Source organism: Simochromis diagramma, unplaced genomic scaffold (assembly GCF_900408965.1).
Source record: "Simochromis diagramma unplaced genomic scaffold, fSimDia1.1 OVJJ01000433.1, whole genome shotgun sequence".
NCBI lineage: Eukaryota > Metazoa > Chordata > Actinopteri > Cichliformes > Cichlidae > Simochromis > Simochromis diagramma.
In genome coordinates, this window is record NW_024387031.1 from 1,827,768 (window position 1) to 1,899,856 (window position 72,089).

General features: G+C 40.8%; 1 protein-coding gene and 2 long non-coding RNA genes across 7 annotated transcripts; all 3 read left to right on the forward strand.

Moving 5' to 3' along the window:
• The first annotated feature begins 26,336 nt into the window (after window positions 1–26,336).
• On the forward strand, window positions 26,337–27,965 carry LOC120740685. Its single transcript, XR_005697443.1, has 4 exons — window positions 26,337–26,762; window positions 26,865–27,277; window positions 27,392–27,439; window positions 27,532–27,965. It is a non-coding gene; the product is annotated as an uncharacterized LOC120740685 (long non-coding RNA).
• A 40-nt stretch (window positions 27,966–28,005) lies between these two features.
• LOC120740682 (sterile alpha motif domain-containing protein 3-like) lies at window positions 28,006–34,609 on the forward strand. 3 transcript variants are annotated; one of them, XM_040043171.1, is made up of 9 exons: window positions 28,006–28,353; window positions 29,281–29,476; window positions 29,646–29,804; window positions 29,963–30,050; window positions 30,246–30,401; window positions 30,873–31,079; window positions 31,345–31,516; window positions 31,650–31,729; window positions 31,834–34,609. In XM_040043171.1, the coding sequence occupies exon 9, from the start codon at window positions 32,136–32,138 to the stop codon at window positions 34,584–34,586; it is 2,451 nt and encodes an 816-aa protein (XP_039899105.1). In that variant the 5' UTR covers window positions 28,006–28,353; window positions 29,281–29,476; window positions 29,646–29,804; window positions 29,963–30,050; window positions 30,246–30,401; window positions 30,873–31,079; window positions 31,345–31,516; window positions 31,650–31,729; window positions 31,834–32,135; the 3' UTR covers window positions 34,587–34,609. The 3 variants fall into 3 exon arrangements, with proteins under 3 accessions (XP_039899105.1, XP_039899106.1, XP_039899107.1); XM_040043172.1 differs by lacking the exon at window positions 30,246–30,401; XM_040043173.1 differs by lacking the exon at window positions 30,246–30,401 and having other exon boundaries at window positions 28,012–28,353.
• Window positions 34,610–34,920: 311 nt separating this feature from the next.
• LOC120740684 lies at window positions 34,921–38,294 on the forward strand. Of its 3 annotated transcripts, XR_005697440.1 has the most exons (11): window positions 34,921–35,065; window positions 35,174–35,262; window positions 35,839–35,899; window positions 36,018–36,068; window positions 36,143–36,187; window positions 36,269–36,333; window positions 36,551–36,679; window positions 36,820–36,849; window positions 37,064–37,217; window positions 37,341–37,451; window positions 37,585–38,286. It is a non-coding gene; the product is annotated as an uncharacterized LOC120740684 (long non-coding RNA). The 3 variants fall into 3 exon arrangements; XR_005697442.1 differs by lacking the exon at window positions 36,820–36,849 and having other exon boundaries at window positions 37,585–38,294; XR_005697441.1 differs by lacking the exon at window positions 35,174–35,262 and having other exon boundaries at window positions 37,585–38,284.
• Window positions 38,295–72,089: the final 33,795 nt, after the last annotated feature.

Consider the following 72,089-nt stretch of genomic DNA (forward strand, 5'->3'; position numbering starts at 1 on the left):
ACAAATCTTTTACACACACACAAATTCTTTTTACACATACAAAAGTGATTTACAAGTACAAAATATTTATGACCACAATTTGAGCCCATAAATATGAGGACCCAAAAGCAAAGAAACGTCCAAGGGGCAAGCGATAAAGTCTATAGAGCAAAAAGACAAAACGTGACAGCGAACAAACAGCACTATGAAACTGAGAACAAAGACAAACAAACTGGTACACACAGAGACGTGAATTGGGGACATAAACACAGAAAAGTGAATATGAATTAGAACTTTAATCTTAACGAAAAACAGACTGCAATAAAAAAATAACACAGTTAAAGGTAAAACTGGGAATAACCATAAATGAATCAAGCAGGAAATAACTGCTATAATGCAAAAAAATTTAAAAAGCTCAAAACATCAAAAATAGAAGAACCCAACAATAAATTCAAAGTCTAAAACTTGGGTACAGAACCCAGTGTCCATGACATTTGATTCCAGTTAATTCCATGCAATATGGACATCTTGGGTTATGTGCCAGTATTTCTGACTGCAGAAAAGGACTAAATGATGACTGTTGCATGTGTATATAGTACATTATGGGAGGAAACACATATGTCTTTGGAGTTGTGTCAGAAAAGGCTGCCCAACATCAAAATTCTGCCAACCCAAACACGAGGCACTACCTGCTGTGGTGACCTCTTGTGAATAATTGAGCAGCTAAAAGTCATTTAAATGTAGTATATCTGCATTTAAGACTGTTGAATTCTAAGATTCCCTTCATCTAATTAGTATGTTAATGAATGTTATGGGGCCAAATCAGTGCACTCTCAGAAGTAGAGGTACAGTAAAAGTCTATTTCTTTCCCAATTACTGGGCCTCATGGTCATTTTTAGCACATTTCACAAACAGTGAAAGGTCTGTATTTGTACAGATTCTTCAAGTTTTTAAGATGCAATATTAGAAGATATTTTCACTTTGTATTTGGATGGAAAAAAAGTAAAATGTGAATTTTCTTCTTATATTTTAAGATGTGGTGTGTTTTGGGGGCCTGAGATGTTCCGAGAGAGATGGAGTCTAAGGCTACGTCCACACATACACAGGTATTTTTGAAAACAAAGATTTTCTGTTTTCGTTTAGAAAAAAAATCCCGTCCACGCATAAAAGCCAAAAATGAAGGAAAAATGCTGCTAGGAACATGCCAAAGCAGCAGGTGGCGCTATATTCCTATATTCCGTGTAGAAATGTCGGCCAATCAGAAGTCAATAAGCCTGGGCGGGAAAGAGTAAACAAAGATGTTCACAGAAGCAGAACTGAGTCGTATGTGTGGAGAGACAGTAACTGTGTGTGTGTATATGTAAGCATTTAAACACTGCAGAGAGTAAAATTAACAGTAACGTATTTTGTCTACGTCCGCCATTGTAGAAATTCATTTCACCGAAACAATAACGTGGCGCACAGTGTGACGTCAAAAAATGTGCACACCTTTGACGCTGCGTTTTCTCCGTTTACCTCATCCACACGTAAATGCAAAAACTGAGTTTTTGAAAATATCCACCCTGGCAGGAGTCTTTAAAAATCTCAGTTTTCAGTGACCAAAAACGCCGTTTACGTGTGGACAAAAGGCGCAAACGCATAGAAAAATCTGCGTTTTCAAAAATACCCGGGTACGTGTGGACATAGCCCAATCAATCAATCAATCAATCAATCAGTCTTTATTTATAAAGCACTTTTCACACACACACCACACGCGCACACTTAAAGAGTAAAAATTGGGCTGGGTTCGCATGAGCCAAGTGAGGAAACACTATAACAGGGAGCCGTCTGCACCGGGAGCCGGTCACAGACCGCAGCCTCCAGGCTGGGCACACAGCAGGAGGGAGGCGAGGGAGCATATACAGATTAAAAAATACAGGGCCTAGAACCGACCCTTGAGGCACACCACATGTCATTTTATGGATCTTAGAGGAGCATGTATCCATACTCACCATAAAAGTTCTGTCAGAGAGATAGGAAGTGAACCAGTTGTGTACAGCACCAGAGAGGCCCACCATGTGTTTCAGTCTGTTTAAAAGAATAGCGTGGTCTACTGTATCAAAGGCTGCGCTTAGATCCAGTAGCACCAGGACTGAGAGCTTTTGGGAGTCCCAGTTACATCTAAGATCATTTAAAACCTTTAGGAGAGCCGTCTCTGTGCTGTGGTTCACCCTAAATCCAGACTGGAATATCTCCAGGATCTGTCTATCATTCAAAAAGTCATTAATCTGAGTAAAAACAAGTTTTTCTAAGATTTTACTTAAAAGTGGTAAGTTGGATACAGGTCTGTAGTTATTAAAATCATTACAATCCAAATTGCTCTTCTTCAGAAGGGGCCTCACCACCGCCGTTTTAAAGGCAGCAGGAAAGACACCCAACTGAAGAGAGCAATTCATCATATATAAAAGCTCAGCCTCAAAAAATCCATAAAGTGTTTTAAAGAGTGAAGAAGGGATTGGATCTAAAAGACATGTGGTGGGTCTCACTGTGGAGAAAACTTTCTGAAGGTTCTCAGCATTAACCAGGACAAAGCTGTCCAGTGTCTCCTCAGGTACAATCGAGCCCTCAGATGTGTTTACAAACATATCGCGATTAGATAAAATATCAGATCTGATGGCGCTGATTTTTCCCCTGAAGTGGTCTGCAAACTGCTTACAGAGTGAGTCTGTGGGGGTTCTTTGGGAGCTGTTAAAATCAGGGTTAAATAAATTATCTATGGTGGAAAAGAGGACCTTGGGATTATTTTTGTTATTACTGATTATTTTGGCAAAATATGAATTTCTTGAGTTCCTTAATGTATTATTGTACATTTTAAGTTGCTCGCAAAATATTTGATGGTTGATAGTATTTTTATTTTTCCTCCATCTCCTTTCTGCTGCCCTGCAATTTCTTTTGAGTTTTTTGACTTCTTCGTTTCTCCAGGGTGATGCATGTTTTACGTTAATCTTTTTGGTGGTGAGTGGAGCAACGGAGTCAAGGCTTTTCTTCAGTTTGCTGTTGAAAAGATTAAAAATCAAATCGCAGGGTGCAGGTAAAATCACAGGGGGGCATTCGTCTAAAACCCTGGTGAAATTTGCAGCCACTTCAGAGGTTAGATAGCGCCTCCTCACAGTTCGCACCGAGGTCTCCCGCTGAATAAAACCGGTGATGTTAAAAAACACACAGTAGTGGTCAGAGACAGCCAAGTCAACAACAGAGGACATGCTGGTGGACAGCCCATGGGTGATGACCAGGTCCAGAGTGTGTCCTCTGTTGTGAGTCAGCTGTGTGTCGTGCTGAGTAAAATCCAAACAGTGAAGAATGTTTAAGAATTCTTTTGATGCAGGGTCAGAAGGATTATCTATGTGCAGGTTAAAATCACCGGTTAAAATTATCATATTATATTTTGAATGTATGTTTGTTAAAAATTCTGAGAATTCCTTGATAAAAGCAGCGCTGTCTTTAGGTGGTCTATAAATTGTGACAGATAAAACTGGAGGGCTGCTGAAAACAATAGCATGGAATTCAAAAGTGGTAAAATGATCAAATAAAATTTGTTTGGAGGTGATTGTGTTGTTGGCCAAAGATGCAGTCCCACCACCTCTCTTACCACTTCTAATAGAAAAAAAAAGAAATTAAAATTTGGTGGGGAGGCCTCAGTGAGAACAACTGGTGCATCCGAACCCAGCCATGTTTCAGTTAAAAATAAACAGTCAAGTTTATTATCTAAAATTAAATCATTAATAATAAAAGACTTGTTCAACCCGACCTGACACATAGACATAGACAAACAGGCACACACAGACACAAACGCTTATGCACAGACTCCAAACACGAGTGCTGAGTATAGAAATACTCAGCACTCGCCCAACATGGAGACAAACAGAAATGAACACTGTACACACACTTACAGGGCACTGGCCCCAGACTCAGGAGATGGTTCCCTTTACTCTGGGGTGGAGATGAGCAGACTGGCCCCGGGTCTTTAACATTCCTGCAGTTTAAGTAATTGGTGTGTGTCATTTGGCTTTGAATAATATTGCCTACAGGAAACTGAATTTGTCCTAACACAGAATGCTGTGGAACTCCACAATTAACTTTTGTGAACTGAGCAATAAATCAGATAAAAAAATCTGAGACACTAGATAAAAACTCTAAGAAAGGGCCAGATGGATTATAGATGACCACAAATACCAGGGACTTCTGTTTATGGCTACACTTCTCCCTCACCATCACCCAGCCTGCCTGTTTTTTCCAATTGCTTGGGGCAACGTGTTGGGGGAAAGCTCATGGTGGCTATGCTACCTTTGGCCGGACTGACTACAGGAGCCTGGCTAGCTACAGGATTTTCTAGGGTCTGGAGACAGGTCTCCGTTTCACTAATCCTGGCCTCCAGAGCTGTAAACAGGCTACATCTACTACAAGTATCTTTAGTAGTAAAGGAGGCTGAGGCTGAGCTAAACAATTGACGCGCCCCATATGGAGAAGATATATATAAATCTTATAAAGTTTGTATCTGTCTTGTGTGAAACTTGTATGAAAAGCATACAAGAGTAAAAACAGATATAAGATCCCTTGGAAAATTATATAATGAAACTTGTTTGTTTTGGATACTTACTAAAACAATATATGAAAGTAATGAGAAAGTGGCCACTTTCATGAGTAAATCATGTAAGCCTTATATGATTTACTCATGAAAGTGGCCACTTTCATGAGTTAAGTCATATAAGTTTTTACTATTTCTTTTCCATATGGGGCTGAGCAGGAAAATGTGGGACAGACAGGTAAAAAAGCCATGGTGCTAGTGACTTGGCTATGAGCTAAGCTAAGCTAGCAATTCCCAAAAGACAAAAAGAATGAATATTATGAATGTAATTAGCAGGAAAATGTAAGTTCTTATCTAAAGGGTTTTAGTGAACAAAACACCACTGTGCCTCATTGGAAAAGAGAGTGGAATAGTAGCAAAAAACATACCTTTTCCTATTAAAAGACATATTTTTCTAACTTTAAGGTGCAGAATTGTTGCCAAAGTTTTGAGATTGGTCTTGAGTTTAAAAACACAAAAATACGAATATTCTTTGTCAAGCTTAGAACAGTGTTCCGACCCAGGAAGCCATTGTTCCTTTAAAGGTACAATGAGGTAACATATTTTCTGAGAGTGCAGTGTGTTTGGGATATAACTGAGGATTTATTATAATTCCCAGTATCTCCAGCACCTTTACCTTACTATTCAGTTTGGGATTCATTGGTATAAAACCTTCCATTCCTCAGATTCCCCAAATCATATTGAAGAGACGGCACACGTCATACCAATATGATATGTGCCCTCAAATGTAATGGAATCTGATTTATTTCCCCCCACACAATAAAAAATGTCACACAGAGAGTTGCTTTTTCTTCCTGCCAAAAATACTCCCTGCCTATATTGGATAATTTCCGCAGGATGTCATGCCACTGAATTCCCAGACCAGCTTGCTATTATCGGGGGTTTGAGTGCTGGACGGATTGGAAGGAAACGCTTCATCAAATGTGACCCACTTAGCTGCTGGAGAGGCACCAAAGGACCACCATGGCAATTATTTAAACCTCTGCTTTATTATTCATAATTAGCAGACACTGTACAAAGTCTGAATGTGTGTGTGTATGTGTGAGAGTCTGTGTGTCTGATAAAGCCCTCCTGATAACATGCCACCTCTATGCAGGAAAAATAATAGAGCAGAACAATTTGTGTGCATAGCTGAGAGTAAAAAAAAAGAAGAATTGTGTGCACATTTTTAATGTTGGACACAAATGTGTAGAATATGCTTTATAAATTTCAGTTCATAATTTCTATGTTTCCCTTTTGTAAACATATACACTAAAAGTTTGGACACAACTTCTCATTTAATAGTTTTTCTTTAGTTTTACTACTTTCTACATTGTAGATACATACTGAAGACATCAAATACATGAAGCAAGATACAATGAATTATGTACCAAATTGAAAATTGAACACTGAATGTGTTTTATATTTTAGATTCCTGAAAGGAGCCACCTTTGCTTTGTTGACAGTGCTACAAACTCTTGGCCTTCTCTTAATGAGCTTCATGATGTTGTCACCTGAAATGGTTTCACTTCACAGGTAGGCCTCATCAGGGTTCATTTGTGGAATTTCTTGCCTTCTTCATGGGGTTGGGACTATCAGTTGTGTTGTGCAGAAGTCAGGTTGGTACACAGCTGACAGCCATATTTGACCACTGTTAGAATTCATATTATGGCAAGAACCAATCAGCAAGTAAAGAGAAACCTCAGTCCATCATTACTTTAAGACAGTGGCGTCGTTAGGCTCATTTTAGGGGTGCTGAAGCCTCCCTAAAATATTCTTAAGCCCTTTTTTTTTTTTTTTTTTTTTTAACTTATTCGATTTTTTTTTTTTTTTTTTTTACAGAACTTGCAGACAAATTCAATATAAAGATGCAGGAATATGAGTTTAAAGAAATAATAATATAAACCTGTCGCTATTCACATAAATATGATCATAACTCGCTTGGTCCCTTTCACTTTACACTGTTAAGGTACAGTCAGTGCTACGTTATCCAATCCGTTCCAGTTGTTCACAGGGGACATCCACATTACCGAAAACCCAGTCCTCGTTTTCACTGCTACTTTACACTCCGCTTGTATAGACCTGCGGACACACTAGCGTACATGCGGCAAACAGCAAGAAATCATGGATATATGCAAGTTTTTCAAGAAAGTAAGTCTTCATCACTGGCTGGTAGTAACAATTAGTTAGCTCCAGCTAACAGCAGAGAGTCCCATGTAATTAATGAACCAGGTGCTCCACATTTTGATAAATAAAAACCTGGCTAGCTCACTAAGTTAAATTGTTAGCATAATGTTAATTTCTGTCACTCGTTTTAGCTCTGAAAAATTGAGTTGAGCTCATTCAGGTATGGTTATCATCAGTGGAAATAATAATAATCACTCCTCCATCCCCATTAACCTGTAGGAGTCAGGGCAGAGGAGCACAGAGAGTGAGAGGGGAGAGACCTCTGCTGGAGAGGTGAGTCAAAGATTTCACAGGATGGAGTCATTTGTGATGCAGATAGTCTGATTAGAATGTTATGGAACTCAATATGGATATAAAATATGAAACATTTCAGTCACGGTACAACATATAAGACCTGTTTAACTTGAGCTTTTATTTAGGAGAGTCAAGGTTAGAAAGTGGAGAGAGCAAAGACATATATATATATATATATATATATATATATATATATATATATATATAAGTCAAATTAGCCTGACTCACATATTTTTGAGGGTTCTATTTTAATATTACTTCAATTCAAGTAATTTAGTAATATTTTTCAGGGCTTTAAATTGCAACCATTTTAGTCACATGTGTGCTCAAAATATTTGGGAGCAACAAATTACTGTGGCGTGTGAGCAGAAGTCATGATACTAGCAATTTACATTACAATTCTGTATGTTTTAATGTATGTTGAAGGGTGAGGCAGAAGGAGAAAAAAAAGGTCAACAGGCAAGTTCAAGTCAGAGAGAGCAAGGAGAGACAGAGAAGCTGCAGCAAATGGATCGAGAGGCAGAGGAAGATCAAGTTATTACAGAGAGAGGAGAGCAAACAGGCCAAGAGAGGGAAAATGATGAAGCAGCTGGAGCAACTCATTCTACTACAGGGTTTGATTTAGGTGACAAAGACACAGGGCCCAGACAGGTAAAGCTGAAGAGCTATCCACATGATACTTTTGGTACACAGAAGTGAGCATTTAACCACAGCTGGTTTGAAAAGCACAACTGGTTAGAATATTCAGTCAGCCAGAATGCAGCTTTCTGCTTCCCATGTAGAGTGTTTGGCAAAAACATCAAATATGATAGTTTGGTCAGTAGCGGTTGCAAGAACTGGAAGAAAGCTTTAGTCATCTTTGGCAAGCATGAGATGGCACAAACACATAAGGACAGTGTTGTTACATGGAAAAGCTACCAGGGAACTAGCAAACAGGGAAACATTGCACAGATGATAGCAACTGCAAATGTGAGTGAGATAGTCGAAAGAAGAGATTATCTCAGACGAATTGTTGCAGTAACCTCTATGTTAGGGAGACAGGGACTCCCTTTTCGTTACCATGATGAAGGTGAAGACAGCCCAAACAGAGGGAATTTTCTTGCGTGCATAGAGCTTTTGAAGGAGTTTGATCCTTTTCTTCAAAAACATAATCCCCAAAAATGCACAGTATATCTCGCCAACATCCCAGAATGACATGATTGACTGTTGTCTATTCCATCATGGCAGATGAGGCAAGGGATGAAAAGGCAGAGCAGTTAGCTGTTTGTGTCAGGTACGTGTCAGAGGAGGCAGTGAAGGAGCGTTTCCTTGCACTTGCAGAGATAAAATCATTTGATGCCCAGTCCATTGCAAATGAGATTCAGCAGCAAATCCAAAACAATGGTCTTGCAGAGCTTAAGTGTGTAGCACAAACATATGATGGTGCAGCCGTTATGAGTGGCTCCACTGGAGGTGTACAAGCACATTTTAGAAGGCTCCATCCTGAGGCTATCTATGTGCATTGTTATGCTCATCAACTCAACCTGGTTTTGTGCAATACTTGCAAGGCTGTCCCAGAGGCTGTGGAGCTTTTCAGCTTGTTGGAGTGTGTGTATTCTTTCTTCAGCACCTCCCTAGTCAATCATCATAAGTTCATGGAGACTTAGGCAAAGCTTAGATTGACAAAAACTGAGCTTGTGCAACTTTCAAACACTCGCTGGGCATGTCAGTTGCGATCAATCAGTGCAGTTCTTGAGACATTGCCTGCCATTTTGGAGTGCCTATCTGCAATTGGATCCCCCATAGCAGTTGGTCTCAAAGCTCAAAGCTCTACAAGTTCTCAGCAGTCTATGCACTACTGCACATCGGCCAGAGGGGCCGATGGCGCGATATGGCAGCCTCGCTTCTGTCAGTCTGCCCCAGGGCAGCTGTGGCTACAACTGTAGCTTGCCTCCACCAGTGTATGAATGTGAGAGTGAATGAATAGTGGTATTGTAAAGCGCTTTGGGTGCCTAGAAAAGCGCTATATAAATCCAATTCATTATTATTATTATTATTATTACTGATGTTTCAGTCGATTCTGTCTGTAACCGAAGGACTCCACAAATTCCTGCAGAAAGAGACTTTAGACCTGGCAGAAGCTTTTATCTGCAAACAAGCTGTGTGTGACACACCTAAGGGCAAACACTCAGAGTTGTATGAGAAAACCAAGGCCCTGTGTAACACCCACAGTATCCCTGAACCAGGTGCCAAGACAAGGCACAAAGAGATGATGGAGGATTTTGTCCTGGAGGCAACTGTGGGTTCACGCACTGAATTGAACAACTCAGACACATTGAAAAGAGAGTTACTTTTCACTTGTGTGGATCGGATGGTTGGCGAGCTTGATCAAAGATTTTGCAGTGTAGATGCAGGGCTGCTAAAAGGCATCCAGGCATGCAGTCCTAAATCTGAGAACTTCTTGAGTGAACCACACTTGAATGAACTTGCAAAGCACTACAGACTTGACCTGAAAAAAGAGGAGGTTCTGGTGGCCAGAAACTTTCTTACCCGGAAAACAGAGGCTGGATTTCCACCCAAAAATATGTTGTCTGTGTACAACCTCCTTGATTCAGACATGTTTCCCTCTCTGAAGGCAACCATCCAAGTTGCCCTAACAGTGCCTGCTCGTGCGAAAGGTCCTTTAGTGCACTGCGTCGACTGCACTCCTGGCTGCGTCAAACAATGGGTCAGAAAAGACTTCACAGTCTTGCAGTCATGTCTATTGAAAAAGACACGCTTAAGCATCTGAGTCACAACAGAGTGATTGACCGATTTGCCACTCTTAAAAACAGACATCATTCTTTGATGCTTCCACCCACCAAGTAACTGGTGATTGTAGCCATAAAAATTATGTACTTTTTTATTTTCAGTTTTTTTCTTGTTATTGATGCAGCAAACACATTTCCTCTGTTTTCTTGTTGTACTGTATTATAAAACAGACTGAAATAAAACAATAGATCTATTGGTGGCCTAGGATGTTTAATCTGTCCAAAAAAGTAGGAAAACAATTTCTCAGTCTTTGTTTTCTGTTTGTGAAATTTTATGCTCATTCACTACATTCGTTCATATCGTGTGCATCTCTTGGGGCTTAAGCCCCCCCTGTCCTTAAAACCTAGTGACGCCCCTGCTTTAAGAACTGAAGGTCAGTCAGTCAGAAAATTGCCAAAACTTTGAATGTGTCCCCAAGTGCAGTTGCAAAAACCATCAAGAGCTACAATGAAACTGGTTCACATGAGGACCACCCCAGGAAAGGAATACCAAGAGTCACCAGCATCAGAAATGGCAAATTAACAGCACCTCAAATTAGAGCCCAAATAACAAAAAGCCTCAATGAGTTCCAGTAGCAGACAAATCTCTACATCAGTGATTCCCAAACTTTTTTTTGCTAGGCCCCCCTTTGTTTTGCAAGTCACCCCCCCTTCCCGCGCGCACGCATGCGCACAAACACATCCTCCAACCACACACACCCATATTTTGCTCCATTGTGCTTTATTTCACACCTCAAACTTTTAGTAAACAGTTAAGCAAATAAAAGTAATCTGCAATAAATTACAGGTAGTAATAAAATAAACTACTAACTCTTTTATGCTACAGCCACACCTACACGGGTATTTTTGAAAACGCAGCTGTTTCGTCCACACGTAAACAGCGTTTCGAATCACCGAAAACAGATTTTTTAAAACTCCTTTTTTGCGTTTACATGTGGACGAGGAATACAGAGATCGTCACGCAACGTCAAAGGTACACTGTTAAAAAAAAAACATCGTAAAAAACCAGTAATATTCCGCCAGCTGGGGCGCCAAAATAATACCGTAAAATAACAGAAAATAACTTTCTCATGAAAATACAATTATTTTCAGTAATGAAAATAGAGTTTGTTGCGCTAATTTTACATGGAATTTTGCCTTTTCCAGGTGGTTTTAAACATTAAATTAGGAACATTTTAATGTGATTAAACAATGAAATTACCTATAAACAAGGTCAATGAATGTGGCAATATGAATAATAATGCTTAAATGTACAGAAATATACAGTTAACAATTGGGTTAAATAACACTATTTGATTTAAAAAAGTTGTATATTCAATTATATTTGATGTAATACTACATTATACAACACAAAATAATTTGATTTATATTTCAAAACATGTCAAAAAAACTAGATATTGGCTTTAAAATTACAATTCACTGTTAATTTTACATAATATCACATGTAAATTTAGATTTTAAGTGTAATTTAACATAAATTTCCTGAATATTTACTGGACTTTCAATTTGAATTAAGTGTGCTCCCTGTAAGATTGTGGGTTTTATCTGTCACAAAACACCCAAAGAACCCTTATTAAACAAAACCCCTGATTATAATTACATCAAGATTATGTTAATTCATGTGTATGAGCAGTTTGTATATGTTTATTTTACTTATAAGACATGAGACATTGTTTCAATCATTAACATGGATTTTATTGACAAAAAGATAACCCTTCCTGGAACAATCCAAGAACAACTAACACTTATGCATAAACAAAGGCACGTAGAAAAAAGAATCTAATGCAAACGCACATTTGAGCACAAAAGAAGGGGACGATGCCACCTCGAACATTCATCTGCCTCCCCACATCTGGAGCAACGAAAAGGGGTATATTTGAGGCCCATAACCTGCAGGTTTAGAAGTAGCTCTAGCTTTCTGAAAGTCTCACATTCATGGCTGCTGCTGGCCATTTGGGTTCCCTTGGAGAAATTTCTCCCTTGGAGAAAAAAGTAATCATATGCAAAGAACAACTTGAGTAAAACAAAAGCCTCATTGTTATGCTGATTATACTTAACTGCTAAGTATTGATATGTTGTAAGTTGTCACTTTAACACAAACTTTTACCAAAATAACTGAACAAATGGGACTGTGTTTGCAGAGCAAGCACCACAAGTGTGAAAGTATAGCTTATTACAATGAACTGAGATGAAGATAATACTTAAGACAATGCTACACCTAAAGCAGGACAGAGTGACAGAGAGCCTGTCAGCAGACAGTAACATACCAACTGGCTAGCACTAATGCTAGCTAAATGTGAATAGGATTTGCAGCCTATATTTCACTTTTCCCCTATCAAGCGGGCCACCCGTGCTGTTGACATTGACCATGAACCAGAGACCAGGGCCCTATTTCAGGAAGCCGGTTTAGAAAACTCAGAGTGAAAAACGATACTCAGGGTTGAGTAACCCCGAACTGTCCAAGTCGGAATATTCGGTTTCAGAAAGGCTGATAACAATTAGTTCAGTCAACGCGGAGTTGCTTTAACCCCAAGTTAAACGCACGCACGAGGATACATAAAGCCCTGATTAGTGGAGCACAGATTAAGCGAGTCACCATGGAGACGGAGGGAAAGAAGGCGCGGTCAATGTATTTTACAGCGCTTGAGGCCGAAATTCTGATGGCAGCATATGCCGATAACATGCAAATTCCGCGGAAAAAAAGTAACACAGCCTCAGCTGCAAAAGAAAGGGAGCATGCATGGCAAAACAAAGCCGACAGAGTCAATGCGTGAGTGTTAATTTAAACATTGATCTAAGGATTTCCACCCATTTAACACGTTATTTTATTATATTTTATTTTATTTTGTATTTTATACATTTTATTTTGTGATGTGATTTGAGCGCAGGTGCAACCCAACAGGCCCCAAACGTTCCTGGCAGCAAGTAAAAATGAAATATAAAAATATAGTCCAAACAGGTAAGGTGTAATTGTATTATGAGCCATAGTGCTTGGTCTGTTTGTCCTATGTAAATCAATTGCAGTTAGAGGCTACATTAATTTTCTTTCTGTAAGCACTTATTGAAATTATCTGAGCACATTACAAGTACATATTTGCTTACTCTGTATGCTCAAATGTGACCCGTTATAGCCAACAGAAAAAGAAGCGGAGGCCCGAAAAACAGGTGGGGGTCCTCCACCACCACCACTCACAGAGGCTGAGCAGTTGGCTTCCACATTTGTGATAATGTTGGCAGCATCACATATGATCTTCACAGTGCAGAGAACACAAATTAGCATCCATTACTATACTGAAATAATTTGTTAGTTTGAAATGCTACAGGGAACTATGTACCTGTACATTAATGCTGTGGAAAGACTTCCTGTTCACATAGTCTCCTTCATTTACTGAAGGAGCAATGATTGGAATGTGAGTGCCATCTGTACAGCCAATCACGCCTGGGAACCGTGGGAATAAATGTAAAATTTAAGTAGTAGTTCAAGTATCACCACATCATGAATTAAGTTTTGTTCATCCTGATACCTGCAATTTTGTGCAATCCCTCTTTGATAAATCTTGTGGGTCTATGACCGGGGAACACCACAAACGAGTACAGGAGACGTTTCAGTGCAACTGTAACATTCCTGACTGCCCGACAGACGGTAGCCTTGGAAACGTGCTCAGCGTCACCAATATTATACAGAAAGCTCCCGTTTGCAAAAAACCGAAGTGCAATACAAATAATATGTACAGAACTGAGAGAATGTCCGCGATGTGTCATATGAGCAATATTAGGCCTGAGGATGTTATTCAAATAAATTATAGATTGTGCTGAAAAATGGTAACTTTAAATTTTAATTTGATAAGTTGTGTGACCTGCAGGTAAAAGAACCTTGGGAAGTGCTGGGCATGGATTTAATTGGACCACTCCCGGAAACACGTCTAGGGAACAGATATGTCCTGACAATGACCGATCTGTTTACTAAGTGGGTGATTGCAGAACCTCTTAAGTCCAAGACTGCAGCTGAGGTCTCTGCAATCATGACCTCTAAGTTATACATGTTTGGCATGGTCAGGAAAATCATCACTGACCAAGGAAAGGAGTTTGTGAACCAGGTAAAACTTGTGAAAGTGTTATTCATGCCTTGATATGATATGATATGATATGATGTATTAAGGCCAAGTTTGCTCATCTCACTGCAGCTCAACAACAGCATTTTCAGCATGCTGAATATTAAACATGCTGTCTCCAGTGCGTACCACCCCCAGACCAACGGGCAGGTAAGCATTTGGATAGCTAACCTTGGGTCACTCATGTGAAATCAGTCATGCTTATTTATCTATTCTACAATAAAACTCAAAGGATGAGAGGACCAACCAGAACATCAAGCGTGCTCTCAGAAAGTACGTCAACCAGAACCATGATGACTGGGACGTTCACCTTGCTGCTGTGGTGTATGGCATCAACACTGCAAAGCAGGTATTCCTGTTTTGACATATTGTATTCCTTTTAAGATACTTTAGATCAGGGAGAACTCTCCGGCGCCCAGGCCACATTTAACAGTTTAGTCACATGACCGCAAGAGGTTGCTTCACTTAACATATGGGTGAGAGGGGACTCAGTGAGGAGGTAAGTGACGGAAGTGACGGACAAGGTAAGCGACTCATGTTGTAACTGACGTCAGACGCCGGAGATTTTGGCGGGAAATTAAAGCAAATGGTAGTTTAGATTTGAACAAATTCATTTAAGCTTCAGTATTACCAAATACACTTATCAATTGTCTTATAACTAACACTATTTGTCTAAATAATCTCCAACACCCTGGAGAACAACGAGGAGAGTTTAGAGACTCTCCAAGATTATATTGATCAGTGCTTTCAGGATCTCGTGATGAAGAAGACCCAGTGTGCAGCTTCCCCGGCCAAACCTGAGACGCCGTCGTCGAAAAGACAACGCCCGGCAGATTCCCCCGGCTCAACATCGCCAGCCGGCAAAGATATTGCCGACATATTGGAGTCAATCGACAAGCGATTGTCCAGTTTCGACGCAAGGCTGTCCTTGGTGGAGATTCTTCACCGAGAATTTAAATGCTTGCGAGAATCCCTGGAGTACAGCCAGCAGCAGGTGGAAACGCTTGCTGCTGAAAATGCCACGCTAAGGGAGTCGGTGAAATGTCTCACAGATAATGTTACCCAGCTCAATAGAGAAAATAAAAAAATAAAAGAAACAGTTATCGATCTACAAGCTCGTAGCATGCGTGATAATCTGGTATTTTCTGGTATTCCAGAAGCCGCTGGAGAGGACGCGGAGACCACGGTAAAAAGCTTCATCAAAACCCACCTGAAGCTGCCGGAGGACACGGTGAAGAACATCGTCTTCGATCGGGTACATCGCCTCGGCCCCATTCGGGCTACGGCCGGGAGACCACGTCCTATCGTGGCCAAATTCGGCCACTTCAAACAAAAGCAACATGTGAAAAGCCGCGGCAGGGAATTAAAAGGAACGGACTTCAGCGTGAACGACCAGTTCCCCAAAGAGATCTTGGAACGACGCAGGGTCCTCTTCCCAATCCGACGCGGCTTCATCCAGAAGGGCTCCCGCGCTGTCATCGCTGTGGACCGGCTGTACGTGGACGGACAGCTCCACCGCGACCCCAACATCACTCCGTGGCTGTATTAACCTCACACCAGATAAGAATCAGCTGCACCCTTTCCCTATCCACTCACACTAACTTGCATTAACATCTGTTTAACTTACCAGCATCAAATCGCATCTTAAAGTGTGATTTCATAGCAGAATTAACACCGTCACTCTCCGTCAGTGATTTAATTGGAATGTTTACGTTTTGTTTTGTTTTTTTTCTTCTCGTTTTTTTTTTCCCCCTCTCTTTTCCCCCCTCTTGGTTTTATGCTGCTCACCCCTGTCCTTGGTTTCTTTCTTTATTCCTTTCACTGCCTCGATCACCTGCTTCGACACTCATCCACAAACATCCTTTATTTCGACACATACGCACCATGCGCTCAACGGCAGCACATTTACATCAGTCAGACAGCGCACACAGTCGTTTAGGATACACACACTTAAGCCAAGCCTACTCATATTAGTAACTATGCATACACAAAGTCAGACTCAGGGAGCATCTCGCCACACATTTTTTCTCTCTCTCCTTCTCTTTATTTATGAACAAGTGACGTATTCTCTCCACCTGTCTAAGCGACGCACACAGCATACATCCCTAGTTATACACAAACATCTATGGGTACACTGAGGTTCATTACATGGAATATAAATGGAGCTGGCTCCAGAGTAAAGAGGTTAAAAATATTTAACCAACTCAAAAAACTACAGGCAGATGTTGTCCTTTTACAAGAGACCCACAGACCTCTTAGAGGTTCGAATGAACTTAAAACACCTGAGTTTCCTAATGTGTTCTCAGCTTGTTATAATTCTAGACAAAGGGGAGTAGCAATTTTAATACATAAAAATATTAATTTCACAGTACTCGATACAGTTATAGATCCAGAGGGCAGATTCTTAATCATTAAACTATCTATACTTGATAAAAAGCTATGTATTGCAAGTGTATATGGTCCAAATGTTGATGATCCCTCATTCTTTCACGTTTTTTTCAGTGCACTCTCTGAACACTTAGATGGCACACTTGTTCTTGGAGGCGACCTTAACCTTGGACTAAATGAAGACATGGATAGGCTCAATACAGCGGGAACTCAGCGTAATTGGCAGTCCACAAATATAATCAAACAGTATATGAGCGACTTTGGTCTTTGCGATGCATGGCGCTCCCTTCACCCCACCAGTAAGGAATATACTTTTTTCTCACATGTCCATCACTCCTACTCTCGTCTGGATTATTTTTTGGTCAGCAGCTCACTGCTGAACGACATTTCAGACACTGAGATTCATCCTATAGCTGTCAGCGATCATGGTCCTGTATCTTTAACACTAATGCACAAGAATAATACTACGCCAAGAAAAAACTGGAGATTTAATATATCACTACTTAAAGATGAAGACTTTATTAAATATTTTAAAAAAGAGTGGACTTCATATTTGGACTATAATGACACTCCCGAAACATCAGCTTCTGTTCTATGGGAAGCAGGGAAAGCTGTGATGAGAGGTAAAATAATTTCTTTCTCATCACATAAAAAGAAAAAAGAAAACAAAAATATTCAGGAATTAGAAAAAAACATCAAATCACTAGAAGAAGCCTACGCGTCCCACCAAGATCAGGAAACATTGAACAAAATACGCAAAACAAAACTAGAATTAAATGAGATAATTGATAAAAAAACAAAATTCTTAGTACAAAGACTACGCCTACAAAATTATGAACATGGTAATAAATCCGGTCAATTTCTAGCAAACCAGCTAAAAATAAATAAAGAAAAAACAACTATATGTGCTGTTCAAGATTCATCTGGGAACACAATATATGATCCGATACAAATAAACAACATTTTCAGGGATTTCTATAAAACGTTGTATTCACCACAAATAAACCCATCTAAAAAAGAAATTGATCAGTTTTTGGACAACATAACTCTTCCAAAATTATTGGACACTCAAGCAATGGCACTGGATTCACCACTGACACCAGGTGAACTCCAGGAAGCTCTGATAAGTATGCCCAATAATAAGGCTCCAGGTCCAGACGGCTTTCCTGCAGAATTCTACAAAGAATTCTGGTCGATTCTAGCACCAGTTTTCTACAGAACGTTGTTGGAAATTAAAGAAAAGGGCAGACTTCCATCAAATATGAATTCTGCAAACATTAATCTCCTGCTAAAACCAGGCAAAGACCCTGTATATCCCTCAAGCTATCGTCCAATATCCCTTATAAATGTAGACCTTAAAATAATCTGCAAAGCTCTCTCAAAGAGACTGGAGAAAATAACCCCCCTCTTAATTCATCCTGACCAAACTGGTTTCATAAAAGGTAGGCACTCATCAACAAATACACGTAGATTACTTAATTTGATAGACTACTCATACAGTAAAAACCTAGAAACTACAATATTCTCTTTAGACGCAGAAAAAGCATTTGACAGAGTTAACTGGAAATTTCTATTTGCAACTTTACACAAATTTGGTTTTGGATCCTCTTTCATAAACTGGTTAAAAATATTATATAATTCCCCAACAGCTTGTGTTAGAACAAATGACCAGACATCCTCCAGCTTCTGTCTCTTGAGGGGCACCAGGCAGGGATGCCCACTCTCCCCTTCACTGTTTGCAATTTTTATTGAACCACTAGCAGCAGCAATTAGACAGAATTCAGTAATTAAGGGCATAAAATGCAAGAACGTGGAACATAAAATCAGCCTTTATGCGGATGATGTGTTACTCTTTCTCCAAAATTCACAAACCAATATCTCTGGGGTGATTGAATTGATAAACTCTTTTGCAAGAATATCAGATTACTCAATTAACTGGTCAAAATCTACAGTTCTACCGATTAATTGCTCCCTCCATAATTCCTCTTCTACACCACTGCAATCGGGAAATATAAAATATTTAGGTATTAATGTTTCTCCCAAGCTTGCAGATCTAACTAAATTAAACCATATCCCACTTTTAAAGAAGGTAGAAGATGATCTGGCTAGATGGAAATGTCTACCCATATCACTCATGGGAAGGGTTGCCGCTATAAAAATGATGGTCTTACCAAAAATAAATTATTTATTCTCAATGATCCCAACTAAACCGCCACAAGATTGGTTCAGATCTCTAGATTCATGTATGTCCAAATTCCTTTGGAAAAATAAACCCCCACGTATAAGCTTAAAAACACTACAAAAGACCAAGGATAAAGGAGGACTAGAACTGCCTAACTTTCAGCACTACTTCTTAGCCAACAGGCTTCAGTTTATCTCAGGATGGCTAAAACATACCCTCTTAGATGAACCTTGGCTAGATGTAGAACAAGCACTTTGCAATAATCTAGAGATCTCAGACCTACCATTTATCAGCTCAAACATCCAACGACATGAATGCTTTAAAAGCATCAACATCAGCTCTTCTCTGACAGCATGGTGGGAGTTTCTAAAATTGACAGCGTCTTCATTAATCCCATGCAAACGTACACCTATCTGGAACAACCCTGACATATTACAAAACAATAATATGATAAACTTTTCAGATTGGAGTGGTAAAGGAATCAAATATTTAGAACATATACTAGAAGGAACAGAATTTATTTCATTTGACAGACTAGTTACACAATATGGGATCAACAAGAAAAGATTTTTAGAATATCAACAAATTAAATCCATAGTAAAAAAGAAATTTAAACCGGGTCAAGTTGAACTACAAACACCACCAAGTGTGGTTCAATTTCTTACTCTTAAAACCCCCAAATTACTATCCAAAATATACAGAATGCTTTCTAAAACAGATGAATCAATATCACTTCCTATTGCAAAATGGGAAGCGGATTTATCAGTTAACTTAGACCTAAACTTCTGGTCTCAGATTTGCTTAAAAACCTTTCATCTAATTAGAAATCCCAGTCTTCAATTAATTCAATACAAAATATTACATAGAGTGCACTATACAGGTCATCGGATGTTCAAGATGGGCTTTACGTCTACCAACAACTGCTCACACTGCCAAACCAATTCACCGGACAATTATATCCACGCTCTTTGGTTCTGTCCACCAGTTCAGAAGTTTTGGCGCGAGATATGTGAAGACTTATCGAAGTGTCTGAAATGTAACATTCCAACTTCCCCCTTAGTGTGTTTGTTGGGCAGCTTAGATAATGTCACTTCAGAAAAGAATATCGCCCATATGGTTTTCACTGCCCTATGCATAGCCAAGAAAACAGTCCTCATGAACTGGAAAAATAAAAATAATCTTAATTCTAACCAATATAGAAATTATCTATTAGATTACATTAGTCTTGATACAGCCTCTGCCACCACATCAGATCAATTGCTCTGGGCTCCTTTGATCAGCTCCATCACCTAGTGGGGGTGGGGGGTCATAGTTTGGTCCCGCCTTCACTGTTGTGATTGGTGTGGGGGTAGGGACAGGCTTAGGGCGTCGGGGGGTTCCCCGGAGGCATCTTCCTTGGGGGGCTCAACCCGGGGTAGCGGTCATGTCCGGTTAGGGGCTCTGTTGGCTCTCAGGTGACTGTTTCCTCGCGGCTGCGTGCAGCGGGACTAGGGGAGGGTCTGTGCTGACGGACGTGGGTTACTGACCTGGTAGCCTGGCTGCCCCTGGGTGGGTCCGGGATGGGCGTGAGGTTCTGGGGGCGCTCCGTCTCTGGGTTGGGGCCCGGGCCGGGCCTCGGGGGCTTGGGTCCTGGTTGGTGTGTTGCCGGGGTTGTGGGCGGGTGGGTGCATGGGGGCCCAGCCCTGGAGCAGGGTGCCGCCGGTGCATCGAGCCACCTGGGGGGCTCTTCAACTGGTGGGGGAGATTGTCACATCTTGCAGGAGCTTTCCTCTCCTCAGGGGCTCTCTCTGCAGGAGGGGGAGATACAGGAGAGGTGGAGGAAGATCTCAGCCTGGGTGTTTATTGTCTTATGTAGTCTCGAAGAAGAGTGGATGGTGGGGTGGGTGCAGTTTTCTCTGTGGTGGGGTTGGGTGGACTGTCCTGGGCTCTGTGGGGCCGGGAGGCGCTGCTGCGCTGGGCCCCGGTCTGGATGGGCCTGGGCCCCCTTTCCCTGGTGGGTCGCGGAGTATGGGGGTGCCTACTGGGGTCAGCGGGGGAGCTGGCCCCAGGGAGGGGTCACTTGCCCCTCCCTTCCTTCCCTCCCCATCTCCAGCTGCCTCCCTCTTCCCGCTCCACCACAACCACCCACACATGCAGGACCTTGGAGTAGGGGTATGTCACCAGGGTGCAGAGGAGGCTACCCCCCCCCGTCCCCTTCTGGCTGCCTCTGCCTCAATTTTATCCCACAACTTAGACATTCACATTACTCACACTCTCATTACACATACATATAGGATCTTGGGGGTGGGCACGATACACGGAATCCAAAGTACCATCAGGGTGTACACCCCACCCCTGGCGTCGTTGCCCACCTCTCAATGTTAAATACACGTAGACATTGAGGGCCAGCAGGAGGGACCATGCGCTTACCTGCTGCTCTCTGGCAGGTAGCTCCATGCCCTCCTGGGTTTTAAATGCACCTTAGAACACACATGCATCAACACTACAATGAGCGGGTGGAGGGAGGTTTGGAGTCTTCTCTCACCCCCATTCTCTGCGACCTGCTGGAGCGGGGGGGCTAGGAGGAGGAGTTGGCCGTCCGACTGCGGTCTGGAGTGTGGGGCCTCCCTGCTGCTGTGGAGTCGGGGCGGTCTGCCTCCCCCCACCGCAGGGAAAAGGGTAACACCACCTGGGTCTGGGTGCAGTTCCCCCCCTCCAGGGGCAAGGGTACCTAGACCCGGGGCTTAGAGTACGCTTGGGGAGTGTGATCGTGTGTACATTTATGTCTGTCTCCACGTTGGTTGAGTGTGGAGTAAGTGTATATGAGAGCATGAGGGAGGGAATGGATGTTTGTATATGTGTGTGCCTGTATTTCTGTGTCTATATGTCAGGTTGGGTGTCAGGCGCCACCTCTCTGGGGACATCTTAGGCCCTCCAAGGTATGGAGGCCTATCTCCCCCTACCACCACTTCCCCTGCCAGTGGCGGACTCCCTCAGACATCGGTGCGTTGGTGGTTCTTTGTGTCCGGGGATGGGCGTCCAGGTACACACCGGCTCACTCCTTGGCGGCCGCTTATCGGGGCCTGGAGCCTGGGGCTCGCTCGGGCCACTTCGGAGGTGGGGTGCCCCCAGCCTCTCGGCCTGGGGCTCGGTCACTCAGGCACGGCTGGCTGCCAGCGGAGCTCACGGGCGCGTCACTGCAACTCCCCCTGGCTTCTGCTCCGCGGCTGCTGAGTGACCCCTCATCTGGGACTCTCCTCAGCTCTTTCTGGGACAGTGGCGCGGCTGCCCCTCTGTTGGTCTTCCTTCGTCTCTTGTGTTCTGGGGGCCTCTGGATGTCTGGAGTTTTGATCTCCTCCATACCTGCTTCATGCCCTGGAGGACGGGGCTGTGGCCCCCCCACACCCTCTAGCAGATCATTACATGAAGGAACCTTTTAAAAAACAAAAAACAAGCGCGTCCATGCTCACAGGTGTACACACGGGTGATCACACCCACAAACTACACCCTTTTTGGCTCCTACCTCAAAGCACACTGTGTTCTGTTGATCTTATGTGCTGCACAATAATGTTTAATATTTAGTATTTACTGTCATATTCCCATATATCATTGTGATGTTGTTTATTCTATTACTCTTGTTCTCTTCTGCTTGTTTTCTTTTTCTTTCTCAGCAGGTGACCCAGGTGATTGATATATGCATTTTTTTTCTTCTTTTTTTTCTTTTTCTGCTCATTCTGTTGGTTTTTGGTTTTTGCCCTTCTCCCCCGTCCCTCTTCTCAGCTGTTTCTCTTTCCCTCTTTCTTTCTCCCCTTCTTTCCCCCAGTCAAGTCTGTCCCATATTCAGTAGGTGAAAATAAAATAAACAATAAAAGGTGAATCAAATGGACCATTATGGCAAGGCTGGGATGGTCAATTTGGTAAAGTAAATCCGTTGGGCATCTTTCTTTGCCTTTAGACAACAATTCTGATGGCAAAAGAGCCAAACGGGACAGGCAAAAAAAAAAAAAACATGAGCATGAATTAAGAATATTTCAGAGACAGCCATAACTTTAGATTTCACTGTCTCATCATTCTTATGTCTCAATGCATAAAATTGACTGGTGCCGCCTTACTGTTGCAAGAATTTTAAGGTTGCTGCCTGGGCTACTGTATAAGAAATGTTCGTGCAGTATTAAGAGCCAAAAATCAGGATAAGTGCGTCGCTGAAGATAGTGATATGGCCATTCACAATTGCCTGGTCCACAGATAACATGAAATGCTCGGCTGCCAAAGTAGAGTTTCCTGTTGTGTACATGAACAAGAGACAAGGGGACAAAAAAGCAAGTCCACACATGACTCAAACAACTAACTGCAATGTTACAACTGATGTATATCAATTACATACACTGGCATGCAGTTTGGGCCCTACGGTCAACTACAAGGTGTCCAAACTTTAACTGTGGGCCTTTTCCTTTTCTGTGTAAAAAAATATGAAAATGATTTTATTTAAAATTAAATGTCATCTATAACTTTAGGCCATTTGGAGATTATTTCATCTTCTACTTGCTTAACTGTTCACATGAACTTGAATGTTGACCACGAGTGCCCAAACATTTACATTAAAGCACCACAACTGCGACAGGTGTAATCTTTTGACATCCTTAAATGCAGCACAATACTCACCTTTACAGCTTACTGAATAAATTTGAGAACTCAGGCTACTAATCTGCAGGGGAATAAAAAAAAACCTTATGAATCATGAAACCTGCCAAAATCCAAATACATGTATGCAATGTACGTTTAAATGTAGTCAAATAATTCGGCTCAGCTGCTTTAGCCCTACTTCCTTCTACAAAATAGAAGGAAATACTTGGCTTACATGTCCATTACATTTTTCTGGGCAAAGCTAGCACAGTGGGCTACTTCTATTTCCTATTTCTCTCACTTCATCACGCAGCACATCTTGGCACGCACGAGCTCTCTACAAGAGTGCAGGTGTGTTGCTAGAGTGGAACAGGTCGCCTATTAGCTCTTAAGCTGTATACTTAATTTCACATTAAGACAAATGCATCAGTGGCAGCTGTCATCGCGGGCCCCCTAACGGGTATTAGCGGTGTAGAAACTATCCGCGTAGGAACTTCTGTGTTTACACGGTCACAGAAAGCTGGCAGCTAACAAATTAGCGAACAACAACTCTGCTAGCCAGCAAGATAGCGGCTGGTCTAGCTGTATACTAACTGCACCTTATACTGACAGACGACGTCCTTTGCCTTCATAGCTAAAGATTCCATGCCTTTTACCGTCTCAGTAAACTACGAGCCATAGTGGTCAAGCAATTCCAAGTTAAATCTACTAAGCTGAGTTTGATATACTTGCCTTGCAGCACTGCATGGATGATCTTTCACCAACCTCTCTCTTCCACCGCGCTTTCCATTAGTGATGCGCGAATCATGAACGAATCATTCAATACTTGAGAATCACTTTACTGACTCGTGAATCATGATTCACAAGCCCAACTGACTCATCCCTGTTGCTCTTAGCAAACTAATTTCATTAGTAGAAATATATCTCGCTTATAATTAAAACTGTGGGGAAAAAAACAACAGACAGTTTCTTAACAAAAACATTTCTGCTCTGAACTGGAAGAAAAAACCCTGAGTACAAGCTCACATCAAGACAATAGCTCCTCGGTTCACAGTAGCATCGCTTTGCTAACATGCTAACAGCACATTTGAGCTACTCACCCTGTCACTACCCGATCCGTACCGGAAACCCGATCGGTACCCCGCATGCGCGAAACTTACGTCACTTCCTGTATTTGCCAACATTGCGACATTTAAATATATTTGAATGATACGGTTAGCGCTCAGTTAGCTCCTAGCATTTGTCGACAGCTCTTCCTCCTTTTCGACAGCCCGGGACATTTAAACAATGGATGTATACAAGCAAATTTATGCTTTTCTCCTCAATGGAGAGCTTCCCCCGACTGAAGAACTGCGCCGTAAAATACGAAGAATGGCACCTAATTACAAGCTGAAGGGTAACTACGAAAATTAATGTTGATCTTTTATTTATTTATTTTTTATTTATAATTTTTTTTATTTTTTTTCTATATATCTATCTATATTACACCTGTAATATATTACACCTTTTTAGTTTTTAAATCTCTCTCTCTCCATATATATATATATATATATATATATATATATATATATATATATATATAAATACAAGTCTGTCATATATACCCCATATATAGTTTTAAAAATCAATTTCAATTGAAGGTAAGTGCACCCTACTTGTGCAGATACATTATCCCAAGCTTTATTAATATCTGTCAGACATTTTATTTTACTTTACTCCGCAACTCTTTCAGCTTTTTACATTTTCATCTTGTAACAGACAACAGACTCTTCTACACTGGCCCCAGTATGCAGTGCATGCGCTTGGTAGTCATGTCAGAGGAGGAGAAGAAGTCAGTTCTGATGGAATGCCACAATAACCCTGGTACTGGGAACCACAATGGTGTTAGAGGTACCCGAAACAGGGTTGTTGCTGGCTATTACTGGCCAACATTGAACCAGGACATCAGTGAATGGGTATGGCCTTGTTTCAGTTAACAAGATAAAGAACCTTGTCTTTACTTGCACACTTACATTTCAACATTAGTTTCTGTGTGGATGTGTGTGTCTGTTTTTTTTTTTTTTTTTTTTTTTATTGTTATCAATTTACATCAAGTGGTTTGATATTTTTTGGGATACATCTTTCAGGTCAGATGCTGTCATCGCTGCCAGATGAATGACCCAATCAAGACTGTGGCACCAGCATTACATCCCATCAAGGTACATCTTAAGGCCTGTTCACCAATTTCATTTTCATGCTAGTAAGCTTGTGTGCTCCAGGGTAGCTTTAAATTTTAATTTGATAAGTTCTGTGACCTGCAGGTAAAAGAACTTTTTCGAAGTGCTGGGCATGGATTTAATTGGACCACTCCCGGAAACATGTCTAGGGAACCGATATGTGCTGACCATGACCGATCTGTATACTAAGTGGGTGATTGCAGAACTTCTTAAGTCCAAGACTGCAGCTGAGGTCTCTGCAATCATGATCTCTTAAGTTATACACATTTGGCATGGTCAGGAAAATCATGACTGACCAAGGAAAGGAGTTTGTGAACCAGGTAAAATTTGTGAAAGTGTTATTCATGCCTTGATATGATATGATATGATGTATTTAGGCCAAGTCTGCTCATGTAACTGCAGCTCAACAACAGCATTTTCAGCAAGCTCAATATTAAACATGCTGTGTCCAGTGCATACCACCCCCAGACCAACGGGCAGGTTAGCATTTGGATGTCTAACCTTCAGTAACTCAAGCGAAATCAGTCATGCTTATTTATCTATTCTACAATACAACTCAATGGATGAGAGGACCAACCAGAACATTAAGCGTGCTCTCAGAAAGTACGTCAACCAGAACCATGATGACTGGGACGTTCACCTTGCTGCTGTGGTGTATGGCATCAACACTGCAAAGCAGGTATTCCTGTTTTGACATATTGTATTCCTTTTAAGATACTTTACAGTGTTGCATCCTTTTAAGAATGTGTTTTTAAAGTTAAATTTAAAAAAAAAAAGCAATTGACAAGTGCAAGAGAAAGTGAAATAATGAAGAGATTTTATGTGATCAGCACTACACCCACCACAGTCCCTATTTCCTGCTCTTCCACCGACATCCACGTCTTCCTGCTGTGACAAACGCCTGTCCCATGGATGATGACTTTGCGGTTGCCAACCCAGAAGAGGACATAAAGACACAAGAGTTGAGGAGATGACGATTCTGAATGAAATGGTCTGTACATTTAAGAAGGGGGCTGACTGACAGGGAAAGGAGATTTGTTGAGGAAAAAAGTGAAAATGTGGTTGATAACATTCGCATTTTTATTGTGTATTCAACACTTTCTCACTCTTATTTTTGCGTCATTTTTTTGTAGGTTCTTCGCAACATTGAGAGGGTACAGGACACCCAGTGGAAGACCTTTGGAACACGGAAAAGGAAGCAGGTACAACATTGTGTTGTTCAAGCAGGCGATGATGTTCTTTTGTCAGGTGATCCAAAAAGACGACGCATTGGAGATGCATTATTGAGCCAACACCAAGGACCGTACACTGTGGCCAGCATCACACCAAAGGGGGTGGCCACTATTGTGAAGGGAGCAACTTGCCAGAAGGTAAACGTGTCCAGGCTGAGGAACTACCACAGATCAAAAAGTAAGAGTATGACATGCAATAAGTAGTCGCAATTACATTTTGATTTAATGTTAAAAATGGATTAAAGTTCGTATGTCATGCCACATATTTGCATATTATCAGATCCACCAACTGAGAGGAAGTTTCTCCTGGACCACTCATATGGGACTCCTGAATGGCAAATTGATCATCGGTATGCCAGTCCAGGAGCAAAGTGTCAGAAAGACTTGGACCCTATTTATTCCAGTCTGGTAAGGCACATTTCTGTGCAGTCACGTTAAACCTTAATGGTTTTATAACTGCTGAAGCATGAGAGTAATTCCAGCCTTATTTAGTATTTTCCCTTTCATTCTTTTTCTTTATTATTTTGTATAATATTTTGAAGCAAATTCACATGAAATGCTCTTCTCATTTAGCTCGAATATGTTTTGGACCAAAACCGACCTCCAGGAGAACTCCTAGTGAAGGAAGACAATATCTGCCTGACTCGGGAAGACTTTTGGAGCCTGGGTTTGGAACACTCCTTGGAATCTACTGTAAGTATATCTTATTACTTTAGCTAATGCACTGCAAAGAAAATTTCATGAAATGCAAGATTTTAAGAATAGTGACTGAAACCGTATTCTGTTGCTTTTTGCTGTTTCTTTCAGATTGGGAATGCTTGTCTGGAGATTGTGGGCGAAGCTGCACAAAGACATGTAATCTGTAGTACTGGTACATTTTTTCTTTTGTTAAAGTCATCAATGGTTGTTGTGTATTGATTTTGGGTTTTTGTGTGTGTTTCCTTTAGGGAAAAGATGTTCACATTGCTGACCTCTACGTCGTGGCCACCTGGAAGGATCCACAAGTCAACCTGCTTCGTTGCTTGCACAGTCAGAAATAGGGGTACGGAAGGGGTACATTACTGTGCCCCAAGGTACAAAAATGACATTAATACAGTCTAAGGACAAATATTGGACCTCGGGGGAACTATCTGTACCTTTTTTAGCATCTGAAAGGTACATACATGTTCCTTAATTGTGAAAAGTACTTATTTGTACCCATTCTTTCAAAAGATAAAGTACAGGTTGATTAAGCTCTTTTTGATTAGAGTTTTTTTTTAAATTCTTTTTGACAGTAATTTATTTGCAACTGTATTGATTTAAGCATATATTTTAGTGTTTTTATTTTATTTTTTATTATTTTCATTGCTGTTGTTGTTTTTGTATTCCCTGAACCCCCCTTATTTTTAAGCTGCTTTAAAAACGATGAATTTATTTGAAAGAAAAAAAAGTAAAAATGCATTTAAACATTTTTTTAAGAGAGTTTTTTTTAAAAGTATAACTATTTGGATGAATTGCAAAAAAGCACCCTTATTGAACTCTGAGTGCGAGTTGAGCCCATCCTCACAACATCAAACAAAAAGTAGAAGAAGAAACTCAACGAATAGCTGGTGGATTCTAGAACTTTCTGTAAATGCAGCAGGTGCCATTTTGTTTTATCAATGGACGGAGATGGATTACGAACTTGCAAGTCCCTGGTGTGCTCTGTTCACTTTCAACCGAGGAACTCTTAACAAAAATACAAGAGTGGGGCTTAGATGTCACCGAAGCTGAAGCTCAGCGTTTCAGAGGTAAGTTTTATTTGAAGAAAAATGTAGCGTAATTACTAATTATTGGTTTAGCCTAGCTTAACGTATATTAGCAATTTAGCTAGTTTCGGCACTCTCTTAGCTCAAATTATGCCTTTTTACAAATGTTTCATGTGTAAAGTTGAGATCACAGTTCTGAAAAATGAAAAATGTGTACACATAGTATTTGTATAAGTTTGAACTTATATATGTGGTTCGGCCACAGTCTATGGGTTCGGTAACCCCTGCGCAGCGGAACGGCGCGAAATTTGATTCCCTGGTAGCTGAATGCAGTTTACCGTTAGTGTATTAATGGTTTAATAAAATCAAGTTTTTACATCCATTCCAAGGCCATCAACACACATGGGCGGCTGAATATAACGTTTAAAGGAAATATCTTGACGCCGCACTTGTTTAAAATATAACAAGGGTGTCGCAGCTGGGGTTTGATAGTCGCGTTTTAAGCAACGTGGGAACTTTTTCAGCATGTAATCTGAGCTTGTAATACGGTCCTGCGGGTGTTATCGCTATAAGTAATCGGTCTGAAAGAACAGACGGCAGAAACTGTCAGAAATCTGGAGAAAGGAGTCACCTTAGTAGTGAATATTAACACATTACAACATTCTAGTCATTTTTTTTCTTCCAAACTTGAAAGGGCACAAAAGCATGCTCAGACTCTGCTCTCCTGTGTCCAGTAGTCCCAAACAAACATCTAAATTTAAAAATGAAAACTTTGCATATCGAGGGGATTCACTCTAAAATTTTGGTTTATTTTATTTAATTTACTGATTTTTTTAATGAATATTTCTTTGAACTGAAAGAAGTTGTACAAAAGGTTTTAATGTGTGTGATATACGGTTTTTACCCATGTAAAAATGTGGTGATAAATATCCTTTGAATTTAAAGTTTGTACTACCATTTATCTTGCAGACAATGAGGTTGATGGTGACACAGTTGACTGCGGTCTTACTGAGACTATGGTTGCATACCTTTTCCAAGCATCCTTCAAAAAGCAGGTTAAATTCAACCAATTTGTGTCAAGGATGAAGGAATCTTCAGTGACGCTGACTCTACAGACTGTCTCTCCAGAAGACTGGCAACCATCTACTTCATCAACTTCAATAAGGTATTTTCTTATTTATAATGAAGTTAGTATGTCTGAAGCATACATGTTGGCCGTTATGCACTTTTAGGATTTAGTTAATATGATCATTGTTTCTACCATATGTATTGTTACTGTAGTGTTTTATACTTCAATTCATGCAATAAAAACAAACACTTAACTGTTTTCACAGCAATGAAAATACTTTGAGACTGCCAGCCTCTTTTGAAATTCCAAGATTTCCCAAAAATCTGCAACTAAAACTGGACAACAAAGAACCGTGCCATAAAAATCCAAGGGACAGACACACAATAATCAGAGTTCCATATGAAGCTGTGGCACAGTATACTATGTAAGTTAATCAGGGTAAGGTTAGCTTGTTGCTTTAGAAAAAGCTGAATCTGTTATATTGAAAATAAACGCTACATTACTAAGAAACAATAACTGACACTTGATAAAGTTTGTTTGTCAGCAGTTGCTCTAACACTTATATTTCTTCTGATATTACAGGTATCCCACAAATTCTGAATATGTGCAAGCTGTGAAGACGCTGGTAACGAAGTATCCTTTCCTCAAGGATCGTGAGGGAAATGGTTATGTAAGTTAAATTTAAAATTAGCATAAGGTTCCTTCAAGATTACAAAGTAAAAGTGAAGCTTTTTTCGATCTTGTTTTGTTAGTAAGACAATCTGTAGCCTCTCAGTAGGTTTATATGAAGTATGTTTACTGATTCTTTGTTGGGTGTATTTTGCGTAGATTGTTTTTACAGTAACTTATGTTTCTGTTCAACAAGCACACATGGCATATGTCTTTGAGACGTAAATTCAAATCAGAGCGGGCACCACTAGTCGACAGTGAGGCAGTGAGGCGTTGTAAGGAGAAGTTTGGTTCTACGAGGAGAGGGCAGCCTAATAAATGTCAATGAACAAGTCAGAGAAATGTTTGTCAGGTTGGTGTGAGGGACATCTTGAGCTATAAAATGTTCTTGCCTCTGTTATTACATCTAAAACTAAGGATTAGGGATGCAACTGTACCCCGTTTTTTCAAACCGAAACAATACCAATACTTGGATTAGAGCACTTGCTAATACAAAGTACCAGTGCTAATACTTCTACCTCACAAAAAATGATTAATTGGAAGGCGCTAAAAGAGGGTGAACTAGATTTAAAAAAACAAAACAAAAAAAACCCCATTTTAAATATGACTCCAAAACTAAAATTTCAAGTTAACAATTAAGATTTTATGTGAAATTATTTCAGAGTTTCCATATTTTAAATATTGGTTCATGGTATCGGTTAACTTTAAACGATACGAGTTCTTTGTGATGCACAGATCGTGTCAGCTCTAATTGTATATTTAGTCTTATGTTGGGTTTCTAATCTGTTTTGACTTTCTCTTCTCACTCTTGCTTTCTTTCAAGGGACCATGCGTTCAAGGAGAGGATTTATTATCCATAGACGCCCACTTAAAGGTCTTACAGTGCCAATATCAGAAGATGCAACCAGATACCATGATGGTTCATAACCGTATGCAGCAAACGTTTGCTTGGCGGCAAAAAGAAATTGCAGATGGTATGCCTGTGGAGGATGTGTTGAAGAAGTACCCCTTCTTAGGGATGCCTACTGGTGTAAGTCAGAAAGCTGAATTGAATTTGGAAATAGCTGTCACATTTAACATGTTTATAGTAGTATATTTTATTTGCCCTTGACCTTGCTTTCTTCATCTGTCCCTCTTTCCTTTTTTTTGTATTTTCATGTAACTTTTTACAGTATTGTTGTTAAATTCTATAAAAAAAATAATTATGCAGCACCATACATAATTAATATCAACTTTAGATTATTTCTTTTTCATACACTGTTATTTTGTACTGAAAATGAATTTTTTACTTGTAGCTGTGCAATGAACTCGGGTGGATCCAACCAACAACGGGTAATGTAAGCCAGCGATTTCGTGAAGGGCTCTCATGTGTTGCAGCAAAGGTGATTGGCCTTACACGAGGGAAAACCCCACTCTACCAGCTCTACCTTGATGCAAGAAAGGAGGCTCTCACTGATGACCTACCAGGTATTTGCTTTTTTTTTTTTTTAACTTCAAGGCTTCCATTTTATATAACTTTTATAGGTAACTGGAAATGCCAGATAAAATGCATGGGTGATCTTGTGTGGTTTTTTTTTTTTTTTTTTTTTTTTTTTGGCAGATCTTGACACAAGGGCTGCACTTTTATTCCTGCCATACGTCTTCAAGGAGAAACTGGATCTCTTTGTCATACTTGGAGAGGTGTGTGTATTAAAATATTTAGTCTATATAAAAGGAAAACAAATGTATCTTTTGTTAAGAGACTAAGATATTGCTTTCCTCTACCTTCTCTTTTGACTTCAAAGGTTCATCCGAAAACCCCCTATCCAACTGTTCAGCTACTTCATGAAGACTGGAAACCAGTGTTCTCCAGAAGCGCTCCAAACATTGTGAAGTTGGATGGCAGTGAAGTGTGCAGAAGCTCGTGTATTTTTGAAGGAATCATCTCTTCTTTCTGCTTGTATTTTGTCTTCAACCTTGCTTATCCAAAACATCTGAAGAACACCCTGATTTTTCTCCAAAAGTACATTGTGAAAATAGATGAGGATGAGGACCGGCCTCTGCCAATCACAGTCACCAGACAAATAAATCTTCTGTATTGACCACCATGCCTCAGCCATATCAGTGCTCCAAATGTGGCAGAAGAACCTTTAGTTTGACAAAGCTTATTCAGCACATAGGACTTATTCATTCCCATGATGCCAATTTTGATATAACTTGTGGACTCAGTGACTGCTGTTCTTCCTTCAAAAAATATGAATCTTTCAGACGACATGTGTATAGGAAACACAGAGAGCAAGTGTTGTGTCCCCATAAAGACTTAGATGAAAATGAGCAGGAGGTAGTCAGTCCACACCCAAATGAATTTGCAAATGACATAACTGAAAATATTGAAACCCCTCCATCCTGGGATGAAGTTTTGATAAATTTCAGAGACAATCTTTTCAAGTTCATTCTTAAGTGCAGAGAGAAAAATTCTTTACCAGCCTCTGTTCAGGAAGAAATTGTGGAAGACGTAAATTTTCTGATGTGTTTTTTCAAGGAGAACTACGATGCTTTTATAGCATATCATTTAGAGAAAATGGGTCTTGACGTGTCTTTGTGTCCAGAGCTTAAAAATGTCCTGCATTCAAATGAATTTTTTGAGAAGGCTTCAACAGCTATTCGATCTCCTTATTTGGTCAAAGAACATTGCAAATCAAAGCTCAACATGACAGAGCCTGTTCATTGCAAATTAAGAGACTCTGTGGGTCATACAGTTGGCTCGTATTCATATGTGCCTGTTGATAAGGTGCTAAAAAATTATCTTTCTCATGAAGACATACAAGATCACATTTTTTCAAGTGGCAATTCGGAAACTGATGAATTTCTAACAGATTACTCTGATGGAGAAATCTTCAGACATCATCAATTCTTCAAGGATAACCCAAATGCACTGCGACTCCATTTTTATGAGGATGAATTTGAAGTACTTAATCCCCTAGGATCTAAACGATCCAAACACAAACTTAGTGCATTTTATTACACTGTAGGCAATTTGGACAAAAGGTACACTTCTCAGCAGAGACACATTCATCTAGCGTTATTGGTACGCTATTCTTTTGTTAAGCGGTGTGGTTGGCATGTTATCCTTAAACCTTTGCTTGATGATTTGGAAAAACTTTCCACTGATGGCTTTACTTTTACCATTGATAAAACTGAACACACTATTCATGCTGCTCTTGCAACTTTATCTTGTGATAATTTATCAGCTCACATGATTGGTGGTTTTTCTATGTCATTTAACACTGGTAGAATTTGTCGGTATTGCATGGCTTCTTATGAAGATATGAAACAATCCTTTGAGGAAGAAAGCTTTGTTTTAAGAACATCAGAGGTTCACCAGTATCATCTTGCACGAATCCAAGAATTTCCGGATGATAAAACAATATATGGTGTAAATAGTTCATGTCCTTTTGACAGACTGAGTTATTTCAGTGTTACGCAAGCTTTACCACCTGATGTAATGCATGATCTGTTGGAAGGTGTAGTTCCTCTAGTTATGAAACTAGTGATTTGTAAAGCCCACACTGAGAAGCATATTACAATTAGAGAGATCAATGAAGAATTGCAAAAAATGCCCATTGGTCAGAATGACAAAACAAACAAACCAGTACAGTTATCAGAGAGACTTCAGAGTGTTGGTATTGTTGGATCAGCATCTCAAAAGTGGTGCCTGTTCAGATTGCTGCCATTTCTGATGGCAGACCGTGTACCACCTAATTGTAAATATTGGCATGTTTTTCTTCTATGTCGTGAAATAACAGAGATTGTAATGGCTAAAAAAGTGCGAAAAGAGAATATTTTATTGTTGAAGTTGCTTGTCCATGAGTTTCTCACAAAACTGAAAAGTGTATTTGGGGATGTAATTACACCAAAGTGTCATTATTTAATCCACTATGCAAGACTGATTGAAATGTTCGGCCCTCTACGTTTGTTATGGTGTATGAGATTTGAAAGTAAGCACCAGTATTTCAAAACGTTGTCCCGCAATTGTAGAAATTTTATGAACATTGCTACAACTTTGAGCAACAGACATCAGTTCAGACAGTGCTGGGAGTTTTCTAACAAAAGTTTACTTGGTGAATTTGAAAATGTTTTTGGAAAAAGTGTGACTACACCATTTTTGTCATTACCACTGGAACTGCAACAAGCACTGACAGTCTATTGTGGCTTTTCTGAAGTTGATAGTGCTAAGAAAGCTTTCCAGCGTGTGTCAGAAGTAATTGTGAACAGTGTCAAATACTGTGTAAGAGATGTGTTTGTCATTGATGTACTGCATTCAGAGAAGATTCCTCTGTTCTGGCAAATTAAGTACATATTTAATATTGACACAATGTGGGTCTTTTGTGGAAAAATTCACATTCTTCTGTTATATGACAACCATTTTCATTCATACAGTGTTAGAGTTGATAGTGAATGGACGTTGCTAAAACCTGGACAGGAAATTGATGTTGCAGCTTATGACACATACTCTGTTGATAACAGTTTGTATGTAACAGTTAAGCAATGTATTTAAGAAGGTAATAAATGTGACAAGTATTTTTGACTTTGTATCTTCAATTGTTCAAATCTTGAGAGGAAAAATATAGGAAATCTGTGTGTAGATACTGAACCTTTAGAAAGACATTTTTGTACTCCTTTTAAGGGTTCTTTTTTGTACTTTATACTAAGGGTACAACTTTGCCCTTTAAAGTACAGGTTTGACATGTAAAAGGTACAAATTACAAGGGTACAAATCAGTACCCACAGTTTAGGGTACAGAACGGTACCTTAGAGGGTACCACCCCAGTGACAAGCCATTGTACCCCTATAGGTACATTTCTGTACTTTAATTTCTGAGTGTGTGCCGGTATGTTTTTTTGTTCATTTTTCTCCTGTGTGTGCATTTTTACTAATTTGTACCAATACCTGTAGGAAAACTTTAGGTCCAAGGACATCCTGCTTTTTCCAGCTTGGAGCAGGCAGGCAGGGGAAGCTGACCATTATCTGCTCTGTGTGAGTGCCCTTGGTCTTTCTCGCTGTGTGTCATGCTTTCATCTGATAGAAAATAACGGAGGTTGACATGTCATGTTTTCATGGATGATGCTAACATGTCCATTTCAGGCTATATTGGTAGCTGAGAGACAGATACTCTTTCTGGACTCACTTCGCCCCGATGGTTTTGGAGATGATCTCTACCGAGCCATATTTAGGTTGACACTAAAGAAATGACAAGTTTTTCTGGCCTTGTTCAATGGCCAAGTGCGTTCTTTGGCAAGATCATCTAAAAGCAGCCTCGTTCTTAGGCTTAAAAGTTCAGGAGGGAGCCTCGTTCTTAGGCTACTTCATGATAGGGATGCACCAATACTGGTATCCAGTCCCATACGGTTCAAATGAAATCGTATCCATATCCATATCTATCCAATACCATGAACAGATACTTGAAATGTGGAAAATCGGTAAAAGTTTCACAGAAAATGTTTATTTTTCACTCAAATTTAGAATTTTTGGGTCATTTCTATTAATATTCATTTAAAAAAAAACAAAAAACTTATTCACCGTTATTATTTGTAACAAACACACACACACAAAACAATAAAACCTGCCTTCCAATTCATTACATTTTCTGTGTGGTAGAAGTATCAGCATTGGTATTTGGTATCAGCAAAAACTCAGATCCAAGGATCTGACGGTTTGAAAAACGTCTTGTTGCATCCCTACTTCATGATTTTTTTTGGTTAATGGCAAAAATTTGATTTGTGCGTTTTGTGTATTTTCTACAATGCCAGGAGAGTAGAAGCCTTTATTGATTCTGGATCCTGGATGGAGAAAACAGGAAGAGACCTTGAGGTATGTTTTCAATGAAAAAGTTTGAAAGCTCATCAGGTACAAAATAATTTAATAAAAAAAAAAACTAGCAGGTGCATCTCAGCTCTCTTCATTTAAGGACACATTTTTCTTTTTACAGTTCTTTCCTCAGCAGTTCAATGGAAATTGCTGCGGCATCTTTATGCTGATGGTGAGAATTTTTCTTTTCCTGCCATTACTTCAATATAACATTTAAACATGTTAAAGGTTTCTTTTACTTTACAGTATGCTCTCTGCATCAGCACCTCACCTCCACTATCTTTCACTGAGGTAAGCTTTTTCATAAAGTACCACCAAAATACCTGTGCCAGTCTCCAACTTTGATAAACATTATATTATATTTTTCTTTAGGAGGACATGCCAGCAATTCGCCAGTGGTGGTGTATTCAGCTGATGGAGAGATTCTGCATTGAGGGGTATGGCTAGTATTATAGACAAACTGGCATCATCACAATCACAGTTTTCAAAGTTAGTATTAATTGCAGTTTTGGCTCCGGCAACACATCAGGTCAAGCAAATGTTTGTGAAAGTGGCTTAATGTAGTCAATTATAAACCCTGTGACTGAACACACAGAAGAGAGCAGCAGTACACAACTAGAGTCCATTCTGACTGGCATTGCTTTTTTTTTTAAGGCTTGGACAGAAATTCGCCTTCTGGACAGAAGAAGCGAAGCATCCCTTCTCCTCCAGGGAACTCTCCAGCCTGTCTTCAGGGTACCAAAGGCGACCTCCTCCAAGCCTTTACCAAGTCTAATCAGACAGGTGAGAGAGGACAACAATGAGAAAACCATTTGTAGAATATAACCACAGAAATGTTGAGACTATTCATCACAATGCAGGTTTACATACATGGTGGTAATCTTCATTTCCATGTAATGTGATAATCATGTTTTCCATTAAAGGCTGATGCTGACAGGTGCCCTATACTGGAGGTAATCTCTTTATTTTCCCTTTTAATTAAAATGTTGATGTAACTGAATTAGTAATTAGAATCACAGGTAGCACCATCAGGGCAGAAGGAGGCATTATTCAGTAGTGGAATGAAGTACTAGTTATGAAAACACTACTGAATGTAATGTATTTTGAGTCCTCATATTTCTGAAACTTGGTGGACAAATTTTGTATTTTCTGAACTATATTTTACAGTTACCAGCATGTGTCCTCATCGACATATTGGAAGAGGTTGTTCTGCACGAAGGGGATACAGCCATCTGCAAACTGGCTCTGGTGTGCTCCATGTTCAGAGACCTTGTGTCTACTGAATATTTCAGAAGACGGGCACACTTCAAGTGGCTTCACAGTAAGGGCTTCAGTAAATTATGAAATTATATGTACATTATTTTTTTTTTGCTGTTCTCACATGTTTTTCACTGGCAGAATGTAAATGTTTTGTGTTTTTGTTTTTTGCTTGTGCTGTACACAGGCGTCTGCACATGGAGCAGCTTCTCGGAAAAGTACAGAGAACAGTACTTTAACATGTTCACAATTGAGATCTGCCTTCAATGTGGAGATCAGTACAAACACTGCCCCCGAGGTATACAACACTGTATAATCTTATATTGCTGTCATTACAAAAAGTGAAAATCTCACTGGTGCGTGACATGCTGAAAACCATACCTTGGAGCCAATTCTTCTCTCTGTTTGATTTTTGTTTTTTGGTATTGCAGGATATGTTGGAACAGGTAAAAGAGGTCAACTACGGGCATTTTATTCGGAGGAGATGCGCCCAGGCTACTGCAGCCACATTTGCATGCAACTGTACAGCTAATATGTTTGCACTGTTCACCTACACACACACACACACACACACACACACACACACACACAGGTTTTAGTGACAGGGTTCCCCATTTGTGGTTCCCCCACATGTTGGTTCGTGTTCTGATACCTGTTTTCATTTGTGACAGTTTTTGCTTACTCTTGTGTTATTGGTTATCACCGATTTCTTTTTATTGTTTATTTAATTTATTTTGCCCTGTGTGGCCTGGCCTCGGTGGAATTCTTTGTTACTGCATACGAGCCAAGAAGTCCTAATGACCTGTGTTTTGTTTAATGTTGTTTAATTTAGTTCCTTAAATTACATTTATGAAATAAATCTGGGTTGTAACATTTTCTCTACCTGTATCTGTTGTTCGTGTTCTTGAAATCTGTTGTTTGTTTTCAGTATTGTTACAGTAAACCTGTGAAAACTATACAGTGGTCCTGTGTAATATTATATGGATATATACAAATGAGTGTAGTCAAATCTCAATTTAACAAATGGTTAACCTAAGAATACCCTTTTAAAAATATTGTCAAACATTAATTTTGCAACATTGTTAATTTTGTGGTTACAAAGAAGAAAGTTAATTCAAGACAAAGTGGCAAACCAAAAAATCTAATACAAAAATAGAAAGTAAAACAATTTTAGGTGATCAGCCACATTGCCTTTAGTGCAAGAATATATTATATTTTATTATTAGAAAAACATTCCTAGAATATGTAGCAAAAATTGAAAATATCTGCTGTATTATGATGGTGCATTTTCAGGTTTCATATCAAAATATAGCCTAGTGTGTGTATATAAATAAAAAATTGTAATCTGTCACATGAAAATTCATGAGCCAAATGAAGTGTTTACTGACAATTGACAGTGAGGAGTGGACATCATAACTATTCCAATCAATCGTCTCCACAGTGACAAGCATAAACACACTCGACTATCACTAAATCAAATTTAACACACGTTTGTAATGACGCTCATTCAGTTTACAATAGGGTTCATTTGCTCGGTCAGCAGGTGGCAGTACACTCGTACACTGGGGAGTAAACTGCCATAAAAAGAACAGAAGAAGAAGAAAACCCTTGCACATGCGCGGTACGAATCGGGTAGACCCGATTTGTACGGTCAGACTTTACACATGCACAGTAAGGATCGGAGAGTCCTGATCCGTAACTATCTTTTTATTTTTCATTTTTGTCTACATTGTACTGAAATGCTTCACTATTGCAAACATTTTAAGATATACTTGTTATTCTTAACATCTTAACAGATACTCTGACCCATAACTATCGTAAAACGCTTCGACCGGAAGTAGACACCTTTCGCGCATGCGGGGTACCGATCGGGTTTCCGGTACGGATCGGGTAGTGACACACCCCCTCCCTCCTGGCTCACAGCTTCTTCTTCTTCTTGGTTGGCAACCACTGTTAAGGCGCATTACCGCCCCCTGCTCAAAGCTCAGTGGACATTTAGATGAGAAAATATATATTTGACACACTTGAGGAAAATACTAATAAAATAAAATAAATGTTCCCTTTAGAATTTTTTTTTTGTTCTTTTTTGCTCCATAAAATTAGTTGTTTTTCTTTTTCAATCACCTATCTTAGCAGTAGGATATACAGTACATAAGAAGAGAAACAAATTAAGTTTAAGTGAAAATGTACATCTTTTGCACTCTGGTCAACTGACTCAGTGACTCAAATGACTCAAAAAACCCGGTTCACTTTGGTGAGTGACTCATTCAAACTCGATTCAGAAAAAGAATCAAATTTACCATCACTACTTTCCACAGCCATACCCGCAACCTTGTGGTTGTTACTTCACATTCATTGGCCAGTGCTTAGCGTCATGTTATTATGTATCCCAACATCCAATGGCATGTCACATTGTTTTCATGGCCACACCCTCACCCCAGGTGCAGAGGCCTATTTCTGTTCAGGAATATTGTGAATACATTGAGATTTATATTAATTGCAATTCCTACTTCTACATTTATTTTTTTAAATATATAAATAGCACAGCGTGGCCATGCAATGTTTTATGTTTTTTTTAGTTTTTATTCCTATTAATTATATTTTCACTTGTTACCTCTGAATTACTGAATCAGACCTAGATGGCATGAAATTTTCAGCACAATTATAATTCAAATACTCCTTTAATTATTAATTATTCTCATTAATTTTTGATCATTTTATATATTTTTCCATAGTATTACATTTGAATTTAACAGATCAATCTCTCAAATAACAGACAAATATTTGTGAAATTATAATACATTTCTGGATGTATTTTTACAATCTAAATATGCATATGTGCAAAAAAATATATTTAAAAAACAAGAAAATTGTGTTTTTATTACATTTACAGTGATGTTATGTTATTTTACATTTGACATGTAAAATCACAGTCTACTTATGTAAATGTAATGATATTCTGGAAAGACAGTACAAAACTGTCAAATATACAGTAAGATACTTTTATATTACTTTTTCATGTTATGCTGTGTGCCTAGTTATTGTTTACATGAGATGAATTGCAGAATGACAGTAAATACTGTTACTGTTAATCTGACTATCTGCAGGTTTTACCCGCTTACATATACATGCAGTTACTGTCCCTCCATTTAGAAAGGCAGAGGCGTCACAGTGTAATTATTTTATGTGTAGTTGTTTTTTTCCTGTGTAATAATATTCAACATTGCTATCAATACATTTTTCAAAAAATGCCTCTGTGCAAAATGGGTTTAAAAACATAAACAACTGTGGGATACTGTTAGTCCATGATTTGAACCGGGGGAACAAATCGTGGCAGGATCAGCCTGATATTATTTGTATCCCGCTGTAACTTTACTGTATAAAGAGCTTACATCTCCAAAATGTCAGGAGTAGTTAGTCATTATAAGAAGTGTTTGTGAACTAAAAATCAAGAATGTGGGATACTGTTTGTCCGTGATTTGGAGAGCTGAGCGCTGCTCCCAACGAAGGGAAAACCAATTCTGCAGGGGAGACCTACCTCGGCACTTGTGCAGGTGAAGCCAAAGGCAAGATATGCTTCACCATATTTTCTAGTCTTTGGCTTAGAATGAAGTTGGTTTGGAAACATATTCAGCGATGCTTCATCTCCTGCTTTGCGTTTGTTTGGGAGCCCCGTGCTAGCAGTGTCCAAGTGTTGTTTTTTTTTCTCTTTTCATACCGCGCCCCCCTGCAATGGCTCTGCGTCCCCCCTAGGGGCGGGCCCCACACTTTGGGAAGCTCTGCTCTACATCAACTATTCAGAGGAGACTGCGCGAATCAGGCCCTTATGATCAAATAGCTGTTAAGCTATTTTAATAAGCTATCTTATTTTAACCCTTTAAGACCTACCATAGAACCAAGTCCGCCAGAGCTTATATTATATTTTTACATGCTGTGGAGCCATTTTTGGGAGCATTTCAAGTTGCTATACATCAATACAACCATTATAGCCCAGATTTTAATAATATGTATTCATTAAGTGCATAGTAATTACATAAATTGCAAAAAAGTGCAATAAACTACAAAAAAGTTGAAAATCGTTTTTGCTTTTTTAACATATATTTGTAGTTAGAGAAATTTAAGAGGCTTATCCCTCAAAACTGTAAATACAAAAAAGTTGCACAAAATAGTTTCCCACCACAGGAAATTTATTTTGAATGTCTTCATAGTTTTATTTTTGAAATACACCAATTTTTATACACTGCAGGAAAAACGAAAATAAATATTATACTGCAAATTTGCAAAAAAGCAGCATATGCATCAAAATAAACTATTTCCAGCAGTGCAATATGAGTCCTAAGCATCCCAGAAACGACACAGAAAGTCATAAAGTCAAAGATAACTTTTAAAAAGACCAGTATATGCCCTGAGGCCCTGATGGTAAAAAAAGACTACAAAATGACGTCACTTCCGGTTTCGGGCAGGTAATGGCGGAAATGCAAAAGTTCGCGCTGACGTCTATTCCAACGTAGGAAGTGTTATGAACAGCTGATCGGATCGGCAAAGCTTGTTTCTGGAATATTATGTTTTTGTTCCTGCAAGCGCTTTTTATGCAGTTTTTGCAAAGCTTTATGTGGAAGGAAACCGTGACCTAGGACAAGCTGATGGCATAAGATGTAAGTACAACTCCTCCGGTTTCATATGCAAAAAAAATTTTTGCGCTAGCTTACGTGGTTGCAGTGCTACTGGGATTTAAAAATAGTTACGCAAAACAGAGCGTGTCCGCTCCGATCGGCTCTAAAGGGTTAATATGTTAATAAGCTCTTAAGAACCACTACTAAGGAAAAGCAACGAGCAGAAGATAATTGTTTTAGCCATGAAACACAAGGAATGGACATTAGACCAGTTGAAATCTGTGCTTTGGTCTGACGAGTCTAAATATGAGATCTTTGGTTCCACCCGCCGTTTCTTTGTGCGACACAGAAAACATGAACGGATAGTCTCTACATGCATGGTTCCCACCGTTAAACATGGAGGAGGAGGTGTGATGGTGTGGGGGAGCTCTGCTGGTGACACTGTTGGGGATTTATTCATAATTGAAGGCACTGAACGAGCATTGCTACCACAGCATCCTGCAGCGTCATGCCATCCGGTTTGTGTTTAGTTGGAACATCATTTGTTTTTCAACAGGACAATGACCTCAAACACACCTCCGGGCTGTGTTTGAGAGTGAAGGCAAAACGGCAAACAAGAGCTCAGCATCTCTGGGATGTGGGATGTGTAGCTTCTCTCGCCTAACCATGTCTCTTCAAGCTCATCAAGAGAATGCCAAGAGTGTACAAAGCAGTAATCAAAGCAAAGGGAGTCTAAAATATAAAACATATTTTGAATTATTTCACACTTTTTTGTTTACTAACTAATTCCATGTGTTCAGTGTGTTCTTCATAGTGTTAATGCCTTCAGTGAGAATCTACAATGTAAATAGTCATCAAAATAAAATAAAAAAAAACATTAAATGAAAAGGTGTGTCCAAACTTTGACTGGTAGTGTATGTGTGTGTGTATATATATATATATATATATTAGGGGTGCAACGATATTCGTATCGATATTGAACCGTTCGATACAGTGCTTTCGGTTCGGTACGCATATGTATCGAACAATACAACATTTGTAATTTATTTTATCAATTTTCCTTCTGACGATGCTGTCTGTGTTGAGCGCTCAGTGAATCTGTGTTCGACTACTCCGCCTAGGCTGCACTGTCGAGCGCAGATCCACTGAGCGCTCAACACAGACAGCATAGTCAGAAGGAAGAGCGCAGGGCAAGCTAGCGAGACAGAAGTTAAGCTCTACTTGCAACAGGCAAATTGAACCTCATTCAGATCTGGCGTTTGGAATTATTTTGGTTTTCATGTGACGTATGACCCTGAAGGTAAGCGAGTCATGGACTAAAGTAAAACAGTATGTTGGATGTGCCATGCAATGCTCAATTACATTGGTGTGAACTAGTGTGTTAGCGCAGTTAGCTCGTTAACGTGTTTGCCGTCTAGCCCCATGCACGGAGCGATCGGCGGTAGCTCGTTAACGGAGATTTGCCATGTTGTGGCGTTAAGGTCATTTCAACGAGATCAACCTGAAAGCACTAGTGGGAACACAACGAATATGACTGCACATTTACGCCGACATCATCCTAGTGCAAAGACAAAAACAACAAGCATGCTACTAACTTTAGCCGAGTCATTTAGACAGCTGTTAGCACATGATTCTCCTTATGCTGCTGAGAATATAGCCCAGAAGAAGCGGATAGTATAGCTTTTATTTTGGAAAGAGCCATTTCTCTGTAATAAACTCTCTTTTCCAAAGATGAGTGATTCCTTAATCAGATACAGGGCTTGCAATATCGCTAGCCCGACGTCCCGGAGCTAGCGATTTTTTCAGTCGGGCTACCAAAATCTATCTCTTCCCTGCCCGTCGGGCTATTGTAGGAAAAATATATGTCAATGCTTTTGCATTCTTTCAGAAATGTAGCTGGGTAATTATGTCATTGGCATCGGTGAGCCACTGTCAATATGTGACATATTGAAGTCGCGTTTGAATTTGCGCTTGTTTTTTTGCTTTCACTTTGCAATCGTGCGAACTGTGTATAGAGAGCGACAGCACTGATCTGTGAGTGATGATAATTTGTGCACCAATTCCTCTGACATCGTCTTATTAATCGTTAGCTTACTATGCAAACATGACAAGTGAAATCTCCCGCAGCTTAAACATGTGAGAGGTTGATCGCGCAGAGAATCGCTGAGCTTATGTGAGTGAGCATGTAAAAGCATTTCAGTTCTGCTGAGCCAAATAAGACAGGTCAGGGTGAAGAAGTGACAGCCAAAGAAAAGCTTACCACAAAACGGAGAAGTTATGACAAATCAGACTATAAGGCAAAAAGAAAGTGCAGCTTTATGGTTTCATGGACAAAAGAATTTCTGTGGCTGCAATATGATGAGCTAAATAACCAGGGCTGCACATAAGTGGTCCGCAGGTGCGCATTCGCTGTCAAAATAAAAAACACGCACAAGGGTTAGGGTTAAATTTAAAAACTGTACTTTTGAGTTAAAATATATATTTATAATTTTAATAAATGACAAATTAAAAATGCATGAACATTTTTTTTGTATCGAAAAAATATCGAACCGTGACACCAAAGTATCGAACCGAACCGAACCGTGAATTTTGTGTATCGTTGCACCCCTAATATATATATATATATATATATACCAACACTGGTTGGTAGTAACATCGGTATGTAGATACCAACCGTAACCAGTATGAAATGTCAAATCAAGTAACCTGTTTTCTATCTGAAAGCCATCAAATGTCTATAGTTTCAAAATATTTCCATTAGAACACAGCTTTCTGGCTTGACTTTTGTGAATTCTTTCCTGCTGAGTTTATTGGCCCAGTCACTCATTCGGGGTTGTTTTTAATAAAATGTCTATTTTGCAAGTCTTGTTCATAATGGAGATTTGGCTGAGGTACCAAAGGTTGCCAAGATGGCAATGGAAAAAAAATCCTCATGTTGAGCTTTCAAAATGGGACTTCAGAGACCAACCAACCATGTCCATGCTGTATGTGGTATCAACTTTATGAAGCAGTAACTTTATGTTTAGAAAAATATGTCAGTTCAACATTATTTAAATGAGGCAGGAACAGACACTTTACCATGTGAACATTAGACCGTTTTGCCCTTTAATTTTCAGACTCCTAATATATATGGGATATAGGAGGAGGAGTGTGCATATTTTAAAGGTGGCGTACAGTGTATGTAAATGATTGAATTTGTGTAAGCTCCCAAGCTTTTGTATTTATGTCTGTGCGCTCATCAACTGACACTTGGTGTAGAACACAGCAGTCTCAGAGTCTCCGAAGAGTTCACGTCCACATTTCCTCATATTATTGTTTCCTCTGTTGTCTCTCAGGCCTCGGTAATTAGCGGCTGCTTTAATGAAACTAATATCACAACTCCAACCCACTTTACACCACTCTAAATGATGAGAGGCTGATAAGTGTGTGTGGTTTGTGTGTGTTGCGTGGTATGTGATGATTAAGTAGTGCCAGTGTGTACGTGTGATGGAGAGCGAGTGTCGAGGCGATGAGAGGGTGTTATATGTGAAGCCTTGATGATCAAGTGCTGCGTAATTGAGTGTACTGTGTGTGAGTGAGTGTGAAGGAGAGAACGGGAGGAAGTGGGAGTGTGTGAAGGAAAGAAGCCGTGCCGCAGTGATTTTAAAGGAAATGGCCACATACGCTCATACACATCGTCATAAAGTGTGTATGAGCATAACCTGCTGGTGCTGAACCTCACAGCACCACCACATTACAGTCATGAACAAAGTTAGTCTAGTTTTACACTGCCAACAGGCATGTTTCCAGTCACCTCTATTTATGTTCATTTTGAACAAAAATATCATTCTGAATGTCTTAATTATCTGTAATTCATATGTGATGCTCACTGAAGATTCTATATACCTGGCTTCGATCTCCTCTTCTACTGGCTTGTCTTTGAGGAAGTTTGTGTTTCCCTGCTGCTCAGTGGCTATATATAATATATACCAGCAGTGTGGCTCTGTTCTGGGACATACTCACCCTTTAATGTGAGGCAGACAGAGGACAACAGACATGACAAAAAAATTGGAAAAACTGAGTTTGATCCAAAACACGCCTCTACACGCCCAGTGTATAAAGACATTTAGAGTTAAGGTCATCAGTGTACAGAGAGTTGGATCAGGCTTTGTCTCACAGGATTGCGTAGTAGGACATCAAGAGTTTTTATTATTACTTCATGTACTGTATGTATTATTCATCTCTCAGTAGTGATCTACTATTTCATAGTCAAGTGCAAAAATAATTGGACATAAGGCCATTATAACAGTAAGCTGCTGCAGCATCCTTTCATAAAAACCATACTTGAGAAGGATGAACAAAACAGAACACAAACCCCCCAAAACTAACACAAACACAGATGTGACACACAGAACAACAGAGAAAAATTCTGTGAAGAAGGCCTGTAGTATAGCACGTTTCTCCATGCTGTACGGTGGTTTTAGATTGGCTCTTCAAAGCGTAACACACAACTTGAAAAGGCCCAAATCACTCACAGTGCTTGAGTGTGCTTTAGTATTTCTGAAATAATAAAATGTGACTTCCAGATGTGTTCTAGTTAAAAAAGTCAGTCTTCACATGTCGGCGATGCCTCATCGACGCCCTGCTGGGAGAAGGTCAGCGCCCTGCTGTTCCTGATTGCTGCAGTCGTATCTGGAGGGAGATGTGTCCTCATCAAACGTGCTCAATATTTGCAACGTAATTGCTCTGTGCCCGCCTGCTGAGAGTAACTAAATGAAATAAGGAACAAATACAGTTATAGCCTGAATTCTATTTTGTTCTCACCTTGCTCTTTTTCTGTTTCTCTGCTTCTTTGTTATTACACATTTTAGAGAAAATATATAGAAAGAGAGCGATGATCACTGTGAAATGTACTGTCAAAACAAGAAATTGCAGCCAGATCTATTTGATATTATAGTATCTATGGATATTTGGGTTTTGTAGTACAGCTTGTGAGATTTGTTCAATTCAACATGAAAGCTGACGAAAACATTTAAAACGATTTTAACATAAAATTCTTCTTTTTGTATTTTTGTGAAATGTAGCAATATACCTTTCAGTCATTGTCACTGATTGTGTGTTCCAATGTGAATTGGAGATTTTACTCACTTTAATGGTAAGAAAGGGCAGTGAAAATTTCAGGCTGACGGACCATTTTTAAAATACATATATAAGTGTTTGATATATGAAGCTAAGATTTCACATCACTCATTTTATATGTTTAAACTTTTATGCAAATCAAAGACTGTCAAGCAGAAAAAGTTCTACAAGTGTGTTGACTTGAGGCGGAATGAGCCATATATAAGCTCAGTGCAGAAGTGTGTTGCATAGGTTTAAACTTGGGATCCTCACTCAGTCATTTCTAAAAGCACACACTTTTATAATGACACTGAGATATGAAGCATCCTTTTGGCTACAGATAGATTCAGTTTGTTCTTAAAAGTTAGACATGGACACTTGCTGTGTTATATTCACGTATATATAAAGTTTACTTGTGCATGATTTTTATGATTTCTTTTTCCACAGATAAGAAATGCGGGAAATGCAGATAAATGTAGGAAAGGTACTTATGTCTGTTAAAGAAATCACCTGAATGCAGAAAATAAAGTGTTTGAAGCTTAAAAAATTCCCAGGGTAAGATTCCCAGACCACCAGTTTAACGTGTCCCTTTAAATGCTCAAATGAAACCTACTCCCATGATAGTAAATAAATAAAACAAGGCTTCAAAGACATGATCTCAATTCATGGAGTGCCTCAAAAACTAGCGCTTCAACAGTATCTGGCAGTAAAAATAAAACATGCAAATATTAACACAAAGATAGAAAAATTTAAAGTATGCAAATTGCTCTAATCAGAGTCAATCTTGTGTTATTAGCAGGATAAGCTTGTTTAGTTTTTCTTCCAGGCCCTAGTTTATGACTTGGGCGTTTTTAACATAAAAACCTTGCCTAGTGCAACTTTTGAAGCATAATGTCTCTGCCAGTTTTCCTCACCCTCTTTTCTTCTCTTCCCTCCATCTCTCTCAGCACCACTGGGCTTCACTGGCTGCTCTCAAAACAAATGCCCGCTCTAACTCTCCTAAAGTTCCACAGAACAAATTGGAAAAATACTTTTTGACACGTTGACTAATGCATCAAATTGTATTCTCTTTCCCCCAGCAGCCCGGCTATTCTATTTCATCTGCAAGCCTTCTCCAGACAAATGGATTGCTTCCATAATGCTCTCTTTATCAGGCTGACTGAGTAAGTGCTGTTCCCTGTAAGCAGGGGAAGACCAACATGCATACTAGCACAACAAATGTGCAGGCTTCAGCCCCCTTTCAAACCAAAACGTCAGACATAAATCTTTCTGTTTGTAGACAACGACATGTTTCTGTTCTGCCAGCACCACCAATGTATGGATCTAGTGTATTTCACAAAGTATCTGTACCACATATGTTCTGGATGGTTTTAAATGTCTGGAAACCAAGAAAACAGAGACTGGAAAACAGCAGTGTCTGTAGTTACACTGTGTGAAATCACACCTCTGTAGATTGCAGGCAACTAAATCGGGTTTTCTTACCCCTCTCAGTTCAGGTATAGCTTCTCTTGCCTAACCCTGCCAAAGTAGTTTCTGTTTTCTACATCATTTGTGTCATTTTGGTGCTTAAACCCTAAATCTAAGAGAGTAACTTGTTCTTTAACTTTTACCAAGTAGTTGATTTATTTTAATAATTCTAAAATAAATATAAAAATGATTTGTCTTGTGCTTATATTAAGGACCTTATATTAAGTGTAAATAATGAGTTTCATGTAGAATATCATTCCTTATTCTTTTAAAAAAAAGTCTGTAAACATGTGGGAGCTGAGAAGACTAGATCCTGGACTTCCAGGAACAGAATATTGTCCATTCTTGTCTAATACAGGGATCTACCTCCTCAACAGTCCTGGGTCCTCTTTGTCATATTTCTTTAACTTCATGATGCGCTAAATGTTTTCAATTGTTGAACGGTCTAGACTGCATGCGGCTAGTTTAGCATTGCGTTGGTGAAATACGCAAAGCCTTTCCTGAAAAAGATGGTATACAAATCTAAGATATCATTACTTTTATTAGTGTGGGTAGGAGGTTATGTTGCTCCAAACCTGCATATACCTTTCAGCACTTTCCAGATGTGCAGTCTGCCAATTCCATGGGTAATGTTACACCCCATACCATCAGGCGCTCATCACATCATTCAATATTGATTTTTTTTTTTTGGCCTTGTTGTTTGTGCACAGAGATCTTTCCACATTTTGGAATCTTTAGGTGATATTATGTGTTGTAGATGATGAAATACTTACAGTCTCCACAATTTTACATCAAGGAACATCATTCTGATGTGAACTGGTGAACCTAAGTACATCTTATCTACTGAAAAAACATTCATTTTATACCCAGTTATGATCCCTACCTCTTGCCAGTTAATCTCATTAGATGCTGTTTCCTTTCGTTGGTTCCATACATTGTTTTTTTAGATGTGTTGCTGCCATGAAATTTTTTATTTTTTATAAAGATGAGACTTTCTTTTTCACACATAAAATGTTAGGTTTGTTTTAAATGTTGTATTCTGAATGAAGTATTGGTTTGTAGGTTTATGAGATTTGCTTTCTGTTTTTATTTACATTTCATACATTGCCCAAACTTTTTCCGGATTGGTATTTCATAAATAAAACATAGTGACTATCTCAAGACTGTTGTAAATACAGCACACACTTCCAAGCACGTTAAGTGTGTGTGTTCCAGGAGATTGCACCTGTGTGTACATGTCCAACCAACTTCCAGTGTTTCAAATCACTATATTCCGTTGACACACACAGTGCCAGCTCAGTGGCTCAGAAGTCCACTGAGACTGAGCCAGCGGTCTGCTCCGAAGTCACAAACACACACACATATGCACATGCACACATGCATACACACACCTGACACACAAGATTTACTAAGTCTAAGCTTCAAAGTCGGCACCAAAGCATGCTCACGCTGACTCAGACAGCGACAACATGCCGATTCTCTCTCACATACGCCCCATGCGCTGTCATTCACGCACACTCACACTTCCTACATGTACACACCGTCTCTCCACTGTCAGGCACCCTATGAACATTTAAATAGACTTAAAGGCTTTGTGTGTCATGTTATCCTCCAGCCCTGTGATCTAACAGCTGAGCCTGCTCACCAAGGACATATGCAGGGAGCAAAGATGTAGTTTGTGCTTGCAGTGTGTTTGTGTGTGTGTTAAAAGCACGGCATGAGACAGCCTCCTGACCAAGGACATGTAAGACAAATACTGTAATATGTAATGTTTGTCATTGGATGGGTATGAGTCCCTCTCTCTGTCTCACAAAGCTGGAGCTAAAAATAACTACTCCATCTGAACGGTTCAGATGTCCTCCCTCTATCATTGTAACTAGAATAATTTATTTACAACCATCATTACAGTTACTTTCAGTACTGCACTAATGTCTTCTATTCTCTTTCAGGATCCATATTTTATGTCATTCAAAAGACATTTTTGTCCTTTGCTTCTGTAAAAGCAAACTGGGAATGTAATTTAGAGTGCAGGAAAGCAATGTTACCAAAGGGCCTTGACTTGCATTTTTTTTAACTGTATTTTCCGCATTCTCAATGAAACATCCTGTGCTTCAGCGTGTTAACATTACTGGACATTTTCTCTCCTCCTTTCTTAGCCAGCATTCCTTATGCTCCATTGTTGTTCTGGGTTGTTATTTCCACAAAAATGCCTTGTTAATATTGACGGTCAGCTGAGAAATTGCTGCTATTGCTAATCTCATTCATTCTTAAGTCCATTTGTCTCATATTATTTAATGTTACAACTGTAGGGTAACCCTGATTTCTCCTTAACTGTACGCTTTCTTTCTTGTTGGTGCAACAGCTCAGTTCCTTTCCTGAGTAGTATCATGAACTCATGTAATGTAAACAAAAGCTTTAAACAAAGATTATGGTCTTAAGAGCCCCGGCTTCTCTGGAGAGACAGAGCTTTATGCTTCCATCCATCCATCCATCCATCCATTCGCTTCCGCTTATCCTTTTCAGGGTCGCAGGGGGCGCTGGAGCTTTATGCTTCTATTTCAGCAAATTAAATGCATAATCAATTGGGTTGAGCTCAGGGGATTGACTTAGCCACTGCAGAATATTTCTGCTTCTTCACCTTGAAAAACCCTGGTTTGCACTCATTGTTCATCTGTACTAAAAAGTACTGGCCAGTCAGCTTCTAAGCTATCTCCTTAGCCTTATCTTCCTATCAAACTAGTACAGGTTAATCTTAGTTTCATTTTTCCAAAAAATATTGTTCCAGAACCACTTTCATGGTTTTAGGTCATTTTTGGTCTAATCTGGTGTTTCTGCATGTCAAGCTGATCACTGATTGTGGCGAATCCTCTTTCATTAAGTCTTTTCTTTGTGGTAGACTTGGATGATAATATGCTGACGAGAGTGTTTTTCACTTTGCTTGCTAGACTGTTGTGAAGGGATATTTCTTTACTATGCAAAAAAAAGATCCTACAATCATCCATCACCTCCGTCTTCTATGGATGTCAAGACAGTTTTGTTTGTTGGAAAACGACACAGTTTTTGAGGTCTTTCCCTCTAAACACCATTGCTGTTTGATTTTAAATCAAACAATCAAGATGTGATTGAAATTCAGACTTTCACTTAATGAAAGATGTTTATAATATCCCTTGAATTAACTTTTTAGACTGCATGAAGGTGTAGCAGAGCATCTCAAGCCTCTGAAACAGGGGACTAGCAATAAAAATGGCTGTAACTTCAAAACAGTTAATACTCTTGTTAAACTCCTTGAATTAAATATGAAAGCCTGCACGTCTTGACATCTTGATTGCTTGATTTACAGTCCACAGTGATTGTGCACATACACAAAACTATAACTTCTTCATTATATTATAGATCTAATATTGCTGACCTCAGCAGTGGAAGTGGAACTGCTGCTTTGGTCATTCCAAATGATCCTTATAGATTTAGGGGAAATAAACTGGCTTTAAAAGATTGAATGCCAAGAATCGTTGTTCCAACAAAGAAAGATTTAACCAAATAAACATTTCCTTACTTTTTGTCCTAAGTTTATATTATGTAGGAAATCCTTGTGAACACAAGTAAGATCATTCAGTTCCACTTGTGCAGCTAATCAAATATTTTTTTAACCGATTTCATTGGGAAATGACCTTTTTTAACTGTACTTAGTGCCTAAAACAGTTTATTTCCAAGAAACTATTTCCCACATATGATTTCTGGGGATTAACAACCCTACCTTCATAGACACACACACGCACACACACAATGTACGCAAAATAGTATGTGTATACTACTATATTCAGAAATATTGCCCTGCATTTTTATGATTATGCAGTTCCCATTTATTTTCTCCGCTATTACAGCATGACATTTCCTGAGGTTTTTTTAGACCCCTGTTGATTTCTTAATTTCATTCTTGGATTCAAAGTGTCTGACATACTTAGTTTGCATCGTATTAAATTAATCAGCAAAAGCTCTCCTGAACAAAATGATTAGAAATGGAAATTGCAGTAAAAAGGGGGTACAGAACCTATTTATTTTTCAGGCAGAAATCCAAAAGTGAATTGTCTCTCTGACATCACAACCTGGGAATTATTCTGCTTATAATGTGACTATAGAGGATTATGATTACATAACCTGCATGTGTATGGCAAGGTTTCCCATAAGTTCTGTGATAAAGGAACATGTTCACATCATACAAATCAGTTGAACAAAGACTCCAATCATCTTTTTTTTTTTTAGTGATTCTCCTAAATGTCAAGTTTTAAGAGGCAGAAAGGCCCTCGGTGAGCTTTCAGCAATTTTTTGAAAAATGTCTTCCCTTTTTGCCCAGACTGAAAAAATTGTGATCTAAAACACGTTATTCAATATGCTACACCTTACCAGTGGGCCTATTACGCTACTGTAAGCTTTATTATGGGTCCCCATAGACATTTTTTTTTAAATAAGCAGATATTTGTTTCACCATAAGCATCTTCAGGTTGATTTAAGTATTTACAGGTTTTTCAATACTTCTGTGCACACTATAGCTGAAGAACGAATATAACATAGCTATACCACTTTCAGTTACAAGATATGTGTACCACAAAGCATGGGCTTTATCACCCTCAACCACTGCATTTTAGGACATTTCTGCATTGGATCGGTTATTTTAGACCCACCAGCAACCTCAATAAAGTCTGTTGGCTACAGCAGTTCAAATGCAGTGATTAATGATGTTAGTCAAGCTAACATTTGCCAAAGAAATATATGCTTTATGGTTTGTGCAAGGAGTTCCTCAGATTTTTCATGTTGTTGTTGATCCTTTTGCAGAAAAATGGACAAAACACTAAAGAAATGTTTACAAACTTTTTTTACCTTTACAGGTACAACTTCTTGTCAGTGGGTTATTACAATATAAGGTGGGGTGCCATGCTCTGGTACCCTTGAAAGGGGTATCTATTTGTACACATGTGCTTTGTACCTTAAACAAATAAGCCCTGAACCTCTGTTGACAATTTCCAAAAAGGTGTAAAAGTGTACATTCCAATTTATTCAGATACTTTTTAATTTGAATTTGACTTCTACTTATTTATTATGTTATGTCTTACTGATGATTCTCACATCTGCATTCACCAATTTCCCTAACATGCAAGGCAAAATAGGAATTTGAACTCGGTCAGCAGCTTTGACCTGTGCACCTACATGCCTGGACACACAGGAGAAATAGGGATAGGGTTAGGTTTACATTTATGCTTTTATATAAACGTTCACCTCTTTAATTTGCCCAAATGCAATATTTTATAACAGCAGAACTCTGAGAACAAGATGCCAGTAAGACATTGGATTTTAAAGGTAAGATGTTTTAGTTTTAGTTTCTGAAACAAAACTGTTTACCTTATATACCACTCTGCATTTAATCATTAGTTATTTTTAATCTCTGGCTCTCTTCCACAGTGTGTCTTTTGTCTTGTCTTACTCCCCTCACCCCTAACTGGTCATGGCAGACGGCCACTCCTTCTTCAGACTGGTTCTGCTAGAGGTTTCTTCCGGTAAAAATATGTTTATCCTTGCCACTGTCGCCAAGTGCTTACTCAAAGGGGGTTATTTGACTGAGGTTTTCTCTCTATCATTGTGTGGTCTTTACCGTTATACCAGAATAAAAGGCCTTGAGGCAACTATTGTTATCATTTGGTGCTATATATATATATGAAAGTGAAATGAACTGATTTGAATAGCATGTGGCTAAAGCACAACCTAACCCTAACGATCATTTTTCAATCTGGGGGTGAGGATAAGCAAAGGGTTTTCTTTGCACAAATCTAATAACCAGGAAGTAGTTCTTATATTGTGGTGTCAGGTGTTTTGCCCATTAGTAAATTTAATCCAGGTAGTAATTATGGTTTCTTAAAAATGCAAAACAAATGAGGAGTATATACATTTATTTAGAAGACAATGGGTTCTGAACACGTTCAGGTGCTTATAGGTTTCCAGTTTTCTCACACCCTTTAATCTCTGAAGCAGCATGTGAGTGCGTTTTGCGTGTCAGAGACTAATAAAGTCCCTCCAAAGCTCTCTCCATTCATTTGAGCAACACACAACAAGCTAAATGCCAGGCACATTCATCTCCTAATAAGCCGACACTAACACAGGGATTTTCATGAGGGGAAAATAATTGCCTGTTCAAGTGCTTTTTCATAACTTCCACGTCTAATTTGGCAACTCATGAAGTGTGTCATGAAGAGAGAGAAATAGGATCACAGCTTTCGCCTCCAGTCGACTCCTCACCCAAAAAAAAGCCTTCTCCTTCTGCGTTTCTTGCTTTTTTTCTGCTATGCTTTGTCTTTTCCACCCTGACTGTTGTGTTTCAAGTCTCACCTTCAATCAGATGTTTTTACCTCAGAGGCCTTTTCCCCTCGTCTTGCACCCACACCCTTATTTCTTCCACTGACAGACCTTTCAACAGTACCTCAAGTCTTTGTTCTCTGACTTTCAAGTGCACTGGCACGATGTTAGTGCCTCTGTTTTTTTTATTTTGTCTTTTTTTTTCTTTGCTTAGTCAACAGTGTAACAAGCCATGTATAGAGATAAAGTGCAAGCAGTGAGCATCAGTGGAACTGTACTGGATTAAATATTACACAGCCACAGCAGGTGTGTGTGTGTGTGTGTGTGTGTGTGTATATATATATGAACAGCCCTCCAATTCCCCTCCCCCCACACACACACACTGTGGTGGCAGCAGACATAGATGCTGGGAAATTTTAAGAGGTCAGGACATGTAAAAGGCAAAGAAAAGAGATGTGTTTGAGGGATGACGGAGAGGAAATGAAACCACGAGGGAGAGGGGGAGAGGGAACGGGAATATGAAAGAGACGAGCAGTGCTGAAATGATAACGTCAGGAGAAAATTGATGCAGAGAGTAACAATCCAGTTTAGCTGTTCTTTGTCCCCTGTGATAGACACCCAGAAAGCAGCGATCTGAAATCACCATGAAGGCGAACACTGCATAAACAGAGCAGCAGGGGGTAGAATACATTACTAGTGGGGGAAGTGTCATGTACATGATAAATAGAAATGCTTGGAGAAGCCTTTTGACAGCTGACTGTGGCACATGTGAACTTGTCATTAGGACTGACTGCACCACTTTATCAGACATATGCTATATACAGTTTTGTGTGTTAACGTGGGAAGACAACACTCCTATATGGATTAACACTGATCCACGTAAGGCTGGTGTATTTAAGCTAAAGAAGAAATGTCACGCAGAGGGATGAAGTAGGTGAATCAGACATACAGGGATGTTTACAGAAGCTTTATTGCAGGATTTCTTTTTCCTTTGGTTTCTGTGTTTGTGTGTATGTGACAATAACGAATTCGACATCAGCAGCATTGCAGTTTTGCACGTCTTTATTGGCTGTGCAGCTTCCCAGCTGCCCTGCTTCTGTAGCACATGCCACACACACCCTTCACCTCAGGTCCAGCAAAAACATCTTTTAGAGGGGAGACATGATTAAATGATGAGATCAGGTGTGTGAGTCAGCCTCCCCCGACACCACAAACCACACCCCGCCACAGTGTACTCTGTGTATTACCACTACTACTACTATTTTTAGAGATATCCTGTAATCGGAGCACTCGGTGCAGTGACCCCCAAGCTGGGTGAGTAGCTCCAGCAGATCAACAACATCCAAAATCTGTCCAGAAGAGCGCAATCCTCGGAACAGCAAAGATACCCTCATAATTTATATCAACTAGCATTTCTGCACATTTCACACATTCACTGAAAAAGTGCTGCAACACTTTTCAAGTGTTTTCCATTGGTGCTCACTGGCCTGATCTCATGTAGCCTGTGTCATTAGGTGTTCGACAAAGGCATTATGACCACCATTTATTACATCAATTCTCCATCAGCTCAAACCTTTGCTGCCTCAAATGAGCATTGTAACTGCTTTGTGATATCGAGCAAAATGCATTGACTTTCACTTTGTCCATTTCTCTTTAACTTCCACCATTCACAGTTTGAATAAACACTTGAATATGAGACCTATTATGGAGAGAAAGAGAAAAAGAGTGTGGGCGGGGTGTAACAGAGGTGGCAGAATACTGGGTAATACTACTTTCTCACAAACATGTTTGCAAGCACACACACACACATTGTAGATGACAGAGCTATCTATTTGGACCAGAAGAAGGTCATGTACTGACTGCTGGCCCTGTTCGTTCTAACTTATTTTTCCAGTCGATGTTTCACTGATGTTTCTTAAAGAAATACACCAAGCTCTTGGCAAAGACACTGTTTGAGCTACTGCTGTGTGACAGAATGCCAGTTTGGCACAGACATCGATGGTAGTGTCATGGTGTTTGGTTTTTGCCTCCAGTCATTTATTTGTAACTACAAAGTAGTAGCTGTATTCTTTCAATAAATATGGGTGGCAAGTAATGCATGGTTCACATGTGATTTTCTCTTTTTCCTGAATATTTCTCATTGATGCAGCACTGAGGCTGCAGTTCAGTTAGCTGTGTGATGTGATTATGTAAAGGTACGCACAAATCAGGCTCAGTTTCTCAAAGACTGAGCATTTCCTTTTCCTCTACTAAGGCGAGGGCTGAGGCCATTTTCTCTTTTGGTGTGGAGGTCATGCACATTTGTAAAATGCAGAAAGCATGTTTTCATTTTTATCTCACACTGAAGATGGATAGATATTCAATTGATTTTCTTCTCAGATATACGATGGTTTCTAGGACTTATTTAAAGGTACTGCTGGTGATAAATGATATGTAAAATTGTATGTATTCAGAGTCCTTTAACTTTTTATAAATGTTTAAGGTTCATTTATAAATTGATGTTTTTTCCTCTCGGTACATTTCATAACAAAGTGAAAATGTGATTTCAGAATCCATTCAACCATTTTTAACTGCTTATTTAACTTAGGGTTATGGTGGGTGGGTGGCAGGGACCATCAAAGCTTTTATACATCCTGGACATGTCACAGGTAAAAAATAGACACACCTCTGTTTGACCACAGCCGTGTGTCAAATAGAGGAACTGCACAAGAATTGCTTTGGTCAGAGAGGTGACAAAGAACTCAACAGTCAATCTGAAAGTCTTTAACAAATGAAATATACAAATAATCAGGAATGACATTTCGTACTGAATCGGTATGGGATTGGTCAGGGCTCGTGTCAATAACAATCGCCAGTTGTTGTCCAACAGGGTGCCCATGGAAAATTTGGTCATGTTGCCTGAAGACAAAGAAAATGAAAAGGGGAAGGGAAGCCAAGAGGCAGAGAGAGAGAAGGAAGGGTAGGAGTTTAAATTTAGAGACACAGACTACTGAAGAAAGAGAGCATTGTGGAGCATTATGGAGATGAAGAGAGTGTCAGACAGAATCATGAGATTGAAGGCATTAATTAAAGGGGTGGTGTTTAATGTTGTCAGTGCATAAAGGTTTGATATCAGAAGAACAATTCTGGAGTAAATTGGATGAAGTAATAGATAGTAAAGTAATAGGGAGTGTTCCCAGGGGCAGAGGCTGGTGATTGAAGCAGACTTCAGTGGACATGTAGCTGAAAGGTACAGAGGTGATGAGGAAGCTTTGGTAGGTATGTCATTAACCCTTTAAAGCCGGTCGGAGCGGGCACGCTCTGTTTTGCGTAACTATTTTTAAATCCCGGTAGCACTGCAACCACGTAAGCTAGCGCAATAATTTTTTTTTGCATATGAAACCGGATTTATTGTACTAACATCTTATGCCATCAGCTTGTCCTAGGTCACAGTTTCCTTCCACATATAGCTTTGCAAAAACTGCAAAGCTTGCAGCAACAAAAACATAATATTCCAGAAACAAGCTTTGCCATCCGATCAGCTGTTTGTAACATTTCCTACGACCATCAGCGTGAACTATCGCGTGTCCGCCATGTCCTGCCCGAAACCGGAAGTGACGTCATTTTGCGGAAATGTAGTTTTTTACTATCAGGGCCTTATGAGCCTATACTGGTGTTTTTAAAAGTTATGTTTGACTTTATGACTTTCTGTGCCTTTTCTGGGATGCTTAGGACTCATATTGCACTGCTGGAAACAGTTTATTTTGATGCATATGTTGTTTTGTTTTTTTGCAAATTTGCACTATAATATTTATTTTCGTTTTTCCTGCAGTATATAAAAATTGGTGTATTTCAAAAATAAAACTATGAAGACACTCAAAATAAATTTCCTGTGGTGGGAAACTGTTTTGTGCAACTTTTTTGTATTTACAGTTTTGAGGGATAAGCCTCTTAAATTTCTCTAACTAGAAATATATGTTAAAAAAAACAAAAACGATTTTACATTTTTTTGTAGTTTATTGCACTTTTTTGCAATTTATGTAGTTACTATGCACTTAATGCAGACATATTATTAAAATTTGGGCTATAATGGTTGTATTGATGTATATCAACTTGAAATGCTCCCAAAAATGGCACTACAGCATGTAAAAACATAATATAAGCTCTGGCGGACTTGGTTCTATGGTAGGTCTTAAAGGGTTGAGGAGAGAAAGGTTTAAGGATGTCAGGCGTTGTGTGGAGGCGAGGAGGAAGGAACCCAAACGCAGGACTCGCAGGTAGGTGAAGACTGGTGAAGGTTTATTATAAGGAGTGGATGAACAGAACAGAGGCAGAAAACGGCTGGCTGGCTGGCTGGCTGGCTGGACGACTGAATGAATGAATGGCTGACTGACTGAACTGAACTGAACGACATCATCAATGACACGACAGTGAATGGGTAGAAACAGAGGGCTTAAATACACAGACTGGTGATAATGATAATGAGAGACCAGTGAGTACACAGCTGAACATAATGAACTGATGGGAAGAGGACTGAACATAACGCACACAGACCAAGGCTAGCACAATAAAACAGGAAGTGGAACAGGCAGTAGATAAACAGTGAACAAGAACTGAAAATACTGGGTCACCGACCCAGGAACCCTGACAGTAACCCCCCCGACAAAGGCCGGCACCCGACGGCCAAAAGAAAAAAAAAAAAAAACCAGAACAGGGCGGGCGGAGGGGGCCCAGGACGGAGGGACGGAGTCCACACAGAGACAGTTCAGGCGGGCGGCCACGTGGCCCGCGGCCGAGACGAGACAGTTCAGGGGGCCGACCGTGCGGACGGCAACGGCGGCGACGTGGACACAGTTCGGGGGGCCGACCGTGCGGAAGGCAACGGCGGCCACTCAGGCGAAGGCGGTCGGGGGGCCGGCCGTGCGGAAGGCAACGGCGGCCACTCAGGCGAAGGCGGTCCGGCCGTGCGGAAGGCAACGGCGGCCACTCAGGCGAAGGCGGTCCGGGGAGCAGCTGCAGGAGGCGGCACGGGAGCCGGCGGAGACTGAGGAGCAGCTGTAGGACCAGGCGAAGCAGAAGCCGAGTCTGAGGCCGGACCAGGCGAGGCCGAGGCAGAGGCAGAGTCTGAGGCCGGACCAGGCGAGGCAGAGGCAGAGTCTGAGGCCGGACCAGGCGAGGCAGAGGCAGAGTCTGAGGCTGGACCAGGCGAGGCAGAGGCAGAGGCAGAGTCTGAGGCCGGACCAGGCGAGGCAGAGGCAGAGTCTGAGGCCGGACCAGGCGAGGCAGAGGCAGAGTCTGAGGCCGGACCAGGCGAGGCAGAGGCAGAGTCTGAGGCCGGACCAGGCGAGGCAGAAGCAGAGCTAGGTGACAGCGAGGCAGCCACAGGTGGTGGCTGGACGGGCTCCTCGGGCCCTCCTGCTGACGACGAAGGTTGCCGGACGGGCTCCTCGGGCCCTCCAGCTGACGAGGCATGAGGCTGGTGCGGTTCTCCTGAACCCCCAGCTGACGAAGAAGGTTGCCGGACGGGCTCCTCGGGCCCTCCAGCTGACGAGGCATGAGGCCGGTGCGGTTCTCCTGAACCCCCAGCTGACGAGGAAGGTTGCCGGACGGGCTCCTCGGGCCCTCCAGCTGACGAGGCATGAGGCCGGTGCGGTTCTCCTGAACCCCCAGCTGACGAGGAAGGTTGCCGGACGGGCTCCTCGGGCCCTCCAGCTGACGAGGCATGAGGCTGGTGCGGTTCTCCTGAACCCCCAGCTGACGAAGAAGGTTGCCGGACGGGCTCCTCGGGCCCTCCAGCGAAAACGGTCTCAGAACCAGTGGGCACTGGAGCCCCTGGCACACACAGGACAGGGCCAGCGGGTGCGGAAACCCCTGGCTGAGGAGCGGCCGGGCCAGCGGGTGCGGAAACCCCTGGCTGAGGAGCGGCCGGGCCAGCGGGTGCGGAAACCCCTGGCTGCGCAGCAGGGTAGCTCACAGCAGGCTCTGGGTACTGAACAGGTTGGTGGACGGGCAACTGGACTACTGACTGGACAGGAGGCGACTGGACAGGAGGCGACTGGACTGACTGGACAGGAGCAGACTGAGCTATGGGTGACTGGACAGGAGCAGACTGAGCTACGGGAGACTGAGCTACGGGAGAATGGACAGGAGACTGAGCTACGGGAGACTGGACAGGAGCGGACTGGAGAGCAGGTGAGGGAACTGACAGGAGTGGAAGCTGAACAGCAGGTGAGGGAACTGACAGGAGTGGAAGCTGAACAGCAGGTGAGGCTGACGACGGAGCTGAGGTTGGTGTGGCTAATGGCTGGGCTACAGACTGAGCTAATGAGGGAGATAAAGCTACAGCCTGAGCTAGTAAGGCCGGTGCCTGAGCCGGGGACACGGCAGCTAATCTAACCAGGGATAGAGCTAGTGCGTGAAAGGCTGGATCGGATGGTGGATGAAGTGGTGGACTGATTAGCTCTTCCGTGCCTCCAGAGCGTGAGGGCACTGGCTGGAGAGCCCCAGCTGAGTCTCTAGGGGGGTCAGGCTGGATCCTGGCCGTCCTCAGCCTAGGCGCTGGGACAGGCACGGGAGGTGGCTGGACACCAGTCACCCCCACTCGAGAAACCGAAGCGGGTGTGGCGGTAGACTGGGTCGCAGCTGCCCTCCTCCTGGGAGCTGGCACTGGTGTGGGGGTAGACTGACTGACGGGAGTGGAGATAATGACTGGGTGTGTGATGTTAGCAGGTTTATTGGGGAATTTTATGGTTTTCCTGCCACCACTATTTACAGTCTTTGGGAGAGCAGAGCAGAACAAATCCTCCCAGTCCACAGAATCCTCCAGGAGGGAAACATCCCACGAATCAGAGATGGGGTTATTGTGCGATTTGAGTGAATAATCAGATGGTGAGTGCGAAAAACAGTCACTGGAGCTCACCATCGGGAGTGGCTGAAGGTAGTCCGTTTTATGGCGGCGTGTGCGCCGATTTCTCCGGGAGGAGGAAGCGGGCGGGGTACACGTCCGAGCCTCTGGCACGGGAGCCTCTGTTGAGCCGAGGTGGAAGACGGAGCCGCTGTGTCGTGGCGAGGTTGAAGGTCCGGTGAATGAGGCAGGTGGTGTGTGAGCGTGGAGCGGAGTGGCGAGAGAGGGAGCGGCCGAAGCGCGGCGTGAAACGTCCACTCTCCGCGGCAGATGCTCCGGTGCAGGTGAGGCAGCAGGTGGGGGAACGCGGCGTCTCCGAGGCCCGCCCAGAGCCAAGCGAGTGCCCTCGAAGACGTGCTCTCGCTCCGCGAAGAGCCGCTGTCTCTCCTTGAGTCTTTCCGCCCACAAGGAGAGCGCTACCTCCTGCCGCTCATAGAGGTCCGAGTCCGCTGGGTTCCTAATGTGTCTTCGTGGCACGGGTCGTGTCATTCTGTCAGGCGTTGTGTGGAGGCGAGGAGGAAGGAACCCAAACGCAGGACTCGCAGGTAGGTGAAGACTGGTGAAGGTTTATTATAAGGAGTGGATGAACAGAACAGAGGCAGAAAACGGCTGGCTGGCTGGCTGGCTGGCTGGACGACTGAATGAATGAATGGCTGACTGACTGAACTGAACTGAACGACATCATCAATGACACGACAGTGAATGGGTAGAAACAGAGGGCTTAAATACACAGACTGGTGATAATGATAATGAGAGACCGGTGAGTACACAGCTGAACATAATGAACTAATGGGAAGAGGACTGAACATAACGCACACAGACCAAGGCTAACACAATAAAACAGGAAGTGGAACAGGCAGTAGATAAACAGTGAACAAGAACTGAAAATACTGGGTCACCGACCCAGGAACCCTGACAAAGGACAGCTAGAGATAGTGATTTTGCAAAACGGATAGAAATGGCTGCACTGAAAATGTATTTCAAGATAAGGGAGGAACATAGGGTGGTGTATAAGAGTGACGGAGAGTGGAAACTGAGACAGAGAGGAAAGGTAGTGGGTCCCAATGACATCCCTGTGAAGGAATTGAAATATCTAGGACCGAGGGCAGTGGACCTTTCAACCAGATGGGGAAGCGTATTTGTAGTCTTACATCAAAGATCTGCTCTGAACCTCTTCTTGTTCGTGATGTTGATGGAGAGGTTGACTAATGAGGTCAGGGATGAGTCTCATTGGACTATGATATTTGCAGATGACTTTAGTGATCTATAGTGAGAATAGGGAGCAGGCTGAAGAGAGCCTGGAGAGGTGGAGGTTTGCTTAAGAGTGGGCCAAACTGGATGAAGGTCTTTAGATGCAAGACGTACACATAATAAACATAATACATAATACTGTGGTAATGTTGACTGTCCTCAGTAAACCTGATGTTTGCAGTTTCATATAAGGAGTGTTTGCACATACTATTATGGTGACACTGTTTACCTTTGCTCCTCTGCCTCTTTTTATACCCACTTTGATTTTTTTGCTATGCCATTTTTTTGTCGACGCTCTCCAGCTCCAGCTGGTTCTTCCTGTGCGATACTTGGCTTTAATCCAGTGTATATTAGCTCAAATATATACTCTGACCTTTCCACTCATTCCATGGCAAATTATTCCTTCTGCCATTGGTGTAACAAAAGCAATGCTAATCCCTAATGCTATGCTCTTTGTGCTCAGTCATCCCTAACACTAACCCTAATATTACTAGCCCCTCCATTGCCCTGTTTTTCAGGTTTCTTTTTTGTTTTAAACTTGTTGTTACAACAATTTTTGTGGAAAACATTTGCTTCTGGTGTCTGTATTTATCATATGCATTTAGGTTTGCCCAGGTTCTTGGCTGAATAAAAAAGCTAGATTGAACAAACTTATAAGCCAACACAAGCGTGCTACAGAGCATTCGAGAGCGAGAGTACTTGTTGGTTTACATATGGTTTATCGATCCAAATGTCATATTATTGTATTGCATTACTGTAGGGTCTTTAACTTAAAATATAAAGTGCTTTAATGCGACTGCTGTTCTGATTTGGCACTGCATAAATAAAATTGAATTAAACTGAATTGAAACTTTGGAGGCAAACCGAGATGCTATCAGGCCGTCTCCCATGGAACTATATCCACAGATGCCTCTCGACTTTTATATTTGGCATCAAACTTTCCCTTTTGATAAATCTGGATCACGTCACACTGATCCATCCATGCCATGATACAGGGAGTGCAGAATTATTAGGCAAGTTGTATTTTTGAGGAATAATTTTATTATTGAACAACAACCATGTTCTCAATGAACCCAAAAAACTCATTAATATCAAAGCTGAATGTTTTTGGAAGTAGTTTTTAGTTTGTTTTTAGTTTTAGCTATTTTAGAGGGATATCTGTGTGTGCAGGTGACTATTACTGTGCATAATTATTAGGCAACTTAACAAAAAACAAATATATACCCATTTCAATTATTTATTTTTACCAGTGACACCAATATAACATCTCCACATTCACAAATATACATTTCTGACATTCAAAAACAAAACAAAAACAAATCAGCGACCAATATAGCCACCTTTCTTTGCAAGGACACTCAAAAGCCTGCCATCCATGGATTCTGTCAGTGTTTTGATCTGTTCACCATCAACATTGCGTGCAGCAGCAACCACAGCCTCCCAGACACTGTTCAGAGAGGTGTACTGTTTTCCCTCCTTATAAATCTCACATTTGATGATGGACCACAGGTTCTCAATGGGGTTCAGATCAGGTGAACAAGGTGGCCATGTCATTAGTTTTTCTTCTTTTATACCCTTTCTTGCCAGCCACGCTGTGGAGTACTTGGACGCGTGTGATGGAGCATTGTCCTGCATGAAAATCATGTTTGTCTTGAAGGATGCAGACTTCTTCCTGTACCACTGCTTGAAGAAGGTGTCTTCCAGAAACTGGCAGTAGGACTGGGAGTTGAGCTTGACTCCATCCTCAACCCGAAAAGGCCCCACAAGCTCATCTTTGATGATACCAGCCCAAACCAGTACTCCACCTCCACCTTGCTGGCGTCTGAGTCGGACTGGAGCTCTCTGCCCTTTACCAATCCAGCCACAGGCCCATCCATCTGGCCCATCAAGACTCACTCTCATTTCATCAGTCCATAAAACCTTAGAAAAACCAGTCTTGACATCTTTCTTGGCCCAGTCTTGACGTTTCAGCTTGTGTGTCTTGTTCAGTTGTGGTCGTCTTTCAGCCTTTCTTACCTTGGCCATGTCTCTGAGTATTGCACACCTTGTGCTTTTGGGCACTCCAGTGATATTGCAGCTCTGAAATATGGCCAAACTGGTGGCAAGTGGCATCTTGGCAGCTGCACGCTTGACTTTTCTCAGTTCATGGGCAGTTATTTTGCACCTTGGTTTTTCCACACGCTTCTTGCGACCCTGTTGACTATTTTGAATGAAACGCTTGATTGTTCGATGATCACGCTTCAGAAGCTTTGCAATTTTGAGACTGCTGCATCCCTCTGCAAGATATCTCAATATTTTTTACTTTTCTGAGCCTGTCAAGTCCTTCTTTTGACCCATTTTGCCAAAGGAAAGGACGTTGCCTAATAATTATGCACACCTGATATAGGGTGTTGATGTCATTAGACCACACCCCTTCTCATTACAGAGATGCACATCACCTAATATGCTTAATTGGTAGTAGGCTTTCGAGCCTATACAGCTTGGAGTAAGACAACATGCATGAAGAGGATGATGTGGACAAAATACTCATTTGCCTAATAATTCTGCACTCCCTGTACAATGACTACCAGAAGTGACTACCTCATCACGGTTCTTTCTCCAACATCGAAGGGTCTTCAGATTAAAATATAAAGCACCTTGATATGATGAATGTATAAATGCTATACAAATAAATTCAATTGAATTTACAAATAAAGTTTTTTGCTCATTCACCCGATGTGATTGTTTAGATTTTCACTTTTAATACATTTGCTGTTGATTCTGGTAAAAGGTTTTTAAAGGTATAATTCATTAAATGTTAAAATTTGCAACACTGCAAATATGTGAAAACTCTGAATATACAAATAAATATTCAGTATATATAAAGTTATATACAATTATTTCAAACTCTCTTTGATCTTATATGTTTCAGTGGGTAAAGCAGCAGGGAGCTCTGTTTGCCTCAGTTAATATAGTCTGGGGTGGCACTGACAGCCATAGATCTTCAGAGCTGCTGTAAAGAGTTTAAAGGCTAAAAAGTTAGAGCCAACACCTGCGGACAGTTTTTACAGCACACCATGCACAGACTGTGTGTCTCTGGATGGAGAGCCACAATATGTTGTGAAGCTGAATTCTGTTGAGTCCTCTCAGAATTCTAAAATCAACAGCTGTCTTTCTGACTTCTCCGTCATATTTCATCTTTTTCAAATAAAACTAATTTCATCTTTCCAGACCAACGGTCCCCAATCTATCCTTACTAATCTGTCATCAGTGCCTTTTCTGTCTTTCTCCTCTCACTTTTTCTTTGTCATCCTCCTCAGGTAAACCATCAGCTTTCAGACACACCTTTCACGTTTTACCCATGGGATGCACCAACCCTTTGAACCTTTCCTTCCTGCATTTTATCTCCTTCATACTCACTCTCTTCATTCTCTGTCACTTTTTTTTCTCTGACCCTGTTCGTTTGGAACCTGCTGGAAGCCGTGATGTTCTTCATGCTATCAAAGCATTGCACACGCACACACCAACACACATACATTTGGGAAAAAAAGAGAGAACAACAACCCACAATGGATCCAAGAGGGTTTTCGTGTGACCCTGTACACATGGAAAGCTAAACACAGACATATTCAATTCAGTCAACAATAGTCATTTCAAGGAACTTCATACTGTAAGGTAAAGACCGTATTCCAATAATCAAACAACCCCCCCTATAAGCAAACACTTTGTGATGGTGGAGAGAAACACTCCCTTTTAACGGGAAGTAAGTAAATTCATTTCTCACAGACTGCTTCTGATTTTTTTTTAAATAAATATTGACATGGTGTAATTTGTCACTACACCAAAAAAAAAAAAACAACCTCATTTATAAAATAATTGAGTTTATTTTTTTAAAAACAAAGTAAATGTCCTTCAATGCACATATTAAACAAATATGTAAGACTGCGTTCTTCCATTTGCGCAACATCTCTAAAGTTAGAAATATCCTGTCTCAGAGTGATGCTGAAAAACTAGTTCATGCATTTATTACTTCCAGGCTGGACTACTGTAATTCATTATTATCAGGATGTCCAAAAAACTCACTGAAAAGCCTTCAGCTAATCCAAAATGCTGCAGCAAGAGTACTGACAGGGACTAGAAAGAGAGAGCAGATTTCTCTTGTTTTGGCTTCCCTTCATTGGCTTCTTGTTAAGTCCAGAATTGAATTCAAAATCCTGCTCCTCACATACAAGGTCTTAAATAATCAGGCCCCATCTTATCTTAATGACCTTGTAGTACCATATCACCCTATTAGAGCACTTCGCTCTCGCTCTGCAGGCCTACTTGTTGGTCCTAGAGTATTTAAAAGTAGAATGGGAGGGAGAGCCTTCAGTTTTCAGGCCCCTCTTCTGTGGAACCAGCTTCCAGTTTGGATTCAGGAGACAGACGCTATCTCTACTTTTAAGCTTAGGCTTAAAACTTTCCTTTTTGCTAAAGCATATAATTAAGGCTGGACCAGGTGACCCTGAATCCTCCCTTAGCTATGCTGCAATAGGTGTAGACTGCTGGGGGACTCCCATGATGCACTGGGTATTTCTTCTCCAGTCAACTTTTTCACTCACTGTGTGTTAATAGACCTCTCTGCATTGAATATACTTGTTATTAATCTCTGGCTCTCTTCAACAGCATGTCTTTATCCTGTCTTCCTTCTCTCTCCCCAAACCGGTCGCAGCAGATGGCCCCGCCCCTCCCTGAGCCTTGTTCTGCTGGAGGTTTCTTCCTGTTAAAAAGGAGTTTTTCCTTCCCACTGTCACCAAAGTGCTTGCTCATAGGAGATCATATGATTGTTGGGTCTTTCTCTGTATGTATTATTGTAGGGTCTACCTTACATTATAAAGGCGACTAAATAAAACTGAATTGAATTGAACAGAAACAACAGTAATTGCAAAAACAGCTTAATGCTTAGCAGTGATTTCTATAGCTAAGCATTAAACAGGTGTTTATCTGACATAGATTTGCAGCCTCCTTTAACTTGTTTAATTCTCAAAGTTTCATTTCTTCATTTTGAACACCCCATTTAACAAATAATCCTGCATGACTCCAATAATCAGCATTAATTAAATTTCCGTCCAAGCAACTGTGTCTGTGTTAAAAGAGAGTCAATTATGTATGCACAAACAATTTATTATGGGTTACGAAGGGTTAATTGAGTTTTTAACATAACACTTGAATGGCAAATGTGTGACATCAATATGTGTGAGAAGGTGGCTTTCTACATTGTCCTTCTTCAGACATAGTGTTCCAGTAAAAATTAGAGCCAACTGAAATAAACATTTAGTCTAGTGAGAATAAAAACATGAAGTAACCTATTGCTTTACTTGAGTATAAAGGAATGGTTGTGTATTTGTGTGCTCATGTACTCCTTAGACCGTGAAAGTGTCATGTCCCTGAGTCTGGTGACCCATTCTTTGTGTTTTTGATTTATTACTCTTTGGTTATTGTTATTCATGGTTTTAGTTATCTTAGGTTCATAGTTATCCTAGTTCTCTGTCCTCGTGTTTACTCTGTGCCTTCCCTGTATTCCACATTTCATGTCTTGTCTCCCTTGTCTTCATGTTCATGTGTCTCCTGTGTCTGCCTTCTGTCCTTCCTTTCTATCTTCCCCAGTCGCCTATATTCTCATGTCTGCTTCTTTTTCTGGTCACAGTACCAAGTCCATGTCTTAGCGTGTGTCTCACATTTCCTGTTTCACTTTGACAATCCTGTGTCCCATGTCAGTGTATTCGGTTTGCTCCCTCCCCGTCTCGTTTGTCTGATTGTCTCCACCTGTGTTTCCCTCCTGTTTCCCATCCTCTCATTATCCTTTGTGTATTTATTCTTGTCTTTCTTTGCCTGTTGCCAGATTGTCTGCAACTTGGTATTCAGGTTAGAATAAGTTACGGAGGTTCTGAACTGTTAGCTCCTAAATATAACTAAATAAGATCAATACTCCAGTATTAGGATCTATACATCGAATAGTGGCATTATGTCGGGACAAGCAAGACAAGCAGCACTGGCTCTATCATGCTTTGTGAAAACAGAGCTACCATTAGCAAATAAAGCAGCTTCAGTAATTTATTATCGTAAGAATTTTTCCTTACTGGTGACCTTGGCCAGCACGTATGATTAGATTAGATGATATGCAGTAAGAAAAAGTTTTTAATAACTCCTTTAGCATGTTAGTAAGGAAAATCTTGGTGTATAGAGGACACGTCAAATCCAGTTTAATAAAAGAGGTAAGGTAAACAAGTACAGGCTCAATCAGAGTTTATAATACAGATCGTGAGCATGTTTACAGTATACTGGCAGTCTCATTGGCTGACTGGCTGTCAGGAGCTCTGTTGCTAGATGGAGGCAGTGTGAAAAGTATGCGGAACAACCAGCCTTTGGACAACTTTTGCTTGTGCTATTATTGGTACGTTAGCCAGTAGTCCCCCCCCCCCCTCCCCCCATTCCCAGTGAACTGGCAATTCCTACATTATTCCAGCTCATTTCTCACTCAATCAGCAGCTGGCAGCACATCCCTGTCCTAATGAAAACGAATACAAAGACAGACACCATAAATTATGCTAGTGTCTGTGAGAAGACCTCAGACCAGTTGTACTGAGTTTAACCAGCTGTTTCACACACAGCAACCTTCCTTGTTCGTTAATATTTTCAATGCCCTTGTAGATATTGACAGTTAACCCTCCCACATGTTTTTCAACCCTTTTAATTTAGGAGTGATATTTTGTTATTAATATATTTGAATACATGTTCTCTGCTTGCCTTTCTGTAAAAATCAGCCGATCTATTAACATAAAAATTATGTTGTTCTTTATTTATGTCATCAACATTGCTAGCTGTGAACTGGTTTTTAGCAAAGCACTAACATAGCATAGAAGAAGCTGTACAGGGTCCACAGTTTGGAGGTATTTTATCTTAGCTATGCAGCATTTTACCTAAGTGAAAACTGTAAACAAGGGAGTCAACAAGTATGAAAATATATGATGACTACATTGCTTTACTGTTGGCTTCTCTGTCTCACACACACTCTAACTGGCTCATACACACACTCAGTGTGTTGTTGTGTTTGCTGTAACGCCTTTCATTAATATTTTATTGCAGTTCTGCTACAAGGTCAAGTCAAGTCAACGTTACTCAGATATTCCAAATCTGAGTAAGACTTCAGAACCATAAAATTTTAAAGACAGGAGAAGTGATATAAAATAAAACATCCTAAAAATCCTGTAAAACATAAATCATATGAGAAAAGGATAGAGAGACAAATCTAGACATGGAGAAAGACAAGAAACATGGGAGTAATAGAAGGACATTTCAGAGCGAGCGTTGCATTAATCCAACAATAATTAACCCTACTAGAATACATGCATTAACAAAATACTGAGAGTCATGAAATTGTCACATAAAAAAGGATGGCTTGGTAATGAAATCAGTGTGGGGTTTGCAAGTCAAGACAAGGTCTAAGACGTTTTAGTTGTGGTTTTATCCCTTCAGTTCATGTGTCTAATGAAAGAATAAGCAGGTTGCAATTGTTATTACGTCAAAAATTTGGTTTTTGTCAAGTTAAAATCAAATGATCTGTTCATTCATTTGGTAACAGTGACATAAAAATTCACTGTGTATTATTTCCATAACCATAGAAATGAATCTTATGCCAAATGGTAGCACAGATAATGAGAAAAGTAATGGACCAAGACAGCTGCCCTGTGCAAGGCCACTGGAAATGTCATAAGTAGTTGTTTTCAACCTGATAATTATTATTTCACTTCTGTCTTTTGTCATTGTGACTCCACCTGCAGTCCTGATGTTGAATCCCAGTTGGCCATGTCCAACCTTTAGGCACACACCACCTGCACAGCCAATTCAGCTGCTGGCAGAGATGGCGGCAACCCAGAGCGATCAGCTGGACAAGCTGTGGGACCAGGTGGAGCGGCAGGTGCAGGTGCTGGAGCGGCTCGTGTGGCAGAGTGGGCACTGCTGCTGTCCCTACTGTTGGGGTAGGCCCAGACGGTGGCTCTGAGGCTACCGCTAGCCTTGCGAGGGGTGGTCGGGGATGTCTCACAGGCAATACTAAATGCTCTTCCTGGAAAATCATCGCCGGCGGTTCAAGGCCAGTAGGATGACAGGGGGAGGACTAGCCAATGGGCCGGGCTGCAGCCACCTTGCAGCTTCCAGGCGAACGGAGGATGAGGCCCGCCTACTGGCAAAGGTGGTCCTTGAACAGTTCATGGAGGGGCTGCCCGGGGAAACGCCACGATGGATTCGCTGCCATCAGCCAGGGAGCCTGGAAACTGTGGCCACCCTGGCTGAGGATCAGCTGGCCGCCAGGGCGGAGGAAGCGGAGGGGTTGGCCAACTGACCAGCAGGCAGCCTCCCATGCCAGCGCCGAGGAGGAAGCTCCCTGGCCCCGCCTCAACTGCAATCAACTAACCTGTTCCTGCTCATTCTGCCTCCCCAGGTTCCGGGAGTGACCAGCACTGTAAACGAGCCACAGAGGGCAGCACAGACGCCGGGGCAGGAATGCTGGAAGTACAGGCAGCTGGGGCACCTGAGGCAGGAGTATCGGCTGATGGAGGTGGGACAGGTGTTCAGTTTTGCCGGGGCTCCAGCACCCTCCCCACCCTCAAAGTAAGGTGCCAAGGGGATATATGCCAAGCTTTGGTGGACAAGGGCTGCACACAGACCCTGGTTCACCAAACCTTGGTTTGGGCATTATTGGATTAAATGTGTGTATGGGGACATTCTTCTTATAAAGTTAAAAGGCAAAACACTGCCTGGCATGTCAGCTGCTTAACCTGCTTACTATTCCAAAAGCGCCTTTGCGCCCACTGCCATTAATAGAGGTCCCGTTTGAGCACTTGTGGACCTCATCTGCCATTTCACTGGAGTACACGCGGATATCGCTTTGTATTAGTTCTGGTGGATTATGCAACTTGATACCTAGAAGCAGTGCTGCTATAGCAAAGAGTGTGGCACTGTTCCAGGTCATCTCTCAAGTCAGCATCTCGCACACTAATAGAGCTGTATGAATTATTGGGCGTTAAATCTGTTCAGACCATCATCTACCACCCTCAGACTGACGTGCTGGTGGAGCGGCTGAATCAGACTTTAAAATTCATGATTCATAGGTTCATTCACGAGGACGTACGTAACTGGGAACGCTGGCTTGACCCTCTGTTGTTTGCAGTGCCACAGGACTCCACGGGATTTTCTCCGGTGGTATCTGTTTTTGCAGCCCTTCAAGTTCAAGGTGGTCCACAGGGATGCAGGTGGTTGTGGCCGA

Coding starts and splice junctions, on each gene's coding strand:
- LOC120740682 (XM_040043171.1), top strand. CDS start 32,136: ATGCCTCAGCCATATCAGTGCTCCAAATGTGGCAGAAGAACCTTTAGT.